Source organism: Musa acuminata, chromosome BXJ3-10 (assembly GCF_036884655.1).
Source record: "Musa acuminata AAA Group cultivar baxijiao chromosome BXJ3-10, Cavendish_Baxijiao_AAA, whole genome shotgun sequence".
Taxonomy (NCBI): Eukaryota; Viridiplantae; Streptophyta; class Magnoliopsida; order Zingiberales; family Musaceae; genus Musa; species Musa acuminata.
The window spans coordinates 13,765,115-13,837,203 of NC_088358.1; positions in this window are offsets into that span (position 1 = coordinate 13,765,115).

Here is a 72,089-nt window from a genome sequence, read left to right on the forward strand (position 1 = left end):
ATGGGAATGTTTTTAAGATAGACTTTATAATCTTCTAGGGTATTTTTCATCCACACAACTTGTGCACAGTATGCACTAGCTACAATATATTCAGCTTCAGTTGTTGATAGAGCAACCGAGTTTTGTTTCTTAGATGACCAGGAAACAAGGGAATGTCCCAAAAATTGACATGTTCCTGATGTGCTTTTTCTATCTAGTCTACACCCAGCAAAATCCGCATCAGTATAAGCAATTAACTCAAAATTTTTGGATTTTGGATACCATAATCCTAGATTTGTGGTACCTTTAAGATATCTAAGTATTCTTTTAACCGCTTTGAGATGAGATATCTTGGGGTTCGATTGAAACCTAGCACAAAGTCCTACACTGAACATGATATCTGGTCTAGTAGTAGTGAGGTAAAGTAAACTTCCTATCATACCCCTATAAGTTTTTTGATCGAAGCTTTCTCCACTCTCATCAACTTCTAACTTAGTGGAGGTGCTCATAGGGGTGCTAATAGCTTTTGAGCTATCCATATTGAATCTTTTCAGTAGATCTAAAGCATATTTACTTTGACTAATAAAGATGTCATTGCTTAGTTGCTTAATTTGTAAGCCTAAGAAAAAGGTTAATTCTCTCATCAAACTCATTTCAAATTTGAGACTCATGGTTTTAGCAAAAGATTCACAAAGAGATTCATTCGTAGAACCGAAGATAATATCATCAACATAAATCTGAATAATGAGAAAATTATTTTTAAAATTCTTGATAAACAATGTAGTATCGACCTTGCCTTTTGTGAAATTATTTTCAATAAGAAAAGTACTTAGTCTATCATACCAAGCCCTTGGGGCTTGTTTTAAACCATAGAGAGCTTTGGTTAATTTAAATACATGATTAGGGAGGCTATTATTTTCAAATCCGGGAGGCTGTTCAACATAAACTTCTTTAGAAATAAAGCCATTAAGAAAAGCGCTTTTAACATCCATTTGAAACAACTTAAAATTATTATTATTAGCATAGGCAAGGAGCATCCTTATGGCTTCTAATCTAGCCACAAGAGTGAAGGTTTCTTCATAATCGATACCTTCTTCTTGGTTGAAACATTTGGCCACTAATCTAGCCTTGTTTCTCACCACGATACCATATTCATCTTGCTTGTTTCTAAAGACCCATTTAGTACCAATAACTAAATGGTCATTTGGCCTAGGAACAAGCTTCCACACCTCATTTCTCTCAAATTGATTTAACTCATCTTGCATTGCGATAATCCATGAATCATCTTTCATGGCTTCGTCAATACATTTAGGTTCAATTTTGGAGAGAAAAGCGACATTGGCACAAAAATTTTTAAGAGATGAACATGTTTGAACCCCCTTAGATGTGTCTCCTAGGATTAGCTCCTTACGATGAGCATCTACATACTTCCAATCCTTGGGTAAGGATGTTTCGGAAGTGGATGCATCCAAGTTGCTAGTTGGAGAGGGGGTTTCATTTAAATTCAAAGAATCAAAACTAACATCATCATCAAAGTCATTTTTCTTGATTTCGGAAATCTCATTGAAAATAACATGAATGGATTCTTCTATAATTAAAGTCCTTTTATCGAAGATACAAAAAGCTTTAGAAACCGAAGAATAACCAAGAAAAATTCCTTCATCGGATTTAGCATCAAATTTTCCCAAGGCATCTTTTTCATTCAAGATAAAACACTTACACTCAAAAACTTTAAAATATGAAACATTGGGTTTTTTTATTGTTCCACAACTCATAGGGAGTTTTGGTGAGTAAGGGTCTTACTAAAACTCTATTCAAAATATAGCATGTAGTGTTTACAACTTCGACCCAAAAATATTTGGGTAGGCTATGTTCATTTAACATGGTTCTTGTCATTTCTTGTAAATTTCTATTCTTTCTTTCTACTACTCCATTTTGTTGAAGATTTCTTGGAGTAGAGAAGTTGTGGTTGTATCCATTAGATTCACAAAATTCTTGGAAATCATGGTTTTGAAATTCACCACCGTGATCACTTCGAATTGATAAAATCATAACACCCTTTTCATTTTGAACAAGTTTGCAAAACTTGGTGAAATATCTAAAGCATTCATTTTTGTTTTTCAAGAAATAAGTCCATGTGTATCTACTATAGTCATCTACAATGACGAAGGCATATTTGCTATCTCCTAGGCTTGATGTAGAGATTGGTCCGAACAAGTCCATATGGATCAATTGTAAGGGCCTAGATATGCTTATTTGATTCTTAGATTTGAAACTACTCTTAATTTGTTTTCCTAATTGACAAGCATCACACACATTATCTTTGATGAACTTGATGTGAGGAATTCCTCATACAAGTTCTTTGGATGATATTTGAGTGATTAGTTTCGTGCTAGCATGAGCTAATCTCTTATGCCAAAGCCAAGCATCCTCATTCAAAACTAAGAAACATACTTCATTGCAAAGATCATTGATGTTAATGGTGTATACATTATTCTGTTTAAATGCAATCATAGATGTGTTTTTGTATGGTTTTTCAATGATACAAGCATTAGATTCGAATTTGATGATATATCCTTTATCACATAATTGACTAATACTCAAGAGGTTATGTTTTAAACCATCAACTAACAGAACATCTTCAATAAAAAAGTTGGATTTGTTACCTATGGTTCCTTTGCCAATGATTTTACCCTTGTTGTTGTCTCCGAATGTGACATAGCCTTGGTCTATGCTAGTGAGCTTAGAGAATTGAGATGGATCTCCGGTCATATGCCTTGAGCATCCACTATCAAGGCATCTCTTGCTCCTAGCTTATGGTGGTGTATGTCTCTACAAGAAAGGATAATTTTTAGGTACCCATTTACTTTTGGGTGCCTCAAAAACTGATCTACATTGTTTGTCATATTGCATAGAGTTTATCATGGTTCCTTTAGGAACCCAAATTAATTTGTTCGAACTAATTTTCTTTAATGGACAATAATGAGTTTTGTGTCCATGTTTGCAACAAAAGTTACATTTGCTTTGGTGTCGAACATATAGGATGGGGCCTTTTATGAAGGTGGTTGGATTTTGGTGAGGATTTCTCACAAATTCGATTCTACTTCTTTTGGGAACGTGACCCTTGTTTGTAAGGATCATGTTCAAAGACTTGCTACCAACCTCGAATTTCTTCAAGGTGTCCTTAAGTAGCAAGTTTTCCTTTTGGATAGTTTCTAGATTATGGCATTTTATACAAGAACCTAAACTATCATGATATTCAATTTTTAACTTATCGAAATTACAAGTAAGACTATCATGCTCCTTCTTTAGCAATTTGTATTTTCTACTAATAATCTTGCATTCATTAAATAAGTAATGGAAGGCATTTAATAACTCATCAAATGATAAATCTGCATCAATTAAATTTGTTACCTCCTCTCCGATGGCCATTAAGGCATAATGAGTAACTTACTCGGTGTTGGACTCCTCTTCTTCGGACGCGCTCGAGTCATCCCGCATTGCTTTGAGCGCCTTCTTCTTTGATGTTCTCTTCTTGGCTTGGGGACAATCACTTTTGTGGTGTCCCAGCTTTTTGCACTCATAGCAAATAACTTGGTCCTTTTTGGGTTCAAGTTTATTTTTTGTGTCATTTTTAAACTTGTTTCTCTTAATGAATTTTTTGAATTTCCTTGTTAGAAGTGCCAAGTCATCGTCACAGTCCTCATCACTTGAGTTTTCTCTCAAGTGGTCATCTAAAGTTCTAAGTGCCATATCCTTCCTATTCTTTGGAAGGATGTCTTCTTGCTCTTCATGAGCCTTGCATGTCATTTCATAGGTCATTAATGACCCGATTAGTTCTTCAAGAGGGAAGTTGCTTAAATCTTTTGCCTCTTGAATAGCAGTGACTTTAGGGTCCCAACTCTTAGGAAGGGATCTTAGAATCTTATTTACAAGCTCAAAATCTGAAAAACTTTTGCCGAGTCCTTTTAGGCCATTGACGATATCCGTGAAATGGGTGTACATGTCGTCAATAATCTCGCTCGGTTTCATTCGGAAAAGTTCGAAAGAGTGTATCAAAAGATTGATTTTTGACTCTTTCACTCTACTTGTGCCTTCATGAGTCACTTCGAGTGTATGCCAAATATCAAATGCGGTTTCATAAATCGAAACACGATTAAACTCATTTTTATCAAGTGCACAAAATAAGGCATTCATAACCTTTGCATTAAGAGCGAAAGTCTTCTTCTCCAATTCATTCCAATCGATCATTGGAAGAGAAGACTTCGAAAATCCATTTTCGACAAGATTTCAAAGTTCAAAATCCATTGAAATAAGGAAGATCCTCATTCGAGTCTTCCAATAGGTGTAGTCCGTCCCATTGAACATGGGTGGACGTGTAATAGAATGGCCCTCTTGATTTCCGACGTATGCCATCTCTCTTGGGTTTTAATCCGTTTGAGAGTTAACCCCGCTCTGATACCAATTGTTAGGATCAAGAGCACTAAGAGGGGGGGGTGAATTAGCGCAGCAGAAAACTTTCAACGATTAAAACTGCGTTCGTTCGATAAGAGCGATTTCGGTAGAAAAACCGATTCGTAAATCACTTTAACTTGTGAACAAGCAAGATGCAGTTAAAGCGAATCTATAAAGGCAGTTTGTAGTTATGATAGAAATTAGAATGTAAGCGCAAACTGAAATATAATGTTCATACAATAAAACTAATTTACGTCTAAACACCGATTCGGAAAATACTGAACTTTGAAACACAATCGTAAAAGCGTAGAAGGCAGTAAGCTATTGAGGAGGTTTGTAGTAAAGATAATATGCTCAAAGTAAATGCAAACCAGAGAGCACCGTAATTTTAGAGTGGTTCGGTCAATCTTGACCTACATCCACTTCTGGCTTCCTCCAACGACGAGGTCACCAACGTCCACTGGAGGCCTTCCTTCAATAGGCGAAGGCCAACCACCCTTTTACAGTTTCACTCCTTTTGACGGGCTTAGGAGACAACCCTTATAGAATTTTCTCTCCTCTCTTGAAAGATCAGAACATGGAAGAAAAGAGGGAGGAGAACTTCTAACTCATACAATACTTTTGAGCTCTAAAAATCACAGAGTAAGATCAGGATTTCGGTGGTTTTTGTTGCCCTTTCATTGCTGAAAGGGTGGGGTATTTATAGGCTCCAACCCAGTTTGAATTCTGAGCTCAAAACTATCAATTCCTGGAATTCCGGGGTCTAGCGGTTGCACCGCCTGACTGGGGCGATTGCACCACCTAGCAGAGCTCGAAGACTGAGCCTCTGGGTGGTGCCACCTCTTGTCAAGGGCGGTTGTACCTCCTGCCAGAGCTCGGAGACCGAGCTCAGGCGATGCCACCGCCTGATTAGGGCGGTTGCACCGCCCAGCTAGAGCTCGGAGATCGAGCTTAGGCGGTTGTACCTCTGTCAGAGGCGGTTGCACCGCCCAGCCAGAGCTCGGAGACTGAGCCCTAGGCGGTGCCACCGCCGACCCAGGCGATGCCACCTCTAGCCAAGAAATCTGGGTCCGAATGGGCTGATCCATTCGGCCCAATTTGGGTCTGTCAAAGGCCCAATTGTCCCAAGATTAAGTTAATGGGATCACCTCCCATTTCTAACTTAATCATTGTGCTAACTACGAATTTCTTAAGACATTTACTACAGCTTGCTTCCGGTGCGTCAATCGCTTCTTCCGGCGAGCTTCCGGCGAACGTCCGGCGAACATCCGATGAACCTCCGACGATGCTCGGACAAACTTCCGGCAAACTCCTAGACTTGCGACGATCCACTTGGCGAGTTCCGACGAGCTTCTTTTGGCAAGCTCCTGGACTTCTCGGATTTGTTCCCGCAGAACCTCCGACGACCGTTCGGACTTCCGTCGAGCTCTTGAACTCCCAACGTGATCATAGTCTTGACTCCGGCATAACTCCTGCTGCATGTCTTACTTTCATCGTAGTTAATCTTGCACACTTATCTCAACATATAGATTAGATAACAAATGACAATTGACGTCATCATCAAAATCCGAGATTCAACAGAGTGAAGAGGAATCGGAAGTGGACATAGGTAATGATGCCGAACCACTATAAATCTGGTTTGTATTTCTATTATGATTTTCATTATCATTGATATTACTTTAATTGCTTATTGCACTTATTCTAAGTCAAGCATACATTCCTCATTTCTGATACAAGTTTATTGAATGAAGTTTCCAAATCTATGAGATTATACGAAAGCATTAATTCACCCCCTCTCTTACTACCGATACGGTCCTAACAAAAATACAATATTCTCCTAGGTTTAAAGCTATTAGGTATAAAAATCAGGAGTATTCTAACCCAATCTATAGACAAAGAAGCATAAACATGAAATTGAAGGCCTTAATAATGTGATCACTTAGAGTATCCCAATGGTGCTTATAAAACTCAACGATATATCCATTAGAGCTAGAATTTTTCCAAAGCCCAAAGACCTAAGAGACTCTTAGATTTCAGACTTACCAAAAGGTTTGAGCAACTTGACACCTTGGTCATCAAGAATACTAGACATGATAGATCAAAAGGAATTCAAGTTATTAGTAATATAAGATAGATTCAGATCTCCTACCCAAAAACAAGGATAAAAGGACACAAACTCATAAGAAATAAGATCAGGTTGGTAAATGCATCACTAGTCAGTTTGAATAATGTCGATAAAATTTCTCCTATGTCTAACAGTGATCAGATTGTGGTAAAATCTTATGTTTCTATCCCCATCTTGAATCCACTTACATTTGGCCTTAGCCTACTCTTAAGATTCACTTGCCTAGTAAGAGCCTGAATATTGTTGTAAAAGGAATCCAATTCACTAATCTCCCTATTAGTGATATCCATAGTGGCATTCAGGAGCTCAAATCTAGAAATATCATCCCTAGTCTTAAGAGTATAAGGAGTTAATATCTCTTAAGGTATTCTAGTTCCACTTAGACAAAACCCCCTCAAGCAACGAATATTATCATAAATAGAAACTATAGAATTCGATTCATTCGGAAAACAATTCCAAAAACAACATATGACATCCTTAACCTCATTATACTCATTCCAAAAATCTTGATACAGAAAAGCTTGTGTTTAGGGACAACACTATCGAAAACCTTATCCTTAATAAGGTAGTGATCAGAACACACCCTCAAAAGATGATGCACCTTAGACCTCCCAGACAAGTTGAGCCAATTAACATTAACAATAGCCCTATCGAGGCTCACCAGAATCCTAATATTTTCAATTATTTGTCCAGGTATAAGGTACACAAAAAAAAACCCTAAGTCATTCAAACTAGTAGAGCAAACAAAATCACAAAAACCACTAATAGAACATGAATTATTAAAACTCTTGCCACCCTTTTTTCATGATTCAAAATACATTTGAAATCCTCAATCAAACAACATGATAAATCATGAAAATTAAGATACAAAAGCTCAATCCAAAAAGTATTCTTATTATAAATAATAAACTAAAATACATAGCGTAACCCAATACATATTGAGAATAAAACGATATCACTTGGGCATGCACAAAAGAGTATCCTAGATAATAGCGATTCCACCTGATGCCCTAGATGTTGATTGTGCAAAGCAGTAACAGTTTCAATAGATGCTCCTAATAGCATGACTCACTTGGTCCATAGTAGCATGCATCTCCTACAATAGAAACATAGCAAGCTTATGATTCCTCAACAACCTATAGAGATGATCCCTCACCACTCTATGCAACAAACCCCTACAATTGCAACTAATAAGGATCATAAGTTAGGGTTTGAGAAACTCCCCTCTTCAGGTAGTTTAAGGAACTACTTGGAGGGTGGTTGCTCCGACAATTGTGCCATTCTTAGCATATCTTTCGAGGGCTTTATCACCAGGTTCTTCTTAGGGCACTTGTAGTTCTTATGCCTTACACATCCACACAGGAAATATAATGATAGAAGTTTCTCATATGATAACCCCTAGAAGATCCTTTCCTTCCGTTTATCAATACATACCCCCTGTTTAAAAGGTTAGGATAGATTAATTTCAATGTAGACCTTGACGAATCACCCTATCTCAAAGGTCATTGAGCACCCTCTCTCAAAGGCCACCCTCAGCGCCTCTTTCGAGGGCTCTATCACCAGGTTCTTCTTAGGGCACTCATAATTCATATGCCTCACACATCCTCATAGGAAATATACTGATGAGAGTTTCTCATATGATAACCCTTGGAAGATTCTTTCTTTAGGTTTATCAATACACACCCCTTGTTTCAAGGGTTAGGACAAATCGATTTCGACATAGACCGTAACAAAGCACCCTCTCTCAAAGGTCATTGAACACTCATCAATCTTGAGTGGTCGACCAATCAAAGTAACTCAAAAAATGGATTCACATTCTCAGTATTCAAATGATAAACTCGGTAGTTGCACCCTTGTAGGGGTGGACGAAAAATTCTCAAGAATAGATTAAAAATGGGGTCTACAAGAATCAAATGTAAAGTCTCACCTCGAATAGACTAAGGCCCCTTACAAAGGACCTTCAATCTATTAGAATTCGATGCAAACTAGAACAAGAAAACCCACGAAGCCATATCCATAACCTGGGGAGGAAAGGATACATTCCAAATATGAGAGACGGAAGCCCGAATAATCATTAGTGATGGAAACCGATGCAAAAAACTACCGACAAGATATTGATATTTTTATCACCTTTATAGATAACATAGTAAGATATGACTATATATATCTAATTCATATAAGATCTTAAGATGTTAACACCTTTAGGTATATATAAATAAAATCAAAAGATAATTAGATAAGAACAGTCAAAATTATCATATTTGATAAGGGTGATAAATTTTATGGCAATTATGATGAACCCGATCATAATTCTAGTTCTTTTGCAAGATTCATAGAAAAGTAAGGTATTTGTACTTAGTATGATTTATCAGATAGGTCATAGTAGAATAGGATTATTGAAAGGTAAAATTGTACTCTTATAAATATATTCAGGAGTATGATGAGTTATTATTCTATACGTGAATCATTATGAGAAGAAAATTTGACGATAGTTATGTATATCTTGAACAGAGTTCCTAATAAGTCAATTCCATTAACTAATTTTTAGTTATGGATTAATAGAAAATTAACTTAAGATATTTACATATTTAAGAATATCCTATAGAGATCAAGGTCTTCAATTCATACGAAAAGATATTGAATTAAAGGGTTATTTTTAGATATTTTATTATTTCTCCAAAAAAATTTAAAGGGATACATATTTTATTGTCCTAATTATAGTATGAGGATAGTTAAATATGATACTACAAGACTCCTAGAAAATAGCGAATAGTGGGAGTGAAAATCTCAAAATTTAATCTTGAAATTAAGGAGATACAATTTGATATCCTTTTATCATTTGGGAGATTATTGTTACTCAAATTATTAAATAATTTGATAAAGGTGAACAAAAAAATAATATTAGTGAACTCCTACATAATATTTATATAATTGCTAATGATCTTATAGAACAATCACAATCAATAGTTTTAAGAATATCTCAAAGGGAAAGGAGATATGTCATTTTTGATTATTATGTGGTATATTTATAAGAAAGATATAGAAATCAAAATGATCCCTCCTTATTTTCATAAGTTATTAAAAGAAGTAATTCTAAATATTATATAATAAAAGAAGAGTTAGAAATTAATGACCAGAATAGTGTTTAAGAACTCGTCGAATTGCTCAATAACTATAAAAGAGTTTGTTATGTAAACATTACTTAAAGGGTAATATCGAACAATATAAAGACTAAACTTATGGTCCAAGGTTTTACTCATAAAGAATGCATTGACCATAACGAGACATCTTCTTTAGTTTTTTTAAATGAACTTGTTAAGAATCAACATGATATTATTAACTCATTATGATCTCGAGTTACATTATAAGGATGTGAAAATTATTGAATCTCATATTTTGATGATGAAATTGTTAGGATCGGAGCGGCACTATGAGGGGGGGGGGGGTGAATTAGTGCAGTGGTAAAGTATGATAAACTTTTGACGATTTAAACACTTTTGAAAACTTCGTATGATAAAAGCAACGTTTCGTTTGAAACCGTTTCGATTGCGTTTTAACTTGAAGGTATACGTAAGAAGGAGACAAAGAAGTAGAGCATCAAAGTGAAGATGGTTTGTAGTAATATAAATGACAATAAGTAAATGCAAACCAGAGAACACACCAATTTAAAGTGGTTCGGTCAAAATGACCTACATCCACTTATGAAGCCTTCTACGAAGAGGCTCCCAACTTCCACTAGCAAATCACTTTGAAGTGGAAGGACAAATACCCCTCTTACAACCTTTTATAAGTGGTTCACTCTCTTACAAATTTTCAAAGAGAAAGAGGGAGGTGAACACTCAAGCTATGGAAAACAAAAACTTGCTAAAAGCTTTGCTAAGACTTTTATCGCAATCTCTTGCTTCTCAAAGGTTATAATCTCAGCTGAGATTTGAGGGGTATTTATAGGCCTCAAGAGGATTCAAATTTAGAGCCTCTTTGGTTTCCGAGGCCGGCGGTGCCACCGTCTGTCCGTGGCGGTGCCACAGCCTGTCAGTGTCTAACACTGACAGTGGACTGGCGGTGCCACCGCCTAGGCCAATTCAGCTCATTGGTTGGGCTCCAAATTTAGCCCAAACTAGTCCTAACTCGGGCCCAATTGGCCCCTACTTGGGTTATAGGATTAACACCTAATCCTAACCCTAATTAATATGCTAACTACGAATTTAAAGACATTTTCTAAGCTATTACAAAGTTTGTAAGTCAAGACTTCTTCCGGCGAGCTTCCGACGAACTTCCGACAGTCTTCCGATTAACTCTCGGAAACCATTCTGTGGACTCCCGGCAAGCTCCTAGACTTCACGATTTGATCTTGGCGAGTTCCAACGAGCTTCTTCGGCAAGCTCTGATCTTTCTAGGTGAGCTCCACGAACTTCCAATGAACCTTCTGGCGAGCTTCCGAAAAACCCTTCGGCAAGCTCCGTACTCATTCTCGGCTAGTTCCGACAGCATTCCAGACGAACCTTCGGACTTTCGTCAAACTCTCGAACTCGCAACAAATCCTTTGCGCTTGACTCTGACACTTTGTTTCGCTTTATGTCTTCATCGTTATCGTAGTTAATTCTGCACACATAAGCCAAAACTCTACTCCGATCTAGACAATTATTACAACGCGAATTGACATTCTGTTGCCCGGCACGTTATTGGTTAGCGCTTCGTCCGATTCTTCAGCGCATCGTCCTCTCTTGCGGCTTGTTGTCCAATCGACGGTTGACCTCCACAACCCCGATATCCTTGGCGCAATTCCGCTCTTGGCCCGATGCCCGACGTCCGAAGTCTTCTGCCATCTAATATCCTAACATGATCTCCTCCGGCGCAACGTCAATTCCTCCTGCGTTAACTGTCTAATCCTGATCGAGTAGACCTGCATCACTCAAAATGCAGTTTAAATTATAAACACATATCAAGTGGTTTAATCATCAAAATACGAGATTCAACAATCTCCCCCTTTTTGATGATGACAATCACTTGATGACGGAGTTAACCTTAACTCCCGAAGTTTAAACAAACTCCCCCTATCAATATGCCATATTGATAGAACCTTGAATTCAAACTGAATTTAAGTCATTGCAATATTCATCATGAATACTTGCAACACATCATCATGAACATATGCATAAAACTTATGCATCACATTTCATGTCATCAACATACTTCTCCCCCTTTGTCATCAACAAAAAGGAGAAGTACCACAATCAAGTGTTTGTTATATGGGTTCAACTCATTGCATGAAAAACATAATATTAAATTTTTATCATCATGCAATCTAGTAATTTTACAATATTTTAGAACTTGCAAGCTAGCAATTTAGAGATGTTCAAGAAAGCAACTCTTGCTTTTTGAAATATGCAAGTTTTATAAGCTAGCAAATTCAAATATATGCAAGTTGGCATATTTGCTTTTCTTGAGATAAGCATGATAACACATTTTTGCATTTTCTTGATGTTTCAAGCTAGCAATTCTCGGTGATGTTCAAGATAGCAATTTCTTCTCTTTTGAGAAATGCAATTTTTGCTTTCTTCTTGAATTGTGCAAGCTGGCTATCTCCCCCTTAGTCATTGTCAAAAAGAAGAGAAGACCCTTTTTAAGGAAGGGAAGACCCTTTATGTCAATTTCTAAATCATGACAAAGGTGAGTAATCATTCTTATTTAAAAATTTTATAATTGAGATAAACCTTGAATTCAAATTAAGGCAATATTAATCATGATTCATATCATATGTAATACATCACATAAAAAACATAAGTATTGCATGCATCATTTTAGCAACAAATCGTAGCATTTCATCACATGACAAGATATCAGCAAGTAAAATTACAATGTAAGTTCTTGATATCTTAATATGATGCAAACATGGCATATAGCAATCATAGCATTTCGATTATCAATTTACCATATATTTCGATGCAATCTTCTTTTGATATCTTAACATAATTCAAATTCAAAAATGGCACTTATAGCATTAATTCATATATTTATCATTCAAATATGGCACTCATAGTATCAATTCATATATTTCTCCCCCTTTGTCATTACCGAAAAGAAGGGAGAAATCAATGGCCAAAAGATTTTAATCATTATACAAGCCAACTTACAAAATCATGTCATGATATTAAGAAAATTCAAGAAGGCAATGATTCATTCAATAAATCCTTTTAATAGAGCAAAAGAATTATACAACCAATATATCAACATCATAGATCAAGTCATGATTCGTGATTCATCATAAAGCAAATTAATTTTCAGTCATCTCATAAGGCTTTTAAAGAATTTTTGAAACATAGGAGAATGATTAATTTAAGCATGCAATGTTTCAATCAAATTCAAGTCATGAATACCAATACTTTCATATTGTGAGTATCAATTCATGAATATCAAAAGATATTATTTGTGATTTCAATTTTGCAAGATCAAGATTATGATTTAAATAAAACTTATTCAAATCAAATCGGTAACTTGAAACTCATAATCAAGTCATCAAAATCAATTTCGAGATTCACAAAATATCATGAAATCATTAATCTCGATCAGATGGGAAAAACATTTTTTAAGTGATTCTTTTTCATCTAAGCATGCCTTAGTCTTTATATGCCAAATCAATATAAGCATGAAAGTTCAAGACGTAAAGGCAAAATCTTATAAGACAACTCATTTATAAAATATTCATCATGTTTATTTTCATGAGATTCACAAGATTGGTAAAATAAATTCATTAATCTCAATAGGATAGAAAATTATTTCCATTTCATACAATTGATTTCATGTGAGGGTATTCAAGTCTTTTTGTAAAAACAAGTATCATCATTTAAAATTGAAACATAAGTTTCGTCATGAAGCCGTTAAGACCAAACACATCATAATATCACGTCTATCATCAAAAGACTATCAAGAAATTCATACATAGATGTACATGCACTATGTCATCTTAATATGTCATGAGAATGTCATCTTAATTCATCATAAAAACGATTAGACCAAAAGCATATTAATCTAAAATGAGAGGTTCAAATCAACATTTACTTCAAAAACTCATGCATGACGTATACATATGTATGGATTAATCCTAAGCATTATCACATATCATATTATCATCCCTAATATTGCATCATTCAATATTTCAAAACATAACATGCATGAAACCTTTACAATATACTTTTCATTATCAAATTTTTTAATTTTTCAAAGATGCTACAAAGAAAAACATGATATGATTTTTGAAAAACAATTTTTTTATTTCCTATTCCTACTATCTAAATTAAGCACTCATGAAGGGCTTTAAGTAATTTTAAAATAATTCAAGAGAGTTGAGTTACTCATATTGTAGTCGAAGCCCGTCAAAGCCCAATTCGCCGTTTCATTTTTGGAAGTTCTTGATTTATCCTTGGGTGCCTTCCTTTTCTTTGGCCTCTTCCTCCGTTCAAGTTCATTGTTTATTTTAGATTTTTGTTTAATGAACTTATTAAGAGTTAGTGTTCAAAGTTCAAGTTCATCATTGTCCTCATCACTTGAGTCATTGCTCAAGTGGTATTCATTTGTCTGGAGTTCCAAATCCTTCCTATTCTTTGGAAGGTGGTTCAAGTGTTCATTGTGTTCATCATGTGCATTGCGCACCATTTCATATGTCATCAATGAGCCGATAAGTTCTTCAAGTGAAAAAATATTTAAATCTTTTGTTTCTTGTATTGCCATTACTTTTGATTCCCAAGCTTTAGAAAGTGATCGTAAAACTTTACTAACAAGTTCAAAATTCAAGAAACATTTGCCAAGAGCTTGTAAACCATTGACGACATCCGTAAAACGGGCATACATGTCAACAATGGTTTCGCTCGACTTCATTTGAAAAAGCTCGAAATCATGCATTAAAATGTTAACTTTCGAGTCTTTGACTCTACTAGTTCCCTCGTGTGTGATTTCAAGTGTTCGCCAAATATCAAAAGCTGTTTCGCATGTAGAAATCCGATTGAACTCATTTTTGTCCAAAGCGCAAAATAAGGCATTCATAGCCTTTGCGTTTAAAGAAAAATACATCTTCTCCAAATCCGACCATTCGTTCATTGGTTTAGAGGGAAGTTGAAAACCTTTTTCAACGATATTCCATAAATCTAAATTCATAGAAATCAAGAAAACTCTCATTCGAGTTTTCCAATAAGTGTAGTCCAATCCGTTAAACAACGGTGGACGAACAACCGAAAAGCCCTCTTGAAAGCCATGAAGAGCCATTTCTCTCGGGTGTAAATCCGAAATGAGAAATACCGGGCTCTGATACCAATTGTTAGGATCGGAGCGGCACTAAGAGGGGGGCGGGGGTGAATTAGTGCAGCGGTAAAATATGATAAACTTTTGACGATTTAAACACTTTCGGAAACTTTGTACGATAAAAGCAACGTTTCGCTTGAAACCGTTTCGATTGCGTTTTAACTTGAAGGGATATGTAAGAAGGAGACAAAGAAGTAGAGCATCAAAGTGAAGATGTTTTGCAGTAATATAAATGACAATAAGTAAATGCAAACCAGAGAATACACCAATTTAAAGTGGTTCGGTCAAAATGACCTACATCCACTTGCAAAGCCTTCTTCGAAGAGGCTCCCAACTTCCACTAGCAAATCACTTTGAAGGGGAAGGACAAATACCCCTCTTACAACCTTTTACAAGTGGTTCACTCTCTTACAAATTTTCAAAGAAAAGAGGGAGGTGAACACTCAAGCTATGGAAAACAAAAACTTGCTAAAAGCTTTGCTAAGACTTTTATCTCAATCTCTTGCTTCTCAAATGTTGTAATCTCAGCTGAGATTTGAGGGGTATTTATAGGCCTCAAGAGGATTCAAATTTGGGCTCCAAAATTTGAATTCTCTTTGGTTTCCGAGGCCAGCGGTGCCACCGCCTGTCAGTGGCGGTGCCACCGCCTGTCAGTGTCTGACACTAACAATGGACTGGCGGTGCCACCGCCCAGTCAAGCAGTGCCACCACCCAGTCTAGGCGGTGGCACCGCCTAGGCCAATTCAGCTCACTGGTTGGGCTCCAAACTTGGCCCAAATCAGTTCGAATTCGGGCCCAATTGGCCCCTACTTAGGTTATAGGATTAACACCTAATCCTAACCCTAATTAATGTGCTAACTATGAATTTAAAGACATTTTCTAAGCTATTACAAAGTTCGTAAGTCAAGACTTCTTCCGACGAACTTCCGATAAACTCTCGGAAACCATTCTGTGGACTCCCGGCAAGCTCCTAGACTTCACGATTTGATCTTGGCGAGTTCCAACGAGCTTCTTCGGAAAGCTCCGATCTTTCTCGGTGAGCTCCGCGAACTTCCAACGAACCTTCTGGCGAGCTTCCGAAAAACCCTTCGGCAAGCTCCCTACTCATTCTCGGCTAGTTCCGGCAGCATTCCCGACGAACATTCAGACTTCCGTCGAACTTTCGAACTCGCAACAAATCCTTTGCGCTTGACTCCGACACTTTGTTTCGCTTTATGTCTTCGTCGTTATCGTAGTTAATCCTGCACACATAAGCCAAAACTCTACTCCGATCTAGACAATTATTACAACGTGAATTGACATTCTGTTGCCCGGCACGTTATTGGTTAGCGCTTCGTCCGATTCTTCAGCGCATCGTCCTCTCTTGCGGCTTGTTGCCCAATCGACGGTTGACCTCCGCAACCCCGATATCCTTGGCGCAATTCCGCTCTTGGCCCGATGCCCAACGTCCGAAGTCTTCTGCCATCCAATATCCTAACGTGATCTCCTCCGGCACAACGTCAATTCCTCCTGCGTTAACTGTCTAATCCTGATCAAGTAGACCTGCATCACTCAAAATGCAGTTTAAATTATAAACACATATCAAGTGTTTTAATCATCAAAATACCAGATTGAACAGAAATCAATTAATGAAGTTAAGATCTAATATATGTTTGAGTGATGTAGGACTAACCTCGATCAAGGAAAGATAATTTGATTAAAGTAGGAAGAATCAGATGTTGGGCTAGAGTGAAACATGTTAGGAGATTGGACGTCGAGCCAGAAGATCGGTCGATATGCCAATAGAAGGACTTCGTGCCATAAGTTCAGGCATCATGTCAAAGGATCGGACATTGAGCCAAGGAGATCAGAAGTTGCAGGAGATCAATATGCCGATTGAATAATAAACCAAAGGAGAAGATGAAGCACCGAAGGATTAGATGAAGTGTTGGATGAACCAATGACATACTGGACAACATAGAATTCTAGTCTTGTAATCGATTGTATCTTAATTGGTAATAATTGAGTTATTTTTTGTGTAACCATGTTAACTCAATTAGAGGCCCATTGGGCTTGAGTTGGGACTATTTTGGGCCAAGTGAAGGCCCATTCAGTGACTCAAGGTTAGGTGGAACCACCTATGAGCTGAAAAAGTCAATAGCACACTTTTTCAGGCTATCAAGCAGTGGTACAACCAAACTAGGTGGTGGCACCACCTAGATAGTCTCACAAATTATGTCAGGCGGTGGTATTGTCCAGTATCAAGCAGTGTGATAGGACCCTAGTAGGGTTGGGTCCTACTCAACCAAGAAGTAGTTAATAAAACCCTATAAGATTATAATAAACCCCACCTAGCCTCCTCTATCCTATAAAGAAGAGAGGCTAGGGTTTATATTTGGGCCTTTGGGCTTCCTAGCTGTCGCCCCCTTTTACTGGGTTGGTTGGTTAGGGTTGAGGGCAAAAGGGGTAGCTCACTTACGAAGCAGCCCCTAGGGCTAGGGTTTGGAGCCCTATATAAGCATATAACTTCATCTCTTTGGGATAAGATCTATCTACAATTGCAGTCATTTGGCCGACTTCTAGGAGAGTGGAACCCTTATAGCGTTCCAAGGAGTGATCTCCCTCAAAGATCAATCTACATAGAATACCTCTGGGGTTTTATCATCTGGTGTCAGAGCAGCGATCTTGTTGCTTTTGCTGTCATCGCTACTGCCCACCACTAGCCAAACAATTCCCACAATTGCTCTTGACGTCACCATCTCCACTATTATCTTCTACCATAGATCAAATTAATCTACTACCGTCACCTCCAATTACATCAGAGATATGGTATTCTCTTATCATCGATACCTTTTGCTATTGTAATTTTCCATTCAAAATAGTAAGAAGAAGTCTATTTATCTATCCTATACTGCGAACTCCTTTAGTCATAAAAGTTATCATCTTTCCAAGCGAAGGATTGCTGTAAAAAATTTCAACTGCATATTGTTGCCTTTAACCAATCTATTTGCTATCTTTTTTGAACAAAATTTCGTATACACTTCCATCTAAAATTGATCTATTGAGGAATTCATTTCTAAAAGATTCTTGTGTTGCTGCAAATTTTCATCGAAAACCATTGGAATTTTTCGACGAGAATTCTGTTATCGCAACTTGCACCAATTTCCTTGCTATTAAACTGCCAAAAATTTCTTGATTAAATTTGTCATCATTGCTATTATCTAAACCGAGATTTTGCCATCAAATTTTCCCCTCAAGTCTCTTGGTTTTTGCTGAAATTTTCATTGAGAAACTGCTATTTCTTCGATGATAATTCTGCTCATACAAGACAACACCTATCTGCAGCAACTTCCCCCGATTTCTATCAAACCTTTGCTGCCATCTATCACAGATTTAAAACTTTTTTCCTAACCTTCATCCACTAGTATCACAACCCTAAAACTCTACCAAACCATATGCTCAAACTACACCCAAAATAGGCACAAAACAAGCCTAAAACTACAGCCTACATCCACCAATCTACCAACCTTTTCGACCACCACTTCTCTCAACTGATACATGTCTTTAACTTGACAACAAAAAAGAGATATTAACATTATAGATTTGGAGGCATATATTATGGCATCTGAGGAGGCAATCAATGCTAAATTCGAAGCATTCGAGACGCGAATGGAGGATAAGATTCAAACTCTCTTTACTGAACTCGGTTTGGGCCAACCACTAAGCCCGAAGAAATCACATCAAGGGGAGAGCTTTGACCAATGACACTAAGCTCGAAGAGATGACTTCCAAGAGTAGGGAGGCTCTATAACTGATCCCTACTATCCATGCATGAGGGTGGACTTCCCTAGATGGGAAGAAGGAGACCCGATTGGTTGGATCTCGCGCGCGGAGCGATATTTTCAGTACCACAAAACCGTGGATGCATCTATTGTGGAAATTACAACTATACATCTTGAAGGAGATACCATACAGTAGTTTAACTAGTTTAAACATACTCATGGAGTCCTCTCATGGTGACAATTCAAAGAAGGACTGTTGATCCACTTCGGACCAACCGATTACGAGAACATTGACGGACAACTAGCAAAGATCCGACTAACCTCTACCATTCAGGAGTACCAAACCAGGTTTAAAGGTTATCTAATTAAACTCATGATTGATTTGAAAAATAGCTATTGGGGACCTTCATTGAGGGCTTGAAGTTGGAGATCTGGGGAGAAGTTAAAGCATGATAACTGTACATGCTTATGATAGCCATCTCTTTTGCATGACTTCAAGAGGAGTGATTGAACCATGAAGCCTAGAGGTCTAGGGTTGCTCTCTGATTAGCAATACTAAAGCCCTCAGTCCACCCTACTATCAACAGAGCCCCTGCACCAAAAAGATTGACAAGAGAAGAGCTTCGGGAGCGATCTGCGAAGGAGTTATATTGGTATTGCGACGAGCTATGGAGCCGCGAGCATCGCTGTAAAAAAGGGAGACTTCTTATGATTGAACCAGTAGAAGAAGAGGTCATTAAATATCTAGAAGAGAGCCTTGAACATAAAGAAGAAGATGCAAAAAAAAAGCCACAACCGATCGACTTTATGGTACACATGCTAGCCGGCTACTCAAATTAGTAAACGATGAAAGTTGGAGGCCTTCTCAAATAACAACCGATCACTATTCTCGTCGACATGGGCAGTACTAATAACTTCCTAAATAGTAAAATTGATGCTAGGATAGCACTCCATATCGAAGGTTGTAGCAAGTTCGATGTAAAGGTCGCCGACGACAAAATCCTAAAGTGCGACCAAAGATGCCAGCAGGTGAAACTATTACTACAAGACCAAGAAATTATCACCGACTTCTTCCTCCTACCAATTGATGACTATGAGGCCATGCTTAGAATAGAATGGCTGACTATGCTAAGTGATGTATCTTAGAACTTTTTCAAATTAATTATGAAATTCTACTGCAAAAGCAAACATATCATCCTACGCGGGAAGCACAAAAGCAACGTAACCACCGTTTCGACCCGACGAATGGAGAAAATTTTACATAAGGTAAATGGTGGCTTTTTGATGCATCTCTAGCAGTAGTTAGAGGGGAAAAAATAGAAATTGAATATTAAAATCTCATCCAATTGCTTGCTGAATTTTTTAATATTTTTGGTGAGCCGTGCGGACTTCCTCCTACTTGGCAACATGACCATCGGATTCCAATCCTTCCGGACAAACCACCAGTGAACACTCAACCATACCTTTATCCTCACCTCTAGAAGGATGGAATTGAAAAGATTGTAAAGGAGATGCTTGAAACAGGGGTGATTCGGCCAAGTTGCAACCCCTATTCCTCACTAGTGCTACTTGTACACAAGAAGGACGGAACTTGGCAGATGTGCATCTACTACAGAGCTTCAAATGAAATCACCGTCAAGGACAAGTATCCAATACTAGTGGTGGATGAACTTCTTAATGAGCTAAAAGGAGCTCGAGTCTTCATGAAGTTGGACCTTCGATTCGATTACCACCAAATTCGGGTATGTGAAGACGACATTTCAAAAACTGCATCCGCACACTGGATGGCTATTATGAATTCTTGGTAATGCCTTTTGGACTCATTAATGCTCCTTCAACCTTCCAAAGTCTCATGAATGATATTTTTGGAGCTTTCTTCGTAAATTTGTGCTGGTATTTTTCAATAATATTCTCATTTATAACCCTTCTCTTGAGACTCACTTTTAGCATTTACGAGTTGTTTTGACGATCCTTCGGCAGAATACACTTTTTGTTAAGTAGCCAAAGCATAGCTTTCTCCAGCAAAAAGTAGAGTACCTTGGACACATAATATCAGGAGTGGTGGTAGACCCAACAAAACTTGAAGCAATGCAAGGCTGGCCGAAACCTACAAACGTGAAATTACTACGCGGGTTCCATAGACTAACAGGCTACTACCGAAAATTTATCAAGGACTATGGGAAGATCAGTGCACCCTTCACTTCTCTACTAAAAAAAGATGTCTTCCAATGGTCGGACAAAACCTCTGCTGCCTTCGACAAACTTAAGGCAGCCATAACGATGACGTCGGTGCTAGTGCTACCAAATTTCAATCGACCCTTCATCATTGAGGCCGATGCATCTAGAGTCAAAATTGGAGTCGTTCTTATGCAAGATGGTGGACCACTCATATACACCAGTAAAGCATTGGCTCTCTCCCATCAAAACATGTTAATATATGATAAGGAGATGCTCGATATTGTGCACACAGTAACAAGGTGGAGACCCTACTTGATCGGTCGACGATTTTAAATTAAAATCAACCACAGAATCCTTATGTACTTTTTGGAGCAAAAAATATCATCCCTTGAGCAGCAAAAATGAGTGACCAAACTTCTAGGATTTGATTATGAAATTATTTGCAAAAATGAGAAAGAACACTTTGTTGTATATGCACTCTCACGGTTACTTGAGCAAGCTAAATTTTTAGCCATCTCCCTTCCTACCACCGGCTTCCTCAAGGATATTAGGGAAGAATGGAAGAAAGATCCAGAGATCAGTAACATCATAAAAAAATTGGAGGAGGATCCAAGTGCAATAGCCCACTACACTTGGGATTTGAGAGATATACGCTACAAAGGTCGTATTGTGCTTATCCCTGACTCCCCTTGCATCAAAATCATCCTTCATGAAATGCACTCTACACCTTCAGCAGGGCACTCTGGATTTCTAAGTACCTACAAAAGAGTGAAGCAAAATTTTTATTGGAGAAGGATGGAAAAAATTATTTCTGAATATGTGGCACAATATGATGTATGTCAACAGCATAAGGGTAAAAGAGTGGCAAGTCCACGGAAGCTACAATCACTACCCATATCGGACTTGGTGTGTGTTAGGATCGGAGCGGCACTAAGAGGGGGGGGGGGTGAATTAGTGCAGCGGTGAAGTGCGATAAACTTTTCACGATTTAAACACTTTTCGGAAACTTCATACGATAAAAGCAACGTTTTCGTTTAAAACCGTTTCGATTGCGTTTTAACTTGAAGAGATAAGTAAGACGGAGACAAAGCAGTATAGCATTAAAGTGCAAATGGTTTGCAGTAATATAAATGACAATAAGTAAATGCAAACCAGAGATTACGCCGATTTTACAATGGTTCGATCAAATGACCTACATCCACTTGCGAGGCCCCTCTTCGATGAGGCTCCCACCTTCCACTAGCAAATCTCTTGAAAGGGAAGGGTAAATACCCCTCTTACAACTTTTACAAGCGGTTCACTCTCTTATAGATTTTCAGCAAGAAAGAAGGAGGTGAACACTAGCAAATTGAAAACAAGACTAGCAAAGACTCTTCTAAGACTTTTCTCTCAATCACTTGCTACTCAAAAAGTTGTAATCTCAACTGAGATTTGAGGGGTATTTATAGGACTCAAGAGGATTCAAATTTGGGCTCCAAATTTGAATTCTCGTTGGGTTCCCGATGCTGGCGGTGCCACCGCCTGTCAGTGTCAGACACTAACAGTGATGCGCGGTGCCACCGCCCAGCTCTCAGGTGCTGGGCGGTGCAACCGCCCAGTCTGGCGGTGCCACCGCCAGACCCTTCGGTTCACTTGTTGGGCTTCAAATTTAGCCCAAACCAAGTCTAATTTTGGGCCCATTTGGCCCCTAACCAGGATATAGGATTATCTCTTAATCCTAATCCTAATTACAAGTGAACTACATAACAAAACACATCCTAAGCAAGTTTTCAACCGTGAACGTCGAGTCTTGTTCCGACGAGCTTTCCGACGAACTTCTTCTGACGGACTCCCAGTAAGCTCCCGAACTTGTGATGACTTTAACGAGTAGCCGAGCCTTCTCGGTGATCTCCGTGAACCTCCGATGATCTCTTCGGCGAACTTCCGAAAATTACAACAGGTTCCCGATTTCTTCTCGGTTGGTTCCGGCAGCATCTCCGACGATTCTTCGGACTCTTAAACGTCCATCGAACTTGACTCCGGTATTCTTGCTTTGTGTTTTCTGGTTATCGTAGTTACTCCTGCACACTTAACTCAATAATATGGATTAGATCAATTAACCCATCAATTGATTTTATCATCAAAATCCGAGATTCAACAATCTCCCCCTTTTTTATGATGACAATCAATTGATGACAGGGTTAAACATAACTCCCCCTATCTATATGCCATATTATGAGAAGATGAAAACACTTGAATTTCATCCATTGAATTCAAGCATAAACCGATAAGTTCTAACCGTAGAACTTATCGTTATTCTCATTAAGCAATAGTAAATACAAAACTTCGATGAAAATCATTTTCTAGTAGAATGATAAGAGACAATTTTTACTACGGTAGGAGATAAGGATTTTCAACATGAATTTCATGATATAAATGCAAGGAATGCTTTCAATATAATCAATCGAACTTGCGATATTCTCAAAGATTTTGCAAGGCATATAAGACATTCATATCACACAAGCTTTTTGCAATTTATATAAGTCATGCTATTAAAATGATATAAGTCATGCTATTAAAATGATATAAGTCATGCTATTAAAATGATACAAGTCATCACTTTTCTCCCCCTTTGTCATCAACAAAAAGGGAATGAGACTTGAAGCACATAATTTGTGATACAAAGATTTTATCATTGATCATACATCATTCATCTATATTATCATTGATCATACAAAGATTTTATCATTCAAAATTAAGAATGCTAAAATATTTACGCAGAGTTCATCTTAAAGGAAAATTCAGCATTCATCCATATTTATCAAATCTCTTCTTTCTATAAATAACAAAAATTGTAGATGTACAAAGAAGAGATTGGGATAAGAAAAAAAATTTCAAGTAGTAACTCTAATAAGTCAAGATCATAATTCGAATACAAATCCATTTAAATTCAATTCGTCAACTTGAAACTCATAATCAAGTCATCAAAATTAATTTCGAGATTCAAAATATCATAAAATCATTAATCTTGATCAGATGGGAGCGGTGTTTGACTCAAGATAGGATAAGATAATTTAACAAGTCATTTAGAATCGAAAGAGAAGGATCAGATTCACCGAGGAATGGAGAGAGAATGAAAAACTTTACGAAAAATTTATTTAAACAAGTTTATTCTTAGGGACAATTTAACATACCTAATTCCCTTCTAATGAATTCAAATTGGTCTTCATTCAAGGCTTTTGTAAATATATCTGCTAATTAATGCTTTGTGTCAATGAATTCTAGAACAACATCATTGTTAAGGACATGATCGCGTATGAAATGATGCCTAACGTCGATGTGCTTAGTTCTAGAGTGCTGAATTGGATTTTTAGTAAGACATATGGCACTAGTATTATCACATTTTATGGGAATGTTTTTAAAGTGAATTCCATTGTCTTCTAATGTATTTTTCATCCAAACAACTTGTGTATAGCATGTACTTACAGCAATGTATTCGGCTTCCGCCGTAGATAGTGCAACTGAATTTTGTTTCTTAGAAGTCCAAGAAACAAGTGCATGTCCTAAAAATTGGCATGTTCCAGATGTACTTTTTCTATCTATCCTGCATCCGCCAAAATCGGCATCTGCATAAGCTTTTAAATCAAAATTTTTAGATTTTGGATACCATAGTCCTAGATTTGGAGTTCCTTTAAGATACCTAAATATTCTTTTAACACTTTTAAAATGAGATAATTTAGGATTTGATTGAAACCTAGCGCAAAGTCCTACACTAAACATAATATCCGGTCTAGTCGCGGTGAGGTAGAGTAGACTACCTATCATTCCCCTATATGTTTTTTGATCGAAATTTTTACTATTTTCATCCATATCTAACTTAGTCGCAGTACTCATAGGGGTGTTTATTGCTTTTGAATTATCCATGTTAAATCGTTTTAACAATTCTAATGTATATTTAGATTGGTTAAGAAATATACCATCACTAAGTTGTTTGATTTGTAATCCCAAAAAGAAAGTTAATTCACCCATTAAACTCATTTCAAATTCATGACTCATACATTTGGCAAATGATTCACATAGTGATTCATCCGAAGAGCCAAAAATAATATCGTCAACATAAATTTGCACAATAAGAAAATTATTTTCAAAATTTTTAATAAACAATGTAGTATCAACCTAACCTTTAGTAAAATTATTTAAAATAAGAAAGGAACTAAGCCTTTCATACCAAGCTCTAGGAGCTTGTTTCAAGCCATAGAGGGCCTTAGTCAATTTGAATACATGGTTAGGAAGAAGAGAATTTTCAAATCCGGGAGGTTGTTCGACATATACTTCTTCAGAAATAAAACCATTCAAGAAAGCACTTTTGACATCCATTTGAAATAGTTTAAAATTATTACTACTAGCATAGGCAAGGAGCATCCTTATGACTTCTAATCGAGCCACGGGAGCGAAGGTTTCTTCGTAATTGATACCTTCTTCTTGGTTGAAACCTTTGGCCACTAATCTAGCCTTGTTTCTAACCACAATATCATTTTCGTCTTGCTTGTTTCTAAAGACCCATTTAGTACCAATGACTAAATGGTTACTAGGTCTAGGAACAAGCTTCCATACCTTATTCCTCTTAAATTGATTCAATTCCTCTTGCATTGCAATAACCCAAAAATCATCTTTTATGGCCTCGTCAATGCATTTAGGTTCGATTTGAGAAAGGAATGCGACATTAGCACAAAAATTCTTGAAAGAGAAATGAGTTTGAACCCCTTTTGATGTATCTCCTATAATTAGCTCCTTTGGATGAGCATCTATATACTTCCATTCCTTGGGTAAGGAAATTTCGGAAGAAGGTGCATCCAAGTTGCTATTTTGAGGAGGAGGTTCATTTAAATTCAAATTATCAAAACCAAGATCATCATCAAAATAATTTTTCTTTAAATTAGAAATTTCATTAAAAACTACATGAATAGACTCTTCTATTACTAACGTTCTTTTGTTAAAAACCCGAAAAGCCTTATAAACAGAAGAGTAACCAAGAAAGATGCCTTCATCGGATTTAGCATCAAATTTTCCTAAGACATCCCTTTCATTCAAAATAAAGCATTTACAACCGAAAACTTTAAAATAGGAAATATTTGGTTTTCTGTTATTCCACAATTCATAGGGAGTTTTTGATAAGGATGGTCTTATTAGGACTCTATTCATGATGTAGCAAGCCGTATTTACGGCTTCGGCCCAAAAATACTTAGGTAAACTATGTTCATTTAACATAGTTCTTGTCATTTCTTATAGGTTTCTATTTTTTCTTTCAACTACTCCATTTTGTTGGGGATTCCTCGGAGTGGAGAAGTTGTGATTATATCCATTAACTTCACAAAAATTTTGAAAGTCACGGTTTTGAAATTCGCCACCGTGATCACTCCGAATTGATGAAATCATGAAACCTTTTTCATTTTGAGTGAGTTTACAAAATTTAGAGAAGCACTTGAAGCAATCACTTTTGTGGACTAAGAAATAGGTCCAAGTGTACCTAGTATAGTCATCCACAATTACAAATGCATATTTGCTTCCTCCTAGACTTGTTGTGTCAATTGGTCCGAATAAGTCGAAATGGATCAATTGTAGTGGTCTAGTGGTGCTAATTTGATTTTTTGGTTTGAAACTAGTTTTTATTTGTTTACCTAGTTGACATGCATCACATACTTTGTCCCTAGTAAACTTCATATTTGGAATCCCTTGTACTAATTCTCTAGATGAGATCTTAGATATTAGTTTCATGCTTGCATGGCCTAATTTCCTATGCCAAAGCCAAGCATTATCATTTAGAGCGGAGAAGCACATTTCATTACTTAGTTCATCAAGGTTGATGGTGTAGACATTATTTTGTTTTAATGCAATCATAGTCAAGTTATTGTTTGGTTTTTCGATAATACACATATTTGATTCGAATCTAACGATATAACTTTTATCGCATAGTTGACTAATACTCAAGAGATTATGTTTCAATCCATCAACTAGTAAAACATCATCAATGGAAAAACTAAATTTGTTACCAATAGTTCCCTTGCTAATGATTTTGCCTTTGTTGTTGTCTCCGAAGGTGACGTACCCTTCTTCTTTGCTAGTGAGCATAGAGAAATGAGATGGATCTCCAGTCATATGTCTTGAGCATCCACTATCGAGATATCATCTCTTGCTCCTAGCTTGTGGGTTTGTCTACAAAAGAGGATGACTTTTAGGTACCCATTTGATTTTGGGTGCCTCAAAAATTGATCCACTAACTTTGTTATTTATTATTGAATCCTTTATAGTTCCTTTAGGAACCCATATTAATTTTTGTGAACTAATTTTCCTAAATGGACATTTGTAGGCAATATGTCCGGATTTGCAACAGAAGTTGTATTTCATATAAGAGGAAACATGTAATGTAGGTCCTTTTATGAAAGTGGTAGGATTTTGATGTAATCTTTTTACAAATCCAATTCCATTTCTAATCCTTTGCTACCAACCTTAAACTTATTTAAGGTTTCTTTAAGAAGCAAATTTTCATTTTTTATTGCTTCTAAATGCTCACACTTAGAGCATAGAGGAGTTTGAAGACTATCAAACTTATCTTGTAGCAAAGCATGCTCTTTCTTTAAGATACTTAACTTCTTGCTAATAGTTCTACATTCATCAAATAATTCATGAAAAGCGATAGAGAGTTCTTCAAAAGATAAATCTTCATTAAATAAATCACATACCTCTTCTCCTAAAGCTATTAGCGCGTAATGAGCAACTTGCTCGGTGTTGGACTCCTCTTCTTCGGACGTGCTTGAATCATCCCACGTTGCCTTGAGCGCCTTCTTCTTTGATGTTCTCTTTTTGGCTTGAGGACAATCGTTCTTGTAGTGTCCCGATTTTTTGCATTCATAGCAAATCACTTGGTCCTTCTTTTGTTCAAATTTATTTTTTGTATTATTTTTAAATTTATTCTTTCTTAAATATTTTTTAAATTTTTGAGTCAAAAGTGCAATGTCATTGTCACTGTCCTCATCACTTGATGTTCCTTTCAAGTGGTCTTCTTATGATTTGAGTGTCATATCCTTCCTGTTCTTTGGAAGGGGGTTCTCGAGCTCGTCATGAGCTTGACATGTCATTTCGTAGGTCATTAGAGACCCAATGAGTTCTTCAAGAGAGAATGTTTTAAGGTCTTTGGCCTCTTGAATGGTCGTAACTTTTGGATCCCAACTTTTAGGGAGGGATCTTAAGATTTTAGTTACTAGTTCAAAGTTAGTAAAATCTTTACCAAGAGCTTTGAGTCCATTGATGACATCCGTAAACCGGGTGTACATGTCTCCGATGGACTCACTTGGTTTCATTCGGAAAAGTTCATAAGAGTGCATAAGGATGTTGATTTTGGACTCTTTCACTCGGCTAGTGCCTTCATGAGTGACCTCAAGAGTTCTCCAAATATCAAAAGCCGAATCACAAATTGAAACACAATTAAATTCATTTTTGTCTAGTGCACAAAACAAGGCATTCATAGCCTTTGCATTTAAAGCAAAAACCTTCTTCTCCGATTCATTCCATTCGCTCATCGGAAGAGAAGATTTTTGAAATCCGTTTTCAACAATAGTCCAAAGCTCAAAATCTATAGAAATAAGGAAGATCCTCATCCGAGTCTTCCAATAAGTATAATCCGACCCATTAAACAAGGGTGGACGTGTGATATCATGACCCACATGCATGCCGGAGTAAGCCATCTCTCTTGGGTATTAAACCAAATATGAGAGTGAGCCTTGCTCTGATACCAATTGTTAGGATCGGAGCGGCACTAAGAGGGGAGGGTTGAATTAGTGCAGCGGTGCAGTGCGATAAACTTTTCACGATTTAAACACTTTTCGAAAACTTCGTACGATAAAAGCAACGTTTTCGTTTAAAATCGTTTCGATTGCATTTTAACTTGAAGAGATAAGTAAGACGGAGACAAAGCAGTATAGCATTAAAGTGCAAATGGTTTGCAGTAATATAAATGACAATAAGTAAATGCAAACCAGAGATTACGTCGATTTTACAATGGTTCGGTCAAATGACCTACATCCACTTGCGAGGCCCCTCTTCGATGAGGCTCCCACCTTCCACTAGCAAATCTCTTGAAAGGGAAGGGTAAATACCCCTCTTACAACTTTTACAAGTGGTTCACTCTCTTACAGATTTTCAGCAAGAAAGAAGGAGGTGAACACTAGCAAATTGAAAACAAGACTAGCAAAGACTCTTCTAAGACTTTTCTCTCAATCACTTGCTGCTCAAAAAGTTGTAATCTCAGCTGAGATTTGAGGGGTATTTATAGGCCTCAAGAGGATTTAAATTTGGGCTCCAAATTTGAATTCTCGTTGGGTTCCCGATGCTGGCGGTGCCACCGCCTGTCAGTGTCAGACACTGACAGTGATGGGCGGTGCCACCGCCCAGCTCTCGGGTGCTGGGCGGTGCAACCGCCCAGTCTGGCGGTGCCACCGCCAAACCCTTCGGTTCACTTGTTGGGCTTCAAATTTAGCCCAAACCAAGTCTAATTTTGGGCCCAATTGGCCCCTAACCAAGATATAGGATTATCTCTTAATCCTAATCCTAATTACAAGTGAACTACATAACAAAACACATCCTAAGCAAGTTTTCAACCGCGAACGTCGAGTCTTGTTCCGACGAGCTTTCCGACGAACTTCTTCTGACGGACTCCCAGCAAGCTCCCGAACTTGTGATGACTTTAACGAGTAGCCGAGCCTTCTCGGTGATCTCCGTGAACCTCCAACGATCTCTTCAGCAAACTTCCGAAAATTCCGGCAGGTTCCCGATTTCTTCTCGGTTGGTTCCGGTAGCATCTCCGATGATTCTTCGGACTCTTAAACGTCCATCGAACTTAACTCCGGTATTCTTGCTTTGTGTTTTCTGGTTATCATAGTTACTCCTGCACACTTAACTCAATAATATGGATTAGATCAATTAACCCATCAATTGATTTTATCATCAAATTCTGAGATTCAACAGTGTGGACTAACATCTCCATGGACTTCATCAAAGGGCTACCACCTTCCAAAGGTAAAAGCACAATTCTCATAGTGGTTGATTGACTTACGAAATATGCTCATTTTTGTGCTGTGCGAAATCCCTACACTACTACTAGCATTGCCCAAATTTTCATAGAAAATATTGTTAAACTGTATGGGATACCAAGGTCCATTATAAGTGATCGTGATAGGATCTTCACTAGTAAATTTTGGACCAAGTTATTTCAATTATAGAGCACCAAACTCAAGATGAGCATAACATATCATCCATAAACTAATGGCCAAACAGAGGTAGTGAATAGGTGTTTATAGACGTACCTTCGGTGTTCCGCCAGTGACAGACCAAAGGAGTGGGCGAAATGGCTTCCCTAGGCTGAATGGTGGTATAATACTACATATTATTCATCTACAAAATGTGCCCCTTATGAAGCACTGTATGATCGGTCGGCCTTTGTGATTCCAAAGTATACAATTGACTTAACCAAGGTAGATTAGGTCGACCAAGAGTTGATTGACAGGGACAAACTTGTACAACTACTAAAGGATAATCTCTCTACCGCTCAAGCTAGAATGAAGCAGCAAGCTGACACACGACGAAGCAAAAGTGAATTTTTAGTAGGAGATTGGGTATTTCTTCGCCTACAGCCATACAAGCAACTCTCCATCAACACACGAGCCTCCATGAAGCTATTCTCATATTTTTATGGTCCTTATAAGATCACAAAGCATATTGGAGCCATGGCATACAAACTTAAATTGCCTAAGGATGCTAAAATTTACCATGTTTTCCATGTGTCATTCCTAAAGCCTAAGTTGGGAGAACACGAGTCACCCTAAATCCAACTGCCCAACACCACTGATGATTGAGATATTCAAGCCCAACCACAAGACATCCTTGACCATAAAATTGTGATGCGTCATCGACGTCCCTCTACTGAAGTACTAGTGCTTTGGAATAATTTACCACTTGAATATACCACATGGGAATCACATGAGGAGCAGAAGATCCGATTTCTTGAGTTCATGGAACCTTAGCCTTGAGGACAAGGCTGATTTGGAGAGAGCGGGCTTGATAGGACCCTAGTAGAGTTGGGTCCTACTCAACCAAGAAGTAGCTAATAAAAACATATGAGATTATAATAAACCCCACCTAGCTGTCTCTATCCTATAAAGAAGAGTGGCTAGGGTTTATATTTGGGCCTTTGGGCTTCCTAGCCGCCACCCCCTTTTATTGGGCTGATTGGTTAGGGTTGAGAGCAAAAGGGGTAAGTCACTTAGGCAGCAACCCTTAGGGCTAGGGTTTGGAGCCCTATATAAGCATGTAGCTTCCATATCTTTGGGATAAGATCTATCTACAATTGTAGCCATTTGCCGACTTCTGAGAGTGTGGAACTCCTATAGCATTCCAAGGAGTGATCTCCCTCAAAGATCAATCTACAGAGAATTCCTCTAGGGTTTTTATCATGGTGGTACCACCCAGTGTCAGTGCCGTAGGCGATGGTACCACCAACACAAGCGGTGGCATCGCCCAACACAGGCGGTGGTATTGCTAGGACTCGGGAAACCTAGGATGAGACCTTTTTTAGCTCCATTTTTTAAGTCATTTAGGGTCTATAAATACCCTAGTTATTTTTACTTGGAAGAGTATGAAATTGAGTAGAAAAGAAGGAAAATATACTTGAGAAAAAATTATTATATCTCTCTAAAGTCAATGAGTCTCTTTCTCCTAAAGTTAGAAGGTTTCTAAGAGAGGAATGAGGTCCAAAAGAGAGAGGTATAAAGGTTCTCTCTTGAGCTTGTGAAAAGGAGAAAGAGTTTTAAGGGTAGTTGATCTTCGCTAGTTAGAAAAAAGATCAGTAGCGAAAACTGATGGCCTCAAGTGAAGAGGAATCGAGAGTGGACGTAGATCATGACAACCGAACCACTATAAATCCAATGTGCTCTTTTCCTTTATTGCTTACTTTTATTGTTTACATAGCTGCTCACTTCACTTTATATTTACTCTAAGTCAAGCTTAAACACTTTCCAATACAAGCTTTATTGAAATAGTTTTTCTACATTGACCAAGTTTTCAAATCGATATAATTTTTACCTAAGTACTAATTCAACCCCTCGCCCCCCCCCCCCCCCCCCTCTTCTCCTCCTCTTAGTGTCGATTTCAGTCCTAACAGTTGGTATCAGAGTCAAGTTTTTCTCATTTGGTTCAACACATAAGAGAGATAACTTTTTTCAGCTTTCAAGAGGGTCATTCTATCATTCGTCCTCCTATGTTTGATGGGATGGACTACACATATTGAAAAACTCGAATGAGAGTTTTCTTACTTTTTATAGATTTTGATTTATGGAATATTATTGAAAGAAATTTTTAAAAGTCTTCCAAACCAATGAATAAATAGAATGATTTGGAGAAGAAGACTTTTTCTTTGAACGCTAGAGCTATGAATGCTCTATTTTATGCTTTGAACAAAAATAAGTTTAATTATATTTTTTTATGCAAAACTACATATGAGATTTGGTACACCCTAGAAGTAACTCATGAAGATACAAATAGAGTAAAAGAATCTAAGATAAATATTTTGATGCATGATTTTGAATTATTTTGAATGAAGCCAAGTGAAACTATTGTTGATATGTATACTCATTTTATAAATGTCATCAATAGTTTAAAATCTCTTGGTAAATATTTTTCTAATCTTCTTGAACTTGTAAATAAGATTTTAAGATCCCTTCCAAAAAGTTGGGACTCAAAAGTAATAGCAATACAAGAATCAAAGAACTTGAATAATTTTTCACTTGAAAAACTTATTGGGTCTTTAATGACTTATAAAATGACATGTATTACACATGATGAACATGAGAACAATCCTCCAAAGAACAAGAAGGATTTGACACTTAGAACAAAAGAAAATCAATCGAGCGAAAGCTTAAGTGATGATGACCTTAAACTCCTCATAAGAAAATTTAAAAAATTCATAAAACATGAAACTAAGAACAAAATCAAACTTAAATAGAATAAAACTGCCAAAGAAAAAGAAAGCACTCAAGGTGACTTGGGACAAATCGAGTTCATCTGAAGACGAGGAGCAAATCAACAAAGGCAAGGTGGGGAACTACGTTTTAATGGCTCTCGACGATGAGGTAAATGACTTAAATGAAATGTCTTTACCTTATAATAAATTATTTGATGCATTTAATGATTTGTATGATAAATTTAAATTAGTTGATAAAAATTATAAATTGCTAAAAAGGATCATGCTTCTCTTTCTAATGAATTTGAAAAATTAAAAAATGTGCATGATAATTGCATGTTAAACTCTTGCACTAAATGTGAAGAATTAGATTTATACAAAAAGAAAAATTTATTATTACAACAATCGTTAGATAAATTTAAAATTGGTAGTAAATATTTAAACATGATTCTTGTCGATAAGAGTCGTGTTCATAGAAAGGAAGGAATTATTTTTATAAGTAATATTCAACAAAATCCAACTATCTTGGTTAAATGACTCACATTACATGTTTCCTATAAAAATAGATATAATTTTTATGGTAGATTTGGACATTATATCTATAGATGTTTATTTAAAAAGTATGACTCACATAAATTGATTTGGGTTCCTAAAGGAACTATAAATGACCTTATGTCAAAAAATAAGATAGGCAAATCTAAATATTAGAGACCCAAAGTAAAATAGGTACCTATAGTAAACCCACCTTTCTTGTATACAACTATTCAATCAAAAGCTAGGAGCAAAAATAAAATTTTGATAGTGAATGCTCAAGGCTTATGACCAGAGATCTAACACACTTCACAAAGCTCACTTGCTATAACAAAATGATTTTGATTGAAAAAGTTTTGTATTTAATGAAATCATGCTTGATGATTTAATGATTTAATTATGCATGATGATTTAAAGTAATGATGATTTTTATGATTTATGGTTTATTAATCTTGATAATTTTTATGATGAAATTTGCTTTTTCAATTTTAAACAATGATGCAATGCTTTTGTATGGAAGCCTAGGGCATGTTAGTATTAAATCAATCTCACAAATTAAAACTAAAGATTTTTAGCTATTTTTAATCTCATAGGAATCAATATACATTGTTTTCAATGAATTTTTAGAATGTAAGAAAAGTAATTTTGATGGTGAGTTTGGAGTTCTACAAATTGAATTTGAATGAGATTTTTCCAACCGAATCATGAACTTTCTTTTGATTTCTCTACTTGAGGTATCTTTTATGAGAATCAAAATCTTTTCTATCTTTGATGATTTCTTCTTACCACTTACTAAAGAAGATACTTATGCAAACAAACTATGACCTTGATAATGGTCTGTAATGGTTTGAAATTGTGTATGCTATAACCTTGATGACTTGAAACCATGTTTTGGTATCATGCCCAAAGTGATGGTGATAATGACTTGACACTTCTTACAAGAAAATTTTATGAATTGAGATTTATTTTCTATGAATCATGATCTTGATGACTTAAGATTTCTTATGTATGAATCAAATTCTTCTATGTTTCTTTTGATTTTTTTATGAATCAAGATCATTTACTATAATTATTTCTTTTCACTATTTAACTTATCCAAATAAACCATGATATGTCACTTGATTTCTTGATATTTACAACTTGAGTTGTATGATGTATAATTCCTTTGTATTTATGGTTGTAAACCTTGTGTTATGATTAGAGCATTGATGTAAAAAAAAAAATGATTTTGCACTATTGTATTGTTCTCCTCTTCATCTTTCTTACAATGACAAGGAAGAAAAAGAAAATTGCTAGCATCTCAAAAGAACCAAAATGTTAAACTTATGCATGTTAAATCTCCCAAATGTATAAATTCTTCTTAAACATATTTTGGATCATGATCTCGATTTCTCAATTTTTATGACTTGAGTTTTCTTTTTAAATCAAGATTATTTCCTATCATTCATTCTATTTACAAAAGAAGAGATATGTCAAAAATGACTCATGGTCTTTTGGTATTCATAACTTGATTTTTCATTTTTGATGATTGAAATATTGATGTAAATTTTTTTTTTGCTATCTCATTTGTTATGATTTGAAAATTGATGTAAAGGGAAAAGAATTACTATATTATATTCTTCCCTTCTTTTTGACAATGATAAAGGGGAGAAAGAATTACTAATTTGCACATTTCAAAGAGAAGAAAACTTATTATCTTGCACATTTCAATGAGAAAAATTTGCTAGCATGCACATTCTAAAGAAAAGCAAAGAATTTCTAGTTTGAACATCTTAAAAGAGAAGAAGCAAGAATTGTTAGCTTGCACATCTCAAGAGAAGCAAAAATTGCAAAACTTATATATCGCTAAAACTTGCTAGCTTGCATGTTCAAAAGTGATATAAAACTTGCATATTTCAAAAAATTGATAGTTGCACTTCTCCTTTTTATTGATGACAAAGGGGAAGAAGTTATGATGATGATCATGGTATGATGCACTTTGATGTTTTGAAATTATGATTATGTATGTAATACTCATGATTTTATTATGATGATGTATATGATGTATTGTATATGATGTGATTCATGATTAAAATCATTTCAACTTAGATTTGAAGGTTATCATTTATTTGAATGACACTTTATTTCAATATGACATATTATTAATAAGGGGAGTTTAGTTTAAACTTTGTCATCAGTTTTCATCATAAAAAAGGGAGAGATTGGTTAATCTAAAATTTTGATGATAAAATCAATTGATGAAGTTAAGATCTAATATATGTTTGAGTGATGCAATACTAACCTCGATCAAGGAAAGGCAATTCGATTAAAGTAAGAAGAATCGTATGGTGGGTCGGAGTGGAACATGTTAGGAGATTGGACATCAAGCCAGAGGATCAATCATCGTACTAATAGAAGGACTTCGTGCCATGAGTTCGGGCATTGGGCCCAAGGATCAGACATTGCGCCAAGGTGATCGAAAGTTGCGGGAGGTCAACATGCCGATTGGGCAATACGCTAGATGATGCACCGAAGAATTGGACGAAGCACCGGATGAACCAATGACATGCCGAACAACATAGAATTATAGTCTTGTAATCGGATATGTCTTAATTGGTCATAGTTCGATTGTAATTGGGTTAGTTTTTGGTATAACTATACTAACTCAATTAGGAGTCCATTGGGTCTGAGTTGGAACTGTTTTGGGTCAAATGGAAGGCCTATTCAGTGACCCAAGATTGGGTGGAACCACCTATGAGTTGGATGCAGGGAATTATAAGGGCGACATCACATGCACAATGGAAGAATAGAAAATAAAATCCTCAAATTTTCCAAAGATGTGTTCATCATCGTACGAAGATTGGTGCACAAAATTTGTAAAATTAAAAACCACACGTGAGATAGTTGTGTTACATAGGAAGATCGTATATCTCTGAATCCTTGCAAAACTATAGGAGAGGATGAAGGAGGTCAAGCGTTTGCCTCTCTAGCGGTGATCTACATAGTAGGGCTATGATGATGCTCTTCAAATCTCCAGGCCTACTATCTGAGGAGGCGGGGAGAGGAGAATAGGAGGTGACAACTAAGAAAGCCTATGGGTGTTTGATTCTCTCATATTTATAGAGGCCCCGTATCAACTTAACCCTAATTGACCTTACCCTATTGGGTATTGGATCTCCATCTAGCTACCCAAGCCTCTTAGATTAGTGGATCTTTATGCTAGTCATAGGTGCCCAGCAAGCCAATCACGTGAGTGATGGCACGTGTGACTTGATAATGAATCTTTTTACTTATTATATTTTGGCGTATATCACTTTATAACTATTGCATAAATGCATACATATATTGTGATGTCCTTGGATTTGTGCAATGGGAATCGGATCCTGATGAGATCACGATAATGAGATCGATTCACCTTTAAACACATATCCTAAATGATCCCGGTCATAGGTTACTCAAGAGGGACATCGTGATAACCGGATAGACTGGTGTGTTGTATACCCGTCCATATGATGGATGCAGCTGGTCTCATAGCTGCTCGTGTAGGGACACTAAGGATACAGTACAGGTGCTCATTGGAGAATGAGTTCACTGATTGATCCGCTTACGGAATACTGGATGGTTGATGATGCCTTATTGTCAGACAGCGATTTCGTAGTCCTAGTGGTGTATCTAGTCCTTAGACTTGAGACATCAAGGATGTCCTGTATGAGTGCTCCACTCTTTGATACCAGACTTATAGGTTTGGCTGTCCCAGATCTAGTACAGCTGGTCATTGGGAGTGGTAGTCGACCTTACGAGGGCTATTGAGTGTCGATAGAGGATCATCCACTCTCGACATCATGAGAGGAATATCCCATGTGTTCTTGCTCAGACAAATCCCTGGCCAGGGTCATTCGGGTTGAGAGAGAAAGAGTTCTCCGGGAGAATCCGATTAGAGCGAGACTCAAGTAGAAACCGTATGGGTCTGACAACACCATGCTTGATATACGGTCTCTAGGATATTAGATGGATGAGGGACTATAGGTACACGGTAACTAAGGACAGACAGGTCCAATGGATTGGATTCCCCTGTATCGTCTAGGGACTACGGCGTAGTGGCCTAGTACGTCCGTAGTCGATGAGTCGAGTGAATTATTACAGAGATAATAATTCACTGAGTTAGAAGGAGTTCTGACAGGTATGACTCACGGCCAGCTCAATATTGGGCCTAGAGGGTCACACACATATGGTAGGCATTGCGATGAGTAGAGGTTCGGATATGAGATATCCGACGGAGCCCTTGTCTTATTGGATGCAGATCCAATACCCACTAGGGGAGGACCCATTAGGGTTTGACAGGGAACCTCTATAAATAGGAGGGATTCAGAGCCTCATAGGCTAGAGCCTTTGCTTGCCTTTCCTATTCTCCTCTCCCTCTCCACCTCAGAGCAGGCCTGGAGTTTTTGAGGAGCGTTGTCGCAACCCTACTGTGTGGATCACCGCTAGAGAGGAGGACGCTTGACCTCCTTCACCCTCTCCTAAGGATCTGCAAGGAAACGGGGATATACGATCTCATTAGGTAACACAATCTACTCTATACGCAGTTTCATGTTTCGCAGAGTTTTGCGCGCCAATCTTCGCACGACGATGAACATCTTTTTGGGAATCGGGGATTTTATTTTCTTGTTCTTCCGTTGTGCATGTGATGTCGCCCCCATAATTTCCCAACAAGTGATATCAGAGCCAGGTTGTTCGTGCGAATGATTGGTTTTGAACTATGTGTGTTATGTTTAGGAAGAATATTGACGTCAAAATCGTTGACGCAAAAAAAAACAAGGAAGGGCAGCAACAGTTGCTGCCCTCGATCTGCGTGCGTGCAGCGCAACCGAAGGCGGGCAGCACAGGGGCTGCGTCTGCAGCAGCCAGCCGGCGGCCTGCTTGCAGCAGGCTTGCGTCCGGCGGGGCTGGCAGCCCGCGGGCAGAGGCGCCTGCGGCCGCTTCTCCCGCGGGGTGAGACACCGCAGGGCAGCGGCGCCTGCCGCCGCTACTCCCGCGGGCGAAACCCCCCCCCACAGGGGCGGCCGCCAGGCGGGACTGCACCGCCTGCGGGCGTTGCCCCGCTGGTAGAACCGCCCGCAGAGGCGACGGCGCCCGCGGGGGAGCCCACCTGCAGCGACAGCGCCGCCAGCGGACGTGCCGCCTGCAGGCGAGGGCAGCGCCCTCGCCCCGCCGCACAGGCCACCGCCGGCAGGGTGGCGGCGGCGGCAGCAGCGAAAGGGGGAAAGGGCATTAGGGTTTTCTGGTGAAAAGATAGTTTTACCCCTCGGAATTTGAGAAATTCCACTTTCTATCTTTTGTCCAAATTATGAAAATACCCTTATAAATTCAAAAATTCCCTACATGTCCCTGATTTCAGAAAATATTAATTTTTTAAAAGGTTTAGTTGATTATTATTTTTATTATTATCTAGTAGTCCTACATGATGATGATTATTTATACATATGATGTATGATGTGTGGACGGATGATCATGGACCGTGTGATATGTGTACTTGTGATTATTATTATTGAGGTCTGCGAGCCTCCATTATATTTCTCGTTTATTGTCAGGCCTGCGTGCCTATGATTAAGTTGTAATCACATGAGGAGGCCAGCGGGAGCGTGGATGCGATAGCGCGACCCACGAGACGGACGATCGTGATGCATGGAGATGCATCAAGATGTCGACGGAACCGACGAGGACGAGATGGACGATCACAGGGCATGGAGATGTACCGTTGCACGCATAGATCTTGATGTGAGTGATTAGGCCTACTGGCTCGGGCCTAATCATATTAGGTTGTGGTCCATGATCATCTGGTGTGATTGCTTATACACATACTAGATAAGTATATATATTTGCATGCGATGTAGATATATATTAAATATGTATATGTGTGACATGTCATATTAGGAGACCAAATCTTAGAATCATCTCTCGATAATATTAAGTCGGTAAACGTGAGGCAATTAGATTGACCCACGTGGCCTTCCATCGTTATAAGTAGGAACCAATTCCCGGTGTAGGTTGAGTTGGCCGAGTCCCTCGAGACTCACCTATATCGCGATTCGTTATCTTGCTTACGACATAAAGATGTCACCGGTGACCTGAGGGCATGGTATACTTGGTCGAGTCCCTCGAGGGTATATCATCAAATCAGACTCATCTTGTAATGAAGGTGTTGACTTAACCAAGCATCATGGTTGGTCGAGTCCCTCAAGGCCATGGTGATTCGGAGGCCAAACAGGACGGGAATCACAAGGAGTTGTGATTGGTAAGAGTTGCCTACCTTTTAGGCTTAGTGTGATTGGTCGAGTCCCTCGAGGTTACACTAAGACGCTGATTGGATCCTGATCCCCACTAGAAGTCTGCCGGAGACTTCCGTTTCACATGCTGAGGGTGTCGCGTGACTTGTTAGTAAAATAGTGGGAGCATATTAAGATAGAAGTTCATATCTTGATAGTTTATTTCTTGCAAAATCTGCATGTTATTCATTTCTGCTGCATCTTTATTTTCAGAAAATGTTGCTTTCAAATCCCTTACGTGACATACTTGATGTCAACCGCCTCACTGGTCCAAATTATACGGATTGGCTCCGTAACTTGAGAATTGTTCTCACAGCGGAAAAAATCGTGTACGTCCTTGATATAGTGATGCCTACGCCTGAAGAAGGGGCAAGCGAGGATGAGATCGCTCGCTACGTAAAGTACATTGATGACTCCACTCTTGCTCAGTGCTATATGTTGGGCTCTATGACTCCTGAGTTACAGAGACAACATGAAAAGATGGATGTCAGATCCATTCTCCTACTTGTCTGCAAATTGTTTGAGGAACAGGGAAGGACTCAGCGATATGAGATATCGAAGAGCCTCTTCCGCGCTAGGATGACTGAGGGGACACCGGTTCAGAACCATGTCCTAAAGATGATTGAGTGGATAGAGAAACTCACAGGTCTAGGAATGGTCCTAGAGGATAACTTGTGTGTGGACATTGTGCTTCAGTCCCTACCAGATTCTTTTTCATAGTTCATAATGAATTTTAATATGAACAAGCTTGAGGTGACTCTCCTAGAGCTCCTCAATATGTTGAGGGAGGCAGAGAGTACTATTAAGAAAGAGAAGTCAGTTCTCTACACTGGTGAGACCAGAAAGAAAAGGAAAGCAGAAAGGTCCCTTAAGAAGGGAAAGGGCAAGGGCAGACCAGGTAAAGCAAAGGTTGCTAAGAAAGACCAAGCAAAGGACAAAGGCCAGTGCTTCCACTATGGTAAAGATGGGCATTGGAAGAGGAACTACAAAGAGTACCTTACAGAAAGGGTGAAATAGAAGCTTGGAGAAGCTTCAGGTACATTCATGATCAATCTCCAATTGACAGATTTTTGTGATAGTGCATTGGTATTGGATACCAGTATTACTTATTACATCTATAATTTATTATAAATTCTAGCAAAGCCGAGGGGAGATTGACGAGAGGAATAATGCATAAAGGTTTATTTATGCAAGACACTACTCCACATATCATGAATGTAAGTGTCTAAGAGGAAACGAGATGAGGTGAACAGTGCATACCTATGGCATTGTAGGCTAGGTCATATCCATGAAAGAAGGATTCAAAAGTTGCTAAATAATGGATATCTAGATCCATTCGACTATGTGTCATATGTAACTTGTGAGTCTTGCATTCGTGGAAAACTGACCAACTCTCCATTTAGTGGAACTAGAGAGAGAGCCACTGAGTTGTTGGAACTCATACATAGTGATGTATGTGGACTCATGTCAACTCATGCCATTGGAGGTTACCCCTACTTCATTATATTTACTGATGATTTCTCAAGGTATGGATATGTGTACTTAATGAAGTACAAGTCCGAGGCCTTTGAGAAATTCAGAGAATATAGGAATGAGGTGGAGAACCAAACTGGAAAGAGTATCAAAACTCTTCGATCAGATCGAAGAGGTGAGTACTTAAGTACAGAGTTTACTCAGTTCCTCAAGGACCATGGGATATTATCCCAATGGACACCTCCTTATACACCTCAACTCAATGGTGTCTTTGAAAGGAGAAATTGTACGTTATTAGATATGGTACGGTCCATGATGAGTTTCGCTGACCTACCCATCTCATTCTAGGGATATGCCCTAGAAACCACAGCTTACCTTCTGAACAGAGTTCGAACTAAGTCGGTAGTGTTTATACCATATGAGATATGGAAAGGGAAGAAGCCTGATCTTAAGGTTGTTAAGATTTGGGGCTGCCCTACCCACGTTAAAAGACATAACCCCGATAAGTTAAAATCAAGGACAGAGCGATGCAAATTTGTGGGATACCCCAAGGAAACTTGTGGGTATTATTTCTATCATCTCGAGGACCAAAAGGTCTTTGTAGCTAAGAGAGCAGTGTTCCTTGAGAAGGAACACATTCTTGGCGGAGATAGTGGGAGAATGATAGAGTTGAGTGAAGTTGGAGAACCAAGCTCAAGCACCACTCTACAGCCCGAGTCTGTTCAAGTACCTAATACACAATTTTCAACTTTACGTAGGTCTGATAGAGTATCCCATCCTCCTGAGAGATATGTGGGACATATTAGAGGAGAAGATGTTGAGGATATTGATCCTCAGACCTACGAGGAGGCTATTATGAGTATAGACTCCGGGAAGTGGCAAGAAGCCATAAATTCTGAGATGGATTCTATGTACTCCAATAAGATTTGGAACCCAGTTGATGCGCCCGAAGGTATTGTTCCCATCGATTGCAAGTGGATCTTTAAGAAAAAGATCGGAGTAGATGGAAAGGTAGAGACTTATAAAGCAAGGCTAGTGGCTAAGGGGTATCGTCAAAGGCAAAGTGTTGATTACGACGAAACCTTCTCACCCGTAGCAATGCTAAAATCCATCAAAATTCTATTGGCTATTGCAGCACACTATGATTATGAGATCTGGCAAATGGATGTGAAAACCGCATTCCTCAATGGGAACCTCGAGGAGGAGGTGTATATGATGCAACCTGAGGGATTCGTGTCCAAGAACTGCCCAGATAAGGTGTGTAGGTTGCTTAGATCCATTTATGGACTAAAGCAAGCTTCCCGAAGTTGGAACATAAGATTTGATGAGGCAATCAAATCTTATGACTTCGTTAAGAACGAAGATGAGCCTTGTCTGTACAGGAAGGTAAGTGGGAGCGCTATCACCTTTTTGGTGTTATATGTGGATGACATCCTCATCATTGGGAATAACGTAGGAATGCTATCCACAGTAAAGGCTTGGTTATCTAGACACTTCTCCATGAAGGACTTAGGGGAAGCATCCTATATCTTGGGGATTAGAATCTATAGAGATAGATCCAAAAGGATGCTTGGCTTGTCCCAGTCTAGGTACATAGAAACCATTGTCAAAAGGTTTGGCATGGAAAATTCCAAGAGAGGTCTCATACCGATAAGACATGGGATATCGCTTTCTACGAGTATGTCCCCAAAGACTCCAGAAGAAAGGGCAAACATGAATATGATACCTTATGCCTCAGCAATAGGGTCTATCATGTATGCCATGCTATGTACTAGGCCTGATATAGCGCATGCTCTGAGTGTCACGAGCAGGTATCAGGCGGATCCAGGCTTGGAGCACTGGAAAGCAGTAAAGTGTATCCTTAAGTACTTGAGAAGGACTAAGGATCTTTTACTAGTATATGGAGGTAATAGCCTTAAGATTGAAGGCTACACTGACTCAAGTTTTCAGTCTGATGTCGATGATAGCAAGTCGAATTCAAGGTATGTGTACACCTTGAATGGAGGAGCAGTGTGTTGGAAGAGTTCCAAGAAAGATACCACTGCTGACTCGACCACAGAGGCGGAGTACATTGCTGCATCAGATGCAGCAAAGGAGGGAGTCTGGGTGAAGAAGTTCATCACAGATTTGGGAGTCATGCCGAATAGCGAGGAGCCGATCTCCTTCTATTGCGACAACAACGGGGCGATTACTCAAATAAGGGAACCCGGGTCTCATCAGAAGTGTTCTGAGGAGGTTCCAACTTATCAAAGAGATCATAACCCGAGAAGATGTAGCAGTGGAAAGAGTTCCATCCGAAGATAACATTGTAGATCCACTGATAAAGCCGTTGTCTCATTTTGTCTTTGAGCGTCATAGGGGTCTGATGGGGATCAGACACATAGGTGATTGGCTTTAGGTCAAGTGGGAGATTGCTAGTCATAGGTGCCCAGCAAGCCAATCACGTGAGTGATGGCACGTGTGACTTGATACAGAATCTTTTTGCTTATTATATTTTGGCGTATATCACTTTATAACTATTGCATAAATGCATACATATATTGTGATGTCCTTGGATTTGTGCAATGGGAATCGGATCGTGATGAGATCACGATAATGAAATCGATTCACATTTAAACACATATCCTAAATGATCCCGGTCATAGGTTACTTGAGAGGGACATCGTGATAACCGGATAGACCGGTGTGCTGTATACCCGTCCATATGATGGATGCAGCTGGTCTCATAGCTGCTCGTGTAGGGACACTAAGGATACAGTACAGGTGCTCATTGGAGAATGAGTTCACTGATTGATCCGCTTACGGAATATTGGATGGTTGATGATGCCTTATTGTCAGACAGCGATTCCGTAGTCCTAGTGGTGTATCTGGTCCTTAGACTTGAGACATCAAGGATGTCCTGTATGAGTGCTCCACTCTTTGATACCAGACTTATAGGTTTGGCTGTCCCAGATCTAGTACAGCTGGTCATTGGGAGTGGTAGTCGACCTTACGAGGGCTATTGAGTGTCGATAGAGGATCATCCACTCTCGGCATCATGAGAGGAATATCCCATGTGTTCTTGCTCAGACAAATCCCTGGCCAGGGTCATTCGGGTTGAGAGAGAAAGAGTTCTCCGGGAGAATCCGATTAGAGCGAGACTCGAGTAGAAACCGTATGGGTCTGACAACACCATGCTCGATATACGGTCTCTAGGATATTAGATGGATGAGGGACTATAGGTATACGGTAATTGAGGACAGATAGGTCCAATGGATTGGATTCCCCTGTATCGTCTGGGGACTACGGCGTAGTGGCCTAGTACGTCCGTAGTCGATGAGTTGAGTGAATTATTACAGAGATAATAATTCATTAAGTTAGAAGGAGTTCTAACAAGTATGACTCACGGCCAGCTCGATATTGGGCCTAGAGGGTCATACACATATGGTCGGCATTGCGATGAGTAGAGGTTCGGATATGAGATATCCGACGGAGCCCTTGTCTTATTGGATGCAGATCCAATACCCACTAGGGGAGGACCCATTAGGGTTTGACAGGAGACCTCTATAAATAGGATGGATTCAGAGCCTCATAGGCTAGAGCCTTTGCTTGCCTTTCCTATTATCCTCTCCCTCTCCACCTCAAAGCAGGCCTGGAGTTTTTGAGGAGCGTCGTCGTAACCCTGCTGTGTGGATCACCGCTAGAGAGGAGGACGCTTGACCTCCTTCACCCTCTCCTAAGGATCTGCAAGGAAATAGGGATATACGATCTCCCTAGGTAACACAATCTACTCTATACGCAGTTTCATGTTTCGCGGATTTTTGCACGCCAATCTTTGCACGACGATGAACATCTTTTTGGGAATCGGGGATTTTGTTTTCTTGTTCTTCCGCTGCGCATGTGATGTCACCCCCATGATTTCCCAACACTCTATCTAATAATTTCTTAGTAACTCTTATTGGATCGCAACCATAGGATCCAATAATTTAGGGACTTATTAGATATCTAATAAGATAGGGTTTCGGCAGATATCTCGTATCTGAACCTCTACTCGTCATAACGCCCACCATATATATGTGACCCTTTAGGCCCAATATCGAGCTGGCCATGAGTCATACCTGTCAAAACTCCTTTTAGCTCAGTGAATTATTATCTTCATAATAATTCACTCGACTCATCGACTACGGACGTACTTGGCCACTACACCGTAATTCTCAAATGATACAGGAGAATCCAATCCTTTGGGCCTATTTGTCCTTAATTACTATGTATTTATAGTCCCTCATCCATCTAGTACCCTAGAGATCATATACTAGGCATGGTACTGTCAGGCCCATATAGTTTCTACTCGAATCTCACTCTAATCGGATTCTCTTGGAAAACTCTTTCTCTCTCAATTCGAATAACCTTGGCTAGAAATTTGCCTAAGCAAGAATATATGGGATATTCCTCTTATGACATCGAGAGCGAAGGATCCTCTATTAACACCCAATAGCCCTCGTAAGGTTGGCTACCACTCGCGATAACCGGTTGTGCTAGATTTGGAACCTCCAGACCTATAAGTCTGATATCAAAGAGTGGACTACTCATACAGGACATCCTTGGTGTCTCAAATCTAAGGACTAGATATACTACTGGGATGATGAAATCATTGTCTAACAATAAGGCATCACTAACCATCCAACATTCCGTGAGTGGATCAATCAGTGAACCCATTCTCCAATGAGCATATGTATTGTATCCCTAGTATCCTCATACGAGTAGCTATAAGACTAGTTGCATTCATTATATGGACGGGTATATAACATACTAGTTTGTCCGGTTATCTCGATGTCCCTCTTGAGTAACCTATGACCAAGATTATTTATGATCTATGTTTAAAGGTGAATCGATCTTATTATCGTGATCTCATCACGATCCGATTCCCATTACATAGATTTATGAACATCACAATATATTCATGCAATAGGTAATATAAAGTAATAAAATACTAAATAATAATAAGTAAAAAGATTGCATGTCAAGTCACACATGCCATCACTCAGATGATTGGCTTGCAAGGCACCTATGACTAGTATTGGAAAAGTTAATAGCACACTTTTTCAAGCTATCAAGCGGTGGTACCGCTAGACTAGGCGATGGTACCGCCCAGACATAGTCTCCTAGACTATGTTAGGTAGTGGTATCGCTACTCTAGGCGATGGTACCACCTAGTGTCAATGCTATTGGAGGTGGTACCACCCAGCATAAGCGGTGATACCACTAGGACTCGGGAAACCCAAGATGATACCTGTTTTGGCTCTATTTTTGAAGTCATTTGAGGTCTATAAATACCCTAGTTATTTTTTGCTTAGAAGAGCACAAAATTGAGTAGAAAAGGGGAAAAATATGCCTGAGAAAAAAACGTTATAATCTCTCTAAAGTTAGTGAATCTCTTCCTCCTAGAGTTAGAAGGTTTTTAAAGGATGAGTGATATCTAAAAGAGAGAGATGTAAAGGTTCTCTCTTGAGCTTGTGAAAAGGAGAAAGACTTGTGAGGGTAGTTAATCTCCATATATTAGAAAGAAGATTGATAGTAAAAATCGGTGACCTCGAGTGAAGAGGAATCGGAAGTGGACGTAGGTCAAGACGACCGAACCACTATAAATCCAGTGTGCTCTTTTCTTTTGCTGCTTACTTTTAGTGCTTACTTAGCTAGTTACTTCACTTTACATTTACTTCAAGTCAAGCTTAAACACTTTTTGATACAGGATTTATCGAAACGGTTTTCTACATTGAATGAGTTTTCAAATCAACATAATTTTTACGTAAGCACTAATTCACCCGACCCCCTCTTAGTGTCATTTCAGTCCTATCAAAAATAAGTTTTTTATTATGGATCTATTTTTATATGTGTTAACTTAAATGATTCATAGAGAAAATGAAAGAAATATAAAATTTAGTATGCAAATTTAGGAAATCTATTTATAACCTTAAAAAAGCCTCCAAATAATAATATATAAAGTTTCTTGATATCATTACTTTCTTCATATTTAAGAAAAATACTATTGATTAGTATTTATATCTGAAGATTAGTGAAAACAAATTTATTATATTGATCTTACGTATGAATAATATTTCACTTGCCAATAGGGATACTAGTTTATTGTACTACACTAAGAAATTTCTCACTAAGAATTTAAAGATGGTGGATATAAATGAGGCATCTTATATTATTAGTATTGAAATGTTCGTAGATATATCTCAATAATTACTAGGATTATCTTAGAAAAGATATATTGATTGAGTCTCAGAGAGATTTAGTATACAGCTTTATTTAGTAAATGATAAATAAAAAAAATTAATTAAAAAAAGTGTTTTTAAAATAACTTAAAAAAGAATCAAATAAAGAAAAAATGATGAAATAAAAGACTGAAATGATGATATTTTTTATGTGTTGATTTTGTAAATTACCTCGATAATAAGAAGTTCATCTTATGATTTATATCTATATCAATTGAAGGGCCAATTTATGAGGAAAAAATAAAAATATAAAATTATATTATTAATAATAAAAGCTAATTTTGTGGCATACTTTGAGGAACTAATCAAGCTATTTTATCTAAGGACTTGGTGTGGTCAAACTCAATTGCCAAGTCACTAAAAATATTTTGTGACATATCATAGTAGTTTTCTTCTCTAAGAATGACAAATACTATTGCAACTCTATGAATTATAGTATAAAGTATTTGATGGTTAGATATAAGAGTCCAGAAACAACTAATATTAATTAATAACTTAAGTTACACTATATTGATTACGGATCAATTTACTTAGGACTTATAGCTCAAAGTGTTTGAAAGAATATATTCTTATGATTGGGTTTGTAAGTAATCCATAAAAGATATGGTGATGCATGTTTGAGTAGACATTATAATTAACATTCATGCTTACATTTTTAAAGTTATTTGTTTCTGTTATCCTGTTCATAATTATGTATGTACATATTATGGTTGAATATGATAATAGAATTGTCCTGACAAAACAAATTACAAGGGTCATTTTGGACTGCATTAGAAATGGTTAACAATGTTGTGGTATAACATTGATGACATATAACTATTATGACTCACATTAGAAAATGATCATTTTAGACTACCTTGGAAGTATGATATTGATGACATATAACCATTATGACTCACATTGCTAATCAAACTTAATATGATATTATTATATTTATTAAACTTATTAATCTTTTTTTAAAATTTGTGCATATATAAATGATTTTTAAAAATTCAAAAGCCAGTTGGATAAAATTCTTTTTTAAAATAAATTTTATTTTATTTATTTTTTGAATTTGAACCCTTTTATGTCTTATCAATTAATGAGTCAAGTGAGAGAATGTTATATTATATAGCCCTACCTAATTAAGATATATTATGGATATGATTGAATTCTAATTATAGTTATCGATAAATAGAAAAAAAAAGTTCAATTATGATAAAATTTCTTAGGAGATGGCCTTAATGGGAGGACTCTTCTAATTATTTATCCTAGATCCTTTGCTCTTGCTTATAAATAGATAGGACCTCCTAGGAACTAAACACATAATAAATATAATATACAGATACATGGATTTGTAGATAGGAAGAGATGGGGATACGTAATATGATTGGGAGATTACAGATCTTCTCTCATCTTCCTTTTATTATGTGAACTAGCGAATGAGATATTATAGATCTTCTCTCATATCCTCTTGATCCTTAAATTCATCGCTTATGGTGGTCTTGTGAAGGATAAGAAGAGAAAAGAATGTGAATGTGAAAGATAAGAAGAGAAAAGAATGTGAATCTAGTTCTCCTTGAATATCGACATCACTATTTATCTCGGATCCGGTGACGGTGTGCTTACAGATCAGATAAAGGCTTTCTAAATTACATTGAAAATATACACATCATAAACTTAGATTTATTATTATTTGATTTTAGATTTTGGTATTAAAGTCTTCCGCTTAATAATAGCATATTATAACTTTATGCTTACATTGGGAGCCTAAGTGATCAATGTGCGTTGCCCTAACCCCCGTGAACAAAGCCCTAGCCTTATCATCGTCAACATCCCTACTAGTCATTGTTGTCTTCCTTCCCACTAGTCGTCATCGTTGTCGCCGAAGCCTTGTGGAGCCTCAACGATCAATGGTGTGTCATCATCGCCCTAACCCCACTAGTCCATTATGGAGTTGCAACCTCACAGTTGCCAACATCCTCCTTCGCACAGTGGTGATTAACCTCATTCATTGATGAAGCCTTGTGGAGCCTTAGTGATCAATGTGTGTTGCTCTAACCCCATTTAGCTTTGCGAAGCCTCACTGAATTGCGATATCATTCCTCCCTTTTGGTGGTGCATACTCTATAGGTGAAAGATTTGGCTAGTGGAAGGCTTGGTTGCGGTTGAAGGCTTCATTCGTGACGTGCAAGGCTGCGAGGCAGGATATTGTATGCTTGTGAGGTTACATGACTGATTGTTATATCAGTGAAGCCTTCATAGCATTGTTGAAGCCTCCACAACCTCCTTTTTAGTGTTGATGAAGCGTTGGATGTATTAACCATTTGTTCTATGCATCGTCGAATCATTCCCTGCAATAAAAAAAACTAGTATTAGATAAATATATCTTCATAGTTTGGTATTATTAATTTTGAATATCATTTAAATACTAAAAATAGGATGCTTTTGACAGGGATTATCCTCTTCTGAATTAAATATTTAGTATTCTAGATGAGTAAACAATTTCAATGAAACACAACCTTTGTCGATACCAAAATCAGAAGTACTTTTAGAAGGTAATCATCCGATATTAGAAAGTAGTCATCTGGATGAAAGATCTACCTTTGCACAAACTTCAAGTATCAGTCTTTATTTTGAAAGCAGTCATGAGTTACAAGAGCAAATTGAAGGATTTTCTTCTGCATTATCTCAAACTTGTAACTTTGATTTGAATTAAATATTTGTAATGGATGATAATGAAGATAGTTATGAGATATTTGAAGAAGAATAAGCTGAGAAAAGAATAGTAGAAGTTAAAGATATAGATTGTAATATATTTGATGCTCATAATATTGTTGGTGAGCATATCAAATTTAATCCAGATGTGTACAAAAATCTCTTGGATGATAGGATTCTTGAAGAAGATGATTTCAACCTTATTGCTTTAGCTCCATATCCAGATTAAGATTAACTTTTTATCAATTATCTATACATTAGACATAGAAGAATTAGTTGATATTATAATGTTCAATATAACAATTTGTTTATGATATTTGATACATAAGTCTTTTATGTTTTATAGGTATTTAAAGATATTTCACAGTTTAAAAGAGCTTTCCATGAAAATATTATAAGGAGGAATTTTGAAATGAAAATTAAAGTTTGTAGAAGTTACAAGCTTAAAGCATGATGTAAGGTTGAGCATTGTGGATGGATTGCTCATGGAGGTGCTCTATGTCAAATTACAAAGTTCATCAGTGAGCTCCAATGCAATATGCCTATAGGAAATCGAGATCATCCATCATGCTTTGGCAACTTTATAGCTACTGAAATCAAAGGTTAATTTCTTGTAAATGAACAATATACTTTAAAGATGATCATTGCAAACATTAAAAAAGATATGGAGTGATTGTTTCATATTAAAAAGCATATTTGGTATGTAAAATTATATTAAATGAAATTCATGGAGTCCATTAATACCTTATGAATGAGAGTTGAAAGTTTATAACTACAAAACAATTGTTTATTTAATTACTATAGAGGATGGATGTTTTTATTAAGTTTTTCTAGCATTCGTTGTGTAACAACACCCTACTCCGAGTCCCATCCATACCTTATATGCATGATTAAAATATGATGCTAATTTTAAATTTTTTTATTGGTATCAATAGGAGTGTAGGAAATTTTAAAAGTAAAATATACTAATTTACTAAATAAAATGATAGAGTTCCCCTTGTACATAATGATTTTGACATTTGTATATAATTATAACTTCTAACCAAAAGAAAAATATATCCATACAATATATCTAAAAGTTATACATATACAAATGCTAACAGGTCATCGTCCATATCTATACTAATATGGGTTTGCATGTACTCACTTCCCTACCCAATCACTTGGGTAGAATATTAGTATCTTTACCTACAAAATATGGTCTATATGTATCATGTCATATAATATTTTAAAATCAATGGCATAAGACATTTAATGATAAACACATCATCTTATGACTTTTTTAACAAGCATAACCTTACAACATAGCACATGCAAAATAAAGAGATAAAATTATATATCAAAATAATTTAAAATGTTTATGTGCATATAGAGGGAATATAGTGAATTCATAGATTTTTATACTCCATAATATATACGTGCACTCTCACACCATACATCATCATAATATATATATACACTCCCACACTATACGTCATAATATATATGTGCATTCTCATATCATATGTCATAATACATATGTGCACTCTCACACCGCATACATATATGTGCATTACATATCGTAACATATCCATACACTCTCATACCATACGTCACAGAAAACACATGTACTTCTACATCATGCATTATCATATATGTATGCATACAACATATTTTTATTATATTCATATATATTTATGCTTACAAAATAATATATTCACATTTAGCTCATGCCTAGCTTATTATAATCATATCATCCGAAGTATGTTTTTCATAATATATTATGAATATGATAATTTATATGGCTACTATTTTAAAGTGAATTTTACTTACCTGATTTAACTAAAAAATAAATATGTTAAGGAAAGATTATATTCTTTAATGATCGAATGCAATAAGAAGTGATATACCTATAAAATTAAGAGTATAGAGTTATGAGATGTCTTAATTAAGAACTCTATATCTTGAATTATTGATTTATAATCATTCATAAAAAATTTATAGAAAAATTTTAATATCATCCCTAATAAAATAGACTATACTTAATATAAAATTTCATCCACTATCAATTATTTTTAATGATTTACTCTATAATAAAATGAACTAGTTAGTATCACTCAAACCATCGCCACAATTCTACGAAGAAATTTTTCTTCACTATTTTAGTTAACCAAACAATATTGAATTGTTATGAAATTTTGTAAGAAACTAGGAGACATATAGAACTAAATATATATTAATTTTTAAATTAAAATAAAATCATTTGGATGTTAAACAACCCTTCTAATTCAACTATCAATACCTATTCTATTATGCTAAAATTGGATTGGGACTATCTAAATTTATAAACCTCATATCTTGGTGCTAGAGGTAGTACTCACTAAATTCTAAATCTTACATAATCCTAAGGGAATGTTTTAAAATATATCAAAAATATAGAGCCTAATCATAGCCCTAAGGGGGCCAATTCAACTCAAATAAAACCTTTTATCAAAAAATAAAAGATTCTAAATACCTCAAATTTGGACACTCATAACTCTATACATCAATATCAGATTAAAATCATATGAAAGGCCTTAAACCATAAGAGATTTATACAAAATATATTAAAAACTAAATATTAATTTAAAGTTTAGGTTTTTCAAAAGTAACTAAAAATTTAGTTTATAATCTATAAAACTGAAATCCTAACTATAGTAAGAGAATAATTAGGTTTTTCTTGCCTCAACCTTCCTTAAAGCTAGGGTTTCTTAGTATTCATAGAATAGCTAAAAAAGAAGAGAAAGGGTCATGGGTTATTAAGTTGGTAAAGAGGATGAAGCCAAAATATGATAGAGGTGCTTAAGAGGTTACCTTGAGGTCTAGGGTCCAATTCCATTGGACTTTATTTTAAGTTTTTTTTTTTCTTCTTTTACTAATATAATTATAAGATTGTAACAACTTTAATTGAGTCTATTTTAATTTGACAAAGATGATATTTTTGGTTTAAACTGATCATTCAATCTCACTTATGTATCTTAACATTTTTACTATAACTCTCCTCTTTGATTTACATTTATATTCAATTTTTTATTACTCTATCTATGCTTAAGTTGCTTATTATCTTCTATATAAATAATGTTTAAGACTTAAACATTCTACTTTAATCATGGTTAAGCTCATTCAATCCTGAAGATTTACTTAAGGTCGATTAAAATTTAACTACCACTTCTAGTCACTATATGCATTCTTATTATCATAATTTAACCTAATATTCAAGTCTGCTAACACATTTTTTCTTCTTGCACCGAATGATCATCCCTTCTTGCTATAAAATATGTTTAAAGTAAACATCGATATTTATTCATTGTCAATCAATATTTTTTTGAACATTATGAATAATATATTTTTAGAAAGCATAACTTTAAAGTAGAAAACATGTATGTCATTTATCATATTTATGAAGCGTAGACATCATAAATTATATCACTAAATGAGGATAATATATATTATTTTATTTCTACTAGCATGCAAGTCGTAACTCAATGTGCATGAAATTCGAGCACCACACAATGCATGTTTGTATAGTTTTATTCAGTACAATTATCCAATTATGGACATAGAATAAACATATTTATCTGGAAAGTGTCATGGCATTTTTTATGATGGTGATCACTATTGATAGATCTAATAAGTTATTTCTTATCACATTTAGAGTAGTAGAGATTGAGGGGACAAAAACACGAGAATGGTTTTTCTTTGAGCTAAGAAAATGCATTGGTGCACACTGTGATTCTTTAAGTATCATTAGTGATAGAAATCTAAAAAATTCTTATAGCAAGCAGTAAAAAAAATATTTATATAGCCATATCATGGTTACTGCATAAGGGAAGTGGCCAAAATTTTTTGGGTTGTCACGAGAGCACCTATTGAATTTAAGTTTATTGAATGTATCTAAAACTTGATGGAAAAATATGTCGAAAGTCATCATTGGATTTTAGAATTAGATAGAGAGAAGTGGGCTACTTCATTTTTTTCAGGATAACAGTATGGAATGTTAATAACAAATGGTTTTGAAAGCATGGATTCACTACTAAAAAATATCCGTAGACTTTCAATAACATATATGATCAAGATGATATGAAGAAAAGTTGCTAAGTGGTTTTATTTAAATTATCAAATTATCAATGCTATGACTAATACATTGACACCCCTGATGAAGGAAAAAATAACGAAGTTGAAAGATAAGACTTGATTCTATGCTATTCAACATCATTCGAATAATATGTTCCTGTTAGAATAAAATTTGTATTAAATGTAGAAATAATTTTTTATGCTAGAATTGAAATCAAATAATTAGATCTAGTTTAACGATGTATACCATTTGATACTGTAATCTCTCAACTATAACCTACGTGGGATGTCTTCTTCTTTACTCCCTAGAGGTCCTGTCTATTTATAGGTGAGAGTAGAAGGTCTAGGATAACTAATTAGGATATTTCCTCCCATCAAGGTTATCTCCTAAGGAATCCTACTTTAAATGGACTTCTTTTTTATTTGCCAATATATATTATCAGAATTCAATTAGTTATATTATATATATCTTATCCAATTATAAAGATCCACAAAATCTAACATTCTCCCACTTGGCTCATTAATTGATAAGATATAAAAAGATATTCAAAATCAAAATAAATAAAATAAAAATTATTTAAAAATAATTTTACCTAATTGGATTCTAAAGAATTTTTTTAAATCATTTTATACATGGCCATGAATTTTAAAACAAGCCAATAAATCTAATAAATACAATAATACTATATTAAGTCCAATTATAAATGTGAGTCATAGCGATTGTATATCATCAATGTCATACTCCCTTTTATGTACCATAACATTATTAATCTTTCCTAATATAGTCCATAACGACTCTTATAAATTGTCTTGTCAAGACAATCCTATTACTACATTCAACTATAATATGCATAAACATAAATATAAACAGGATAGTAGAAATAAACAACTTTAATTAAGCAAAAAAAATATCAATAATAGCATCCACCTAAACATGCATCACCATATCTTTTATGACTTGCTCACAAGCCTCATTCTAAGAACATGTTCTTTAAATATTTTACAAAGTAAAGCTTATGTCAATGGATCATCAATCATTATAGTTGTGCTTAGGTTCTCAATTGATTCTTTCTCTAACCACCAAGTACTTTATCTCAATGTGCTTGGAACCACTAAAGTATTTACCATTCTTAGAGAAGAAAACTGCTGTAGTATTATCACAAAATATCTTCAGCGGCCTTGCAATTGAGTCGATTATACCAAGTCCTGAGATGAAATTTCTCGCAATAAAACTTGATTTATTGCCTCAAAGCATGCCATAAATTTAGCTTCCATTGTTGATGATATAATAAGTGATTACTTTGTACTTTTCTAAGAAATTACCCCACAAACTAACATGCATACAAATCCTAAAGTGGACTTCCTATTATCGAGGCAATTTACAAAATCAGCATCTGAATATCCTATCACTTCAAGCTGATCTGATCTCCTATATGTGAGCATATAATCTTTTGCCCCCTACAGATATCTCATTACTTTCTTTACAGCTTTCCAATGATCTATTCCTGGGTTGCTTTGGTATCTTCCCAGCATTGCAATTACAAAACTAATATCTGATCTTGTATAGGTTTGAGCATATAATAAACTTCCAACTACGAACCCATAAATAATATTCTTTATTTGATTCTTTTCTAAGTCATTTTTCGGGCACTAATTTTGACTAAAATTTTCACCTCTAGTAATAGGTATATCATTAACTGAGCAAAGCTGTATATTAAATCTCTCCAAGATATGATTAATATATCCTTTCTCAAACAATCCTAATAATCCTTTAGATCTATCCCTAAATATTTCAATGCTAATAACATATGTTGCTTCATTCATATCAACCATCTTAAAGTTCTTGTTGAGAAATATCTTGGTTTCATGCAATAAACCAAGATCACTACTAGCAAGTAAAATATCATCCACATATAAGAGCAATATAATAAACATGCTCCAACTTACCTTCAGATATATGCACTAATCAATAGTATTTTTCTTAAATCCAAAGGAAGTAATGATATTATGAAACTTTATATATCATTGTTTGGAAGCTTGTTTAAGGTCATAAATGGATTTCTTAAGTTTACAAGCCCAACTTTCTTTTTTCTTTTCTATGAATCCTTCAGAATGTGCTATATAAATTTCCTCATCCAAATCCTCATTCAGAAATGTTATTTTTACATCAATCTGATGTAACTTAATATCATAATGAGCTATTAATGCCAAGACGATTCTTAACGAGTCCTTTCTAGAAACCGAAGAAAATGTCTCATTATAGTCGTTGCCTTCTTTTTGAGAAAAATCTTTGATCACAAGTCTTGTTTTATATCGTTCGATATTGCCCGTTGAGTCACGTTTTGTCTTAAAGATCCATTTACAATAGACTCTTTTACAATTATTGGGCAAATCAACGAGTTCTCATATAGCATTCTGGACCATTAATTTTAACTCTTCTTTCATTATATCATACCATTTTTCAGAACCGTTACTTTCTATGGCTTATGAAAACGATAAGGGGTCTCTTTTTATTCCTATATCATAATCTGATTCTTATAAATGTACCACATAATCATCAGAAATGGCATGTTTCCTTTTCCTTTGAGATCCTCAAAGTTGCCAATTATGATTGTTCTACAAGATCATCAACGGCGACATCAATATCATGTGAGAGTTCTTCAATGTTATTTTATTATTCACCATCATCAATACTCTTATTGATTTGAGGAATAATAATTTCTTGAATAGGAGATGATATAGGAGAATTAACCTAAATCTCCTCAATATCAAAATCGATCATTCGAGATTTTTTACTCCCACTTATTTTACCATTTTCTAGGAATCTTGCATTATTAGATTCTACTATCCTCATACTCTAATTAGGGCAATAAAATCTGAATCCCTTAGATTTTTCTGGATAATCAATAAAATATCCTGAAATAGTTCTTGGATCATATTTCTTTTTATGCGGATTGAATACTCTTATTTCTGTAGGACATCCCCAAATATGTAAATGTCTCAGACTAGGCTTTTTACCAATCTATAACTCAAATGGAGTTGATGGAACTGACTTACTAGGAACCCTATTCAAGATCTACATAGCTGTCCTAAGAGCTTCACCCCACATCAACTCAGGTATAGAGGAATAACTCATCGTGCTCCTAACCATATCCATAAGAGTACGATTTCACCTTTCAGCAACACCATTCTATTGTGACACACCTAGTAATGCATATTGAGCACAAATACCCTTTTGTTCTAGGAATATAGAAAAATGACTAATGTTCTGACCAAATCCATTATATCTGCCATAAAATTCACTAACCCTATCAGATATGACATTTTTAACTTTTCTATCTAATTGTCTATTGATCTCATTTATGTATACTTCAAGAGTATCAACGGCTTGAGACTTTTCATGTATTAGATAAGCATAGCTATATCTGGACAGGTCATCTATAAATGTGATGAAATACCTTTTTGCACTAAAATAAGGAATACGGAGTGGTCCATAGATATTAGTATGAATAGTCTCAAGGAGTTCTTTACTTCTTGTGCATTTTTTTTTATATGTTTAGTTTGCTTTCCCTTAATGCAATCTATACAAACATCAAAATCAGTGAAGTTTAGATGTTCCAAAATATTATTGTTCACTAATCATTCAATTCTTTCCTTGGAGATATGCCTTAATCGTCTATGGAACAATATAGAAGATATTTAATTAATGAAACTACGTTTCAATCCAACACTTGATTACAGGGTCAATAATGTCTTTGTAAACTTAAGATCCAAATTAATTCTATATAAACCATCACACAAAATTCTAGAACTAACTTTTATTAAATCATAAAATATACTAGGTTTACCATTACCAAAAGAAAGATAATATCCTAACTAATCAATTCTAGATAGGGAAATTAAATTTCTAGAAATAGTAGGAACATAACATGTGTCAAAAAGATCTATCAGATGACCCGTCTCTAAGCATAGATGATAAGTCTCCACTAATATAACTTTTTCTTTGAGATGATTTCCCATAATGATGAATCTTTCATGTTCTTTTGGTTTTCAGATTAAAAGAAATCCCTGCATATTATTAGTAACATAAGTTGAAGCACTAGAATCAATCCACCAAGTATTAGAAAGAACTTTTGTAATGTTTAATTTGAAACATACAAAGGTCGAGTTAATACATTTCTTTTCGAACCAAGTCTTATGTTTAATGTAGTCCTTCTTCACATATCATTTCTTGTCATAAAAGAAGTACTTTACAATAAAGGCTTTCTTTTTATCTGTTTAATATTTCCAAACACGATAAATTTTTTTGATGGATGATGCTTTAATTTTCTTTTCCAGTTCTTTCATTAGTATTCCAACCAATGACTTATCAACAAATTTAAATCTGTCTTCAATAACCTTTAAATATTTCTGTACGCTAGTTGCAACCAATAATGAAGTCTGTATATTATTTGCAATTGTCATTCTTATGAACATTAAACTAAGCCTATCATATCTTTCTCAAACCTTCATTTCATTAACTTATTCTATAGTACTTTCATCAGTTAAGTCTATGGGTTTTTCAGCAAGCAATGCTAAATTAAAATCTAATACACCTAGTGTGAATTGCATATGCTTTAACTATTCTGAATAATTTGATACAGAGAGTACAGGGACACTAAAAGCATATGAATGTATAGACGGAAGTACCACTGTAAAATATAAAATAATATTAATGCTTTGAGTTTGTCAAAAATTTGATGAACTATTGCTATCATCTATATGGCATCTTCGGGTGAAATATTGATATATCTAATGTTCACTCAAGATCATCTATGAAGGACTGATATCATCCTTTTGGAATACTATTGTTACCTTTGGGTATATAACATAAACTATAAAAATATCTAAAATAGTATCATCCTACCTTATCACATAATTATTTAAAGTAGATTCTCCTTTAGGATTATCTAAATCTCCTAATTATGTGTGCCATTATGAATATTATTTTTTTAATATCATTTAGGACTAATTTTTTAATATTATTTTATAAGTAATTGGTCTAGGTCACTTTGGTGGCTATAAGACCAATATAATAATATAAAATATAATTCAAAATATCCTATAAATAATAAAATTTTTATTATAATTCATATCACAAAAGCCTATTATCCCAAGCCACTTTGGCAACAACAAGTCATATAAAACTTTGGGAAATGAGTTACAAATAATATTCATCAAATTTCTTCAATTTAATTTATGCTAAGTAGTTCAATAATAAAATAACAACCATAATAATTATTGAACATTAATCAACAAAAAAAAACTCATATGATAATCATAATAACATATAAATCATGCCTTTATGTGAAAAATGAACATTATTTTACAATTTCAAATATATACATATGAATAACCAAATGAATATCTAAGAACAATAATTAGATTTTATTTACCACATGTAAAAATATAATCAATAATTTATATGAGAAAACTATAAAAGTAAACTGTAATTTATATTTTTTAATTAAAATTAAATCTAATCAAATAATCAAAATATAATAATGATTAAATTCAATCATAATTATAATAAATCATATTTATTAATTTTATAATTGAGAATATAAATTAGAATTCTCAATTTCATAAGGGTAAAACTATTAATATTTATTAGGATATAAACTAGAATTATAAGATTTGTAAAGGGTAGAACTATCAAAAGAATTAAAAGATATTAATAAAATATAAAAGGGCAAAACTATAATTTGACCAAGGGAAACCCTAAGGTAAAACTATAATTTTTGCCAAAAACCTGATCTAGAACGCTGCCGTCGTCGCCTGCGCGTGCGGTGCTATCACTGTCGTCGCCTGCACATGTGGTCGCTGCCACTGCGGCGCTACTGCTGTCCACTTGTGCATGGCTGGTCACGGTAGTTGCCCGTGCACGACCACTGCTTGGGCACAACTATTGCCAGTGTGCGGCTGCTGCTTGGGCACGGCTGCCCATGCGCGATCGCTGCGGTGGTTCCTACTCGTGCGTAGCAGTTGCCTGGGCGTAGCCTACCCACGCGCGTGGCTGCTACTTGTGCAGCGACCATCGCTTGCACACAGTTGGTCGTGGCTGCTGCCAGCGCACAACTGCCGCTTGCGCACGGCCTACCCGTGCACAGCCTCCACCTGATGCGGTTGTCTGCCCTTGTGCAACCACAGCATGGACGCGGGTTCTACTTGCGTGCGGCTGTTGCATGGGTGCGGTGTTGCAGCCTATTGCGCTGCGACGTGCACGTTGCCCAGCGCAGTAGAATCGCTGGTTGTATTTGCAGCAAGGTCGTCGGCGACCATTGCTGCTTCGCGATCATTAGAGAATAGGGATTATTCATGCATTGTAAATAAAAATAATTGATCTAATGTATTTGATCTCAAGAACCTAGGCTTTGATACCAATAGTTAGCATAAAATTTATAATATGTTGTATTAAATATGATTTAACGATGCGTAACTTTTGATGTCATTTAAAAAGAGATCTTTGTTTGATCAACAAAGGCACCATCTTTAATCTAAGATCGCTATAAATATAGCAAAAGGACTAGATCCTTCTCCTCTCTTCCTATCCAGGACCACCTGATGGTGAGGGAGAAGAGTTTAGAGAGATACTATAATCCCTCAACTATATCGTCTATGAGATGTCTTCTTATTTAGTCCCTAGAGGTCCTGTCTATTTATAGACGAGAGCAAAAAGTCTAGGATAAGTAAGTACGAGATTTCCTCCCATCAACATTATCTCCTAAGGATAAGTAAACTTCTTTTCTATTGACCAATATATGTCATCAGAATCCAATTAGTTATATTATATATATCTTATCCAATTATAAAAGACCATAAAATCTAACAGTTCCAAGTCCAAACATCTACTGAGATAGTTATAATAGACTTAAAAAAGAGGATTTGTCAATGGCGACATTTTCATATATTTGGTATTTGGTATTCAATGCTCTCATGCAATAGTTACTATGAGGTTTCTAAATTCTAATCCATATAAATATTGTGATGATGATTTTTTAGTAAAAGATTTACAGTGGCACCGTCTTCCCAATAAGAAGCAAGTAGTATTGGATTAAAAGTTTTGACGATAAGATTATCTTACCTTCGATGAGTGTAAAACAACTAGGAAGAAAGAAAAAGGCAAGGATAGAATTGAGACACAATAGTAAGATCCCTAGAATGTGTTCAAGGCGTCAATAATTAAGTCACAATCAATGATTCCACCGGTCATATAAGTCAATGTTGTTAATGATAAAGTACTGTGGTATCTTCAATATTTTTTATAGCCTAATTTTGGACAGTTTTTTTATTATTTACATAGGCTATAGGAGGTGGTTTTTTGTGTATAGTATACCTATAAAATTTTTGGCAAATGTACTGCAACATTGTAAACTTTTGATATTTTTTGGATTTAAAGTTATCATTTTGTAGTTGATTACAATCCTTATTGTAATCATGTTTTAGTTTAGTTTTGAGGGTGAATTTTAATTAAGTTAGGATCATGTTTTTGTTCAGATACAAATGGGATAGGAGCTTACATTCGAATCACAATGTGTCAAATTCTATTAATTATATTAAAATAAAAAAAAATAAAAACAATGATATTAATCAACTTAGAATTATGCAATAGCAGTTATGAAGAAGTTTAGATTGGTTTGATATAATTTATATCGAGTTACAGATGAGATAGGATTAAGAGCTTACATTCAGATAACCACGTGTCAAATTCAACTAGTTACACTAAAATCATCAAGAAATAGGAAAAGTGATACTAACGGACTTACAATCATGACATATAGTAGTTTTGGAGATGTTTGGATTGGTTTGTTAAATTTTAATTTGAGTTACACTCGAGTTACGAATGATAGGATTAGGAGCTTACATTCAGATCACCATACACCAAATTTTATTAATTATACTTAAATTATAAAAAAAAGTGCTCCTAATCGACTTAGAATCATATCATAGTCATTTTGAGGAAGTTTAAATTAATTTGGATAAATTTAACTCAAGTTACACTCCAGTTATGAATGAGATAAGAGTAGTATTGTACATATAGTTCACTAGGTGTAAAATTCCATTTATTACATAAATTATTAAAAAAAATATTATTAAATTTTGAATTTTGATGATGAAATCAATTGATTAGTTATTTTGAGTGATGTAGGACTAGTTTCAATTAGGGAAAGACAAATCGATTAAAGTAGTGAAATTATATGTTGGGCTGGAATATGTTAGGAGATTGGACGTCGAGTCGAATGATCGGTCGAAGTGTCGGTAGAAGGCTTCGTACAATGAGTTTGGGCATTGAGCTAGAAGGATCAGACATCACGCCAAAGAGATCGGATGTTGCGGAGGTCAACATGTCGATTGGGCAATACATCATAAGAGATGACAATGCGTCAAAAGTATTGAACGAAGCGTCGGATGAACCAATAACATGCCAGACAATATAGTATTATGTTTGTAATCGATTATGTCTAGATTGAAGTAGTCATGATTGTAATTGAGTTAGTTTTGGGAGGAACCCTACTAACTCAATTAGAGACCCATTAGGCTTTGAGTTGGGACTGTTTTGGGGTAAGTGGAAGGCCCATTAAGTAACCGAATGATAGATTAAATAGCTTATGAGCTGAAAAAGTCAAGAGCATACTTTTCTAGGTTGTCAAACGGTGATAGCGCTAGACTAGGCGGTGGTACCATCTAGTGTCAGTGTGTTAGGTAGTGGTATCACCAGACTAGGCGATGGAACCATCCAAACATAGTCTCCCAGACTGTGTCAAATGGTGGTACCACCCAGTACTAGTGTTATAGGCAATGGTACCACCTAACACAAGCAATAGTACTGCCAAGACCTGGGAAACCTGAGATGAGACCATTTTGGCTCCAAATTTGAATCCATTTGGGGCCTATAAATACCCTATTCATCCCTGCTCAATATATATACAAAACTAAGAACAAAAAAAGTATGAAAACTCTATTGTAATTCCTTGAGAATTCCTCTCTAGCTCTAACTTTCGATTTTAGTTTAAGAGAGGGGTGAGCGGCTTGTCAAGGTTGTCTCCTAAATCTACGAGAAGGAAAAAGAGTTATAAGAGGGTAGTTGGTCTTTGCCCATTGAAAGAAGACCGTTAGTGAACGCTAGTGGCCTCAACGGAAGAAGAATCGAGAATGGATGTAGATCACGATGACCGAACTACTATAAAACTCGATTTGTATTTCTATTTTGTTGTTTACCTTTATTGTAAACTACTTTACTTATTATATTCTTATGAGTGTTTTCAAGTTAAACATATTTTTGGTATGATTTTATCGAGTGAGATTTTTTAATCGACATAACTTTTACGAAAGCACTAATTCCCTCCCCCCACCCCCCTCTTCCTCTTAGTGTCGATTTCAGTCTTAATAGTTGGTATCAGAGCCAGATTTTTCTCATTTGGTTTAACATCTAAGAGAAATGGCTTTCATTGGTAATCAAAAGGGTCCTTTTATCACTCGTTCTCCTATGTTCAATGGGATGCATTATATGTATTGGAAAATTAGAATGAGAATTTTCTTGTTCTCCTATGTTGAAAGCGGTTTTGAAAAGTCTTCCAAACCAATGAATAAATAGAATGATTTGTAGAAGAAGACTTTCTCTTTGAATTTTAAAGCGATGAATGCTTTGTTTTGCACTTTTGATAAAAACGAATTTAATCGTATTTCGATTTGTGAAACTGCACATGACATTTAGCACACTCTTAAAATTACACATGGAGGCACAATTAGAGTTAAAGAGTCAAAAATAAATCTTTTGATGTATGATTTTGAACTGTTTCGAATGAAGCCAAGTGAAACCATTCTTGACATGTACACCCATTTTACGGATGTTATCATTGACTTAAAAGCTCTTGATAAATATTTTTTGAATCTTGAACTTGTTAATAAAGTTTTACGATCTTTTTCTAACAATTGGGATCCGAAAGTAACTACAATATAAGAGGCAAAGGTCTTAAATAGTTTTCCGCTAGAAGAACTTATTAGTTTATTAATGACATATGAAATAACTTGTATGACATATGACAAACTTGAGAACAATATTCGAAAGAACATAAATAATTTGGTACTTAGAACAAAAGAAGACCACTTGGCTCAAGTGATGATGACTCTGAACTCCTCACAATTAAATTTAAAATGTTCATAAAACAAGAATCAAAAAATAAAAATGAACTTAAAAAGAAGAAACCACTAAAGAAAAAGAAAGTATTCAAGGTGACTTGGGATGAATTGAGTACATCCGAAGATGAGGAGCAAACCAACAAAGACAAAGTGACGAACTATGCCTTTGTGGCTTTTGACAACGAGATAAGTGTTAGGATCAAGAGCACTAGGGGGCGGGGGGTGAATTAGTACAGCGAAAAACCTTCTACGATTAAAAAAAAAGTGTTTATTCGATAAAAGTGATTTCAGTAAGAAAGCTGATTCGTAAATCACTTTAACTTTTGATTAAGCAAGATGCAACAAAGATATAAATGCAGTTTCCAATTATGGTTCAAATCAGATAGTAGGCGCAAACTGAAATATGATATTCGTACGAAAAAACTGATTTACATCTAAATGTTGATTCGTAAATCACTTGATTAAACGAGATGCAGTTAAAGCAAGGATATAAAGGCAGCTTGTAGTTATGATAGAAATCAAAACGTAAGCGCAAACTGAAATATGATGATCGTACGATAAAACTGATTTACGTCTAAACGCCGATTTGGAAAGTGCAAAGCTTGAAACCCAATCGTATATGCGCAGAAAGCAGTAAGCTTTTGAGGAGGTTTGCAGTAAAGATAATATGCTCAAAGTAAATGCAAACCGAGATTTAGAGTGGTTCAGTCAATCTTGACCTACTCCACTTTTGGCTTCCTCCACCGACGAGGTCACCGACGTCAACTAGAGGCCTTCCTTCAATAGGCGAAGGCCAACCACCCTTTTACAGTTTCACTCCTTTTGACGGGCTTAGGAGACAACCCTTACAAAATTTCCTTTCCTCTCTTAATAGATTAGAACTTGGAAGAAAAGAGGAAGAAGAACTTTCAACTCATACAATACTTTTGAGCTCTAAAAATCATAAAGTAAAATCAGAATTTCGGTGGTTTCTAGGTGCCCTTTCAATGCTGAAAGGGTGGGGTATTTATAGGCCCCAACCCATTTTGAATTTGGAGCTCAAAACTGTCAATTCCCGGAATTCCGGGATCTGGCGGTTTCACCGCCTGACTGAGGCGGTTGCACCGCCTGGCAGAGCTCGAAGACTGAGCCTCTAGGCGGTGCCACCTCCTGTCAGGGGCGGTTGCACCTCCTGCCAGAGCTCGAAGACTGATCTCAGGCGGTGCCACCGCTTGACTGAGGCGGTTGCACCGCTCAGCCAGAGCTCGGAGACCGAGCCCAAGCAGTGCCACCTCCTGTCAGGGGCGGTTGCACCGCCCAGTCTCACTCGGAGACTGAGCCCAGGCGGTGCCACCGCCTGGCTTGGGCGGTTCAACCGCTTGGCAAAAATCAGGGTCCGAATGGGTTGATTCATTCGGCCCAATTTGGGTTTTTCAGGGGCCCAATTGCCCCAAGATTAAGTTAATGGGATCACCTCTCATTTCCAACTTAATCATTGTGCTAACTACGATATTTCCTAAGACATTTACTGCAACTTGCTCTGGTGCGTCAATCGCTTCTTCCGGCGAGCTTCTGGCGAACTTCCGTCGATCATCCGATGAACCCTCGTTGATGCTCCTGCGGACTTCCGGCAAACTCCTGGACTTGCGATGATCCACTTGGCGAGTTCCGATGAGCTTCTTTGGCAAGCTCATGGACTTCTCGGATTTGTTCCCGTAAAACCGACGACGATTGTCTGAACTTCCGTCGAACTCTCGAACTCCCAACGTGATCATTATCTTGACTCCGACGCAACTCCTGCTGCATATCTTATTTTCATCGTAGTTAATCCTGCATACTTATCTCAACATATAGATTAGATAACAAATGACAATTGACTTCATCATTAAAATCTGAGATTCAACAATAAGTGACTTGACCAAAACCCCTTTACTTTACTATAAAATTACTTGATGCATTTCTTGAGTTATTTTTAAATTAGTATATAAAACACATAAAAAAAAGGGGGATCATGCTTCTTTTTCTACTGATTTTAAAAAATAAAAAATTAAGCATAACAATTGCATGTTAACTCGAATCCCTAAGTATGAAGAGTTAGATTCACTTAAAACAAAATACATTACTATAACAAATAAAATGATTTTAATTGAAAATTCTTTATGTTTAATGAAATCATCATAAAAGATAAAGGCGCTTATATGAAATAAATCACATAAATTGAAACATATAACAAAAAAGGAATGCATTATTCTTGAAAATATCTCTCTCTAAAATCTTATCAAGTTTTCAATAAGAGATTAATGAATCTATTTATGTCATTTGGAATCTCTTGGAAGTGATTTTGATGATTTGAATTTGAATGAGTTTTATCTATATCATGATATTGAATTCTCGAAATTATAACTTGAGATTTTATTTTTATAAATAAGATCCCCTACTCTTTATTCTCATATGACTCTTGTATTTTATTAAAGAGAATACTAATCCAAATGAAACATAATTTTTATCTAGATTTCTCGGTTCTCAAAGACTTACGTTTTTCATTTGAATCAAGATCGTTTATTATGATTCTTCCTTTTGCTAGTCACTAAAAAAGAGATTTCTTTTTATCATGATCCTTCTCTTGATTTCTCGATATTCTTGAACTTCTCTATGATGTTTTTATTTAAGAGAATATTTATACAAATTATAATCTTAATTCCTTAACTTGAGATTCATTATGACTCCTTTGTCTTGATCATCAAATTGATCTCTTATGTTTTAAAATTTTTCTTGATAATACAAAAGACTAATGATCTTTTGTATTGATCTTTCATGATCTTTGATATCTTTCATGTGATGATCACTGATGTAAATTTTCGTACATCCCCTCTTCTTATTTCTTGTTTATAATGACACAGGGGAGAAAGAAAATTGTTAGCATATTAAGAGAACCATAATTGATAGCTTAAATGTTAAACTTAGGCATATTAAATCTCCCAAATGTATAAACTCTTTTTATACATTTTTCGGATCATGATCTTGATTTCTCGATTTTTATGACTTGACTTTTCTTTTTGTATCAAGATCATTTTCTATCATTCCTTATATTTACAAAAGTAGATATTTGTCAAAAATGATAAGTGGTCTTTTGGCATTCATGACTTGATCTTTCATTTTTTATGATTGAAATATTGATGTAAATTTATCTTTGTTATAATTTAAAAATTGATGTAAAGGGAAAAGAATTATAACATTGTATTATTCCCTTCTTTTTGACAATGATAAAAAGGGAAAAAAACTTGCTAGCTTGCTTATATTAAAAGAGAAGCAAGAATTACTAGCTTGTACATTTCAAGTAGAAGCAAAGAATTGCTAAACTTACATATATCTAAAATTTGCTATCTTGCATGTTCTAAAATGATGTAAAACTTGCTATTTACTATCTTGCATTCTTTTTTAAAAACTTGCTAGCTTGAACATCACAAAGAAAAACAAACATGCTATCTTGTACATCTCAAGAGAAGAAAAATTTTATAAATTTTTATATCTCAAAAACTTGCTATCTTACTTGCATATTTCAAAATTTTGCTAGTTGCACTTTTTCTTTTTTGTTGATGACAAAGGGAGAGAAGTTATGATGATGATATAAAATTACGTATGAAATACTAATGATATTATGATGATGCATATAGTGAGAAGTTATGTTGATCATACATAGTAGAATATAATGTACTTTGATATTTTGATACCATGATGATTTATGCATACAATACTCATGATTTTAAGTGCAATAATGTGATTAATTGGTGCTATCAATATTCATAATGCATGCAATAATTAAATAGTCATAATTTTCTACATTCAAAGTTTTTATCAATATGACATATTGATAAGGGGAGTTTAGTTTTATCACATCCTGGATTTTTTTTTTATCTTGCCACATATTCAGAGCCAAGTAGATAAACATCACTTTATTTATCATTTCTAAATATTTATTACAATTTATTTATTTATCAAATTACAAGTAGAAAAGTAAACATAGTGATATTAATTTCAAGAATCATCCAAGTGGCTCTACCTAGCGGTAGAGAAAGGTTTTCTCTCTATTGGAATTCAATTTAGTACTAGAGGGAGACTGCTTTGAAAATCAAAAATAAAAAAAAAATTAGCAACGCTAAGTAGAAACCCCAAAAGTCAACTCAAAATAAATACATGATCAAAATTCAATCATCCCATTAGCATATATCAAATGCCTGAAGGAACACTCCCCCAACAGCAGATGGAGAAGCTTTATCCTACAAGATGAGTTTGTGTTCTCCCAATAGCGGATGGAGGCAAACTCATATCGCACTCCCAATAGCGGATGGAGTGGTGTCCTGCACCAGCCAAAGTAGGGACATGTTCCTCCTAATAGCGGATGGAGGAACCATCCAACTTTCACGTCTAACGACCCGCTACTCTCGACAAAGAAATAATAAAATCTCATACTAGCCATGTCTATATCGGGATAAAATAACACATTTAAAATATCTCTTTCAAATATCATCAATATCGAATAATATAAATTAGCTCTCAATTAACTTGAACCCTAGTTCAATCGATCCAATTGAACTCAATTTACTAGAACCTAACTGAACCAATCTCTAATCCTCATTTAACTGGTTTGTAAACACTCTAGATTAGTATAATTTGGACTAGATTAGGTTTAATTTTTGGTTAAACTGACTTAAATAAGTCAATCAATTTAGAATCACCATGAATCAATCTAGACTAATCAAGCCTAGTTTAGTTCAATCAATATTTGGGTTCAAATCCAACAATAATATTTGGCTAGACTAGACTAGCCCATATACTAGTCACGTGCATTACATATGACTGGGCATGTATCACACTAGGTTGGCCCAGCCTTGGCTCATGGACTAGTTATGTGTGTCGCATGTGACCACCTATGATGGTTGGACTAGGTTAGCCTATGAGCTAGGGCCTGACCGATGGGTTAGGCCTAGCCTACGAGCTAGGCTTAGTTAGTGGGTTATGGCCTAATCTATGGGTTGGGCCTAGCCTGTTAGCAATTTCAATCCAATCCATATCCAATTTCATACCGCAACATATACTCACTAATAATTATATAAACAAAAACATAATAACACATTAAAAGATAGATTGAGGGATAAGCTTTAATACAAGGAAAGAATCTTCTAAATTCAAATAAAAATCATACTTTCAACACATGTATAATTTCAACATATTCTAGTCAAATAAATTTTAAATCATTTAGAAAAGCATATTTTAAATTTCAGATCAAATAATATCAAAAATTTTAGATAACATATTTTAATCTAACAAAAATTTTAATCTAGATAAGATTAAAGATAAGCTATAATGCCACAAAATATAATATATTTAATGTATAAAACATGTAAATTTTTAACATGTTTAAATCTAAAAATAAAAATCTTAAGTAAGGTTCAAAGAATATTATAAAAACTTCAACTGATAGACTTTAATGCAATAATAAAAATTTTGACACTTAAAGAATTGATAAATATTTTTCAAACTACAAAACTTTCAATATTTAAAGAATCAAAATAAAAACTAAAACTTTTATTTTCAAGAAAGGTAGGGAAACCTACCTCTCGTTAGTAGGGTGTAACTCCTTGTTCCTCCTACTACTAAATTCGGCTAGGTGAGGAACGAATGAGAGAAATCCCTCCCCTTAAATAGGAGGAGGTGAGCCTCCATTAAAGGAAATTTATTTTAATTTTTATATTTATTTAATATAAATTATTTCTATTTAATATGCTAACAAATATGATATCATCATATTTGGAATACTTAATAGTTATTTCCTAATTCGTAATAACAAAGAAGGAAATATATTAAGATTTCCTAAATTACAATGGCAAGTAAGGAAAAAAATTAATTCCTAACTTAATTATTTGATTTGATTATATTTCTCCCCTCCTATAGGAAATTTGGTCTCCAAATTTAGCTCACGTTAATAGAATAGATGAGGATACTACTCTCGCATATCTTCTTCTCTTTCCCACATTGCCTTTTGGTCTGAAAGGTGTTGCCAACAAATCTTTACCAAAGGTATAATTTTATTCCTTAGAACATGTTCTTTCCTTTCCAAGATTTGGGTTGGTTGTTCTTCAAAAGTGGCATCATCTCTAAGTTGTAGAAGTTTGTAAAATATGACATGTGATGGATCTTTGATATATCTTCGAAGCATAAACAATGGAATACATCATGGATGCTAGCCAAAGCTAGGGGCACTGTCAATTTGTACACCACAGGTTCGACCTTTTATAAGATCTCAAATGGGCCAATAAATCTTGAGGCTAACTTCCCCCTTTGACCAAACCTCATAACTCCCTTGGTTAACAATACTTTTAAGAAGACATGCTCACCAACTTCGAATTCTAAATCTCTTCGCCTTCGATCTGCATAACTTTTCTGATGACTTTGAGCTATTAATAATCTTTGGCATATAATTCAAATATTATCAGCATCTTTTTGAATTAATTGAGGTCTCAAAAGCTTCTGTTCTTATACCTTATCCCAATATATAGGTGATCTACCCTTTCTTCCATAAAGAGCTTCAAATTGAGCCATTTGTATGCTAGAGTGGTAACTATTATTATAAGAAAACTCAATTAGATGCAAGTGTATATCCCAACTCCCACCAAAGTCTAAAGCACATGCTCTTAAGAGATCTTCAAGAGTTTATATTGACCTTTCAGATTGGTCATCAGTTTGGGAGTGAAAACTTATACTAAACTTTAACTGCATGCCCAAAAAATTTTGTAGACTTTCCCAAAACTTAGAAGTGAACCTTGGATCTCTATCTGAGATAATACTAACTGGTACCCCATGATATAGAATAATCTCCTTAATATATAAGCTTGCTAGTTTATCCAATGAATACTTCTTATTAATAGGGAGGAAGTGAGCAGATTTAGTAAGTCTATCTACTACTACCCAAATTCCATCATAGCCTTTCGTAGTCTTAGGTAATCTTATCATAAAATCCATAGTGACTTGGTCCCACTTCTATTCAGGAATTGAAATCCTTTGTAATTTTCTTATAGGTACTCGATGTTCTACCTTTACCTACTAGCATATCAAACATTTAGAAACAAACTCTACTATATCTCTCTTCATACCATGCCACCAATAGTTTTGACATAAATCTCGATGTATCTTAGTAGTCCTAGGATGGATATTAAATTTTGATCTATGTGCCTCTTTCAATAATTGCATCTTTATTGGATGACTTTCGGGAATACAAAGTCGATTATAGAATGTAATAAAACCATCTTCGGCTTGGAGGAATTCAGGTCTAGATCCTTAAGCTATCTCCTAAACTATCATATGAAGATATGTATCTTCCTTCTAACCTTTTTTAACCTTTTTTACCAAATATGATTGTGCCATCAGACATGCAAGAAAACCTTTATTTATCTCTAATAAAAGTTTAAGTTTTAAGTATGCCAACCCTGTCATCATAGAATTTCGTTGAATGTTCATATAGGCTATAAGACCATAGGTATTTCTGCTCAAGGCATCAGCAACTACATTAGCCTTCCTAGGATGGTAGTTGATATTAAAATCATAATAATTTAGAAAGTCCAAGCATCTTCTTTGTCTCATATTTAAATCTTTCTGTGTGAAAATATATTTAAGACTCTTATGATCTGTGAAGATTTCAAAAGTTTGTTTATAGAAATAATGCCTCCGAATTTTTAGTGCAAAAATAATAGTTGCTAGCTCTAAGTCATGAGTAGAATAGTTCTTCTCATGAGA